The sequence below is a fragment of the Cervus canadensis genome, chromosome 12, assembly GCF_019320065.1.
Source record: "Cervus canadensis isolate Bull #8, Minnesota chromosome 12, ASM1932006v1, whole genome shotgun sequence".
NCBI lineage: Eukaryota > Metazoa > Chordata > Mammalia > Artiodactyla > Cervidae > Cervus > Cervus canadensis.
The window spans coordinates 67,468,545-67,540,633 of record NC_057397.1 but is presented as its reverse complement, the minus strand read 5'-3'; the positions used below and the strand labels follow the sequence as shown (position 1 = coordinate 67,540,633).

Genomic DNA, 72,089 nt, shown 5'->3' with positions numbered 1-72,089 from the left:
TGCACTTAATCTAACACATAAAATTTCAGAATCCAGAGTCTACGAGACAAAGCACCTATAAGATATAAGATACTTATAAAATATAAGATATTTAACAAGAACTTGATGACTGAAGGTACAATGAAATTATACTGTGAAATTCATAGTTACCTTGAGAAGGCACATCATACTAGACATTTTCAGAGGGCTTACACCCCTGTACAGTAGAATAAACTTATCTACCCAAGAATCTTTACTCAAAATGATGTATTTTTAAGTAAATAAAAAGTTGAGAACTAAAAAAAAATATGAATAGTGATTTAGCACATTACATTTCAAAAAATTTTCTGCTTTGAGTAGATACATTTGGTTTCATTTTTATGAATTTTTATATTTGATTTTTTAAGACTGTTTTCTGTAGTTTAATCTTTGTGGGTAATATAAAACCCAGAGTACAAACCACACACTTAATGATGAGATTTCCTTGAAACCAAAAATGAAATTCTTGTAAAGCACAGGGCATTTTTAACCTGACTTAAAAACATCTGATATTTCTGTTTTCAGCTAACTATATAGCTGTATAGACTGTTTCCAATAAGATCATATTCTATTAAGCTTAACAAGAAAAATTAATAAAACAAAACCATAATTTTAGAAACAGATGGTACTATGTCCTTTTTTCCAGTCATGACATATAATACCAAGGTGTTTTATAATAGCAAGTGAAGCAGAAAACTATAGTGATATTGTGGTTTTAAAATAATTCTTGTTTCAGTTCTACAGACATTTGAGAGACTGAGAGTGTCTATTATCACAATAAAAAACTCAAGAGTACTAAAATTGACCCCTACATTTACGCACAATTTCCTGAAATCTCATAAATCACCTGTAGTACCTTTTTCATTTCCCTCCTGAAAGACCACTGAGGAATTAACTACAGAGTTTTAAAAGTTGAAGGAATGTTTCAACACTACAGGATTTGCAAAAGCCATCAGATGCTACCCAGGTTTGGGAGACAGACATTTATTACGTATTTGTTGTCTGGCCTATTTTAGGTCTTGCTGTACAGTTTGGTACTTTTAAAATAATAGAAAATCATTACAGGTAATAATTATATGAGGTCTGGATTTAATTGATCAATTCAGGAATTAAAGCTAAAGGGTTTTTAATTGTTGTTTTGTAGGCTTTTAGAGCTTCCAGTTGCCCCTGTCAGTCCCTCAGAAACAACAAAATGCATTTTGTAGCTAAAGTGAGACTATTTCCCTGTCAAAAATTGCCTGTTTTTATTATTGTAAGAATTGGTCCACTGAACTTAGCTCAGCCTCCAAGGTCTCAGCGAGAATGCTATGATTAATGAGGTGGCCATTAATGTCAGTAGATTGAACAACCAAAATCTGATTATATTAAAGTGCTTCCCAAACATTAGGGTCACATTAACAGTTTATTGAAACAAGCTGATAAAATTTAAAATGGTCATCTAATTCCCTTGGGTTCCTAATTATTGCATGATAAATCACTCTGTAGAGAAATCTATTACAATGTTCCAAATGAGAAAATGTAATTTACTGTACCATTACTAGGGTGTTTGAAGCACTTCACTTCTTTCACTTCTTTAACAGGAGGACTTTGCTAGAATGAGAAAGAAACTGTTCATATTTTTTTGAAGGGTCTGGCCTTCAATAAAACCTCTTAATGATAAATCTTCCAACTATGAATTGAGTAAGAAAAACGATGCATTTTATGAGCCTGCATTATGTAAAAACAAATTACATTAAAGTTCCTTATGAGTCGATTACTGAAAGTTCAGCGTGAATGAGCCTTTATTGACGCTCATCTGCTCTTCAAAAGGAAATCACTGCAGAAATCAACTGTACCCTATAAACTAGCTGAAATATTTCTCCACCGTGGAAGTATGGTCAAGTTCTCTCCAGAGACTAATGCCTCTCTCTGCTTTGAAAGATAATTTTCAGAGGTACAAGCAGAACAAGTGGAATCTTTGCCTATTCAGGCTTCAGATCACATGTCAGCCCCTGAATGCAGGATTTCCAGGAATGGCCCCATAGTTCCATGTATGGTTAAGCAGTTGAGATCATGTCATCACCTATTTTCTGGAAAAACCACTGACCAAGAGAGGGGAGGAGAAGGCAAGCATTTATGGGAATAGCTGGAAAAGTGGTGACCCCCATTGTTTTGGCGTAACTGATGACAAAGTTAAAGAAAAGGCATATATGCATGTACAAATAATAGGAAATTGCTCATCTATGCAGTTTTTATGGTGAAGAAATGTTCTAGGTTTTGATACACTAAATTACTAGAATGATTATTCAAATTCAAAGGAAAAAAATGTTTCTGGGCAGCTTTCTTCGACATTCTATTCTCCCCAACACTGAGTGGACTTCGGGCCTCACTCTCCACAGTCTAAGTTGACTGCATAAACCTATAACAAAACACTCCCCAAATTGTATTGCAATAATTCATACGTTTATGTGACCTACTAGTTCTTCAAGGACAAGTGATTATATTATGAAATGACTGTTTAATTCTCAGCACTCTTATAACGCTGATGGACAGTAAATGTTCATGAAGTGTTTGTTGAATGCGTAATAAGTGAATGAATGAATTTTAAAAATGAATGGATCTCCAAATAGTAAAATTTGCCATTTTTTCCCCCAGTAGTCTGTGGCTATTTTACATGTTTAATTTGCAATCAGGATGCCTTTAAAAATTCCTTCTGTGCTTTGTTTTTAACCATACTTTTCATACCAGAAATGACTGTACCGATATCAGTTCTCTTTCAATTGCCCACATGTCCCACCAGGAGACTTCACAGGATGAGTTGTGCTTGTGTTAGTACATCCAGTATATTTTAGAGACTCAGAAGACAGAGTGGTTTCAGAGCGGACTCTGTGTTTAGGTGGTTGGGTAGGAGGCTGAGAGAGAGCTCCCAGTGCCTAGGGTGGGGATCACACGTGTGGTTAGGTCAGCCTATGCTCAGCGCCTGAGAAAGTGGGGTTATTGGAAAGGCTGGTTGGGCCACCTGGAAAATTGTGACAACAAACCCTCAAATTACCGCCGGTTTTTTAAATGTCCCCAGGAAAGTTCAGGTACATTGACCCCATTTTTCCACTCAATTCATAGTTGGAAAACTCTTTTAAAGAGTTTTTCAAGTGTCCACATGCACCTTGGTAATCCTGCTTTCAGTATCTTGACTTGAGGAAAGGACTGTGAGAAATGATAACACGCAGAGCAGAGAGAAATCTAAGAGCTACCTTAGGTAAAAATGGGTGAATCATACAGATGTCTTCAATCAAATATCAGACACTTTCATTTTCTATAGCAAAAAATTTTGCAAGAATAAAATATACCATATTGAATTTCAGAAGTTAAATGTTTCTGAGGTTCAAGGCTTACAGAACTGATAATGCAACTAGCAAGAGAGTGTACAGAATTAAAAAAACAATTGCATCATTTTCTTTACCTCAAAGAAACATATTCTTTGATATAATCTATTTGAAACATTATTCTCATTTAGTGGCTAGAATCTCCCCCCTCCCCATATATTACACCTTAAACTATCATAATCTTCTGTTTTAATTCTGTTGTTGACAAATACAGAGTACACATTTTTTGATAACCACAACTTACTTGTTATTTTCCTCGAGTCTTTACTCAAATTTCTTATCGGAAACTCTTTTTAACCAAAATATCTAAAACAGCATTTTTCCATCACTATGTACCCTGATCCTTTAAAAAAATGCCTTCAGAACACTGGAGATACTAACATGTTATGTATTTTTTCAGCTTATTGTCTATTTTCTTTCACTTAAATTTAAGCTCCATAAAAACAGAAAAATTATTTTTTATTCATACATAAAACCTCAGTGCCTGGAACCTAGGTGCTCATATAACATTATAGGTGCTCAATAAATATTTGTTGCATAAAACACGTAGAGGGAGCAAATTGTATTCATTACAAGGAAACTTCTGTTTGCAGAAGAGCACATTGGTTATTAAAACTGGAATTCAGAATGCACATGGGGGTGTAGTGATCCGATCCATATTTTCGAAAGCTCACTTTGACATCACATACAGAAAGGGAAAGTGAAAGTCGCTCAGTCATGTCTGACTCTTTGTGACCCCATGGACTGTATAGTCCATGGAACTCTCTAGGCCAGAATCCTGGAGTGGGTTGCCTTTCCCTTCTCCAGGGGATCTTCCTAACCCAGGGATCGAACCCAGGTCTCCCACATTGCAGGTGGATTCTTTATCAGCTGAGCCACAAGGGAAGCCCAAGAATACTGGAGTGGGTAGCCTATGCCTTCTCAGTGGATCTTCCTGACCCAGGAATCTGGGTCAGTGGATCTCCTATATAGAAAGCAGATTGTTTACCAATTGAACTATCAGAGAAGCCCAAAGGGTCAGAAACAGTCGCCAAAACCTGGGATTGAACCAGGGACCTTTAGATCTTCAGTCTAACACTCTCCCAACTGAGCTATTTCAGCCACCCATCACATACCCATTACATACAAGATGATTCATTTTTACATCAGTTTTAAAGAGTAACCATTTTTGACAAATGCGAATTACACCACTTTTGATGGAATATCAGTAAGCATTGAGTTGAAATGAGTATTAATTAAGCATCAAGAAAGAAAATAGAACAAGGGTCCTGGGTCATCCAAAAATTGGATTTCTTTTTCTTAAGTAATCAGACAACAACTTGGCTGGGTGGCATTTCAAGTTTCCTCAGTTCACATTTTCCCACCTTATTTTTTTTTTCTTTTTTAATCTTCTAAGGCCTCAAAACTTGGAGACAAAGGCTTATATTTACTGAGGAGTCCGAAGAAGTCTTCAGAAACTTAGTGACCCTCAGTGAGAAACTGGAGGTAAGTATGCAAGAGGGCAACTTTGTGAACTCCTTGCCATGCAACACAAGGAGCTTCCTTACAAAGACCCGATGGAATTGAAAGTCCAGAGAAAGGACAAAAAGAGACAAGAGGAAGAAGATAAAGCTGAAGACCCAAAGAGATTCAGGATGCAGGAAATGGCAAGGGAATGTTCTTTATTGAGGAGGCACTGTGAGGTTTGGAGGTACAGGATCTGGTACATGAAGGCTGCAGCAGCCATTCAGAATGCAATCCAACGGTACTGTGTCATCTAGAACAAGGAAAAAAAGAGCTACTACCCAAACATCACTGGATCGTGTTTTCAACTTGATGCGAAGAGCTGACTCATTTGCAAAGACCCTGATGCTGGGAAAGATTGAAGGCAGGAGGAGAAGGGGATGACAGAGGATGAGATGGCTGGATGGCATCACCGACTCAATGGACATGAGTTTGAGTAAACTTCGGGAGCTGGTGATGGACAGGGAGGCCTGGCGTGCTGCAGTCCATGGGGTCGCAAAGAGTTGGACGCAACTGAGCGACTGAACTGAGCTGAACTGAACTGAAGATAGAATTGAATCCAGCAACGGACCAGAACCTGTGCCATTAACGTGGGGCATGAGTGAAGTTGCAGCTTGCCCTCTGTCTCCCATTGCTGGTGACCCTTCAGTTCTGATATCTCCCACCTCCACTCCCGCCTCCAGTCAGTAGCTCTTCTTGGCGGCTCTCTTGATGCCAGCCCCTGCGTGCCAGCTCCACTACTGCACTACTGTGGTTTTCAAGGGGCTGTACTGTAAGATCAAGAATGCTTTCTTTATTTTTGTGTTTGTTTTTTTATGTATTATTTGTGTGAAAAGTATTATAAACCTATTGCAGTATAGAACAATGCATCTGATTGTGTTAGTTTGTTGGACTTAAAAGCAAATTGAACTTACAAATGTGCTTTAGGAATGGAACGTGTTTGGACTTACTGTACTAAATTAGAAATCATTGTAAGTTGAATTCACATTTTTCTTGATATTCAGCACTTTTTCCCTCAAAGGTTTAGTCATAATTTGGGTTTCTTCTCCTGTGAATTGAATATTTATATCCTTTATCGATATTTTTCCTGGTAGTTGGTCAGATTTTTCTTATTAATTTGTAGAATTGCTTTTGATTCTATTCTGGATATTAGTCCTTGGGGTGATTATATGGATTGCAAATATCTTCTCATTTTCTTTTTAATTTTATTTTGCTTTTGAGGTGTAAACATTTCTCCTCTACTGTAGTCAGATTAATCAAACATTTCTTTTCTGATTTAGGTTTTTTAAATCTTATTTCATAAATCCTTCCTACTCTACACTTACAAAGAATTATAGATAGCTATATTCCTTGCTATCCTATTGAGAATTACAATCCTATCCCTTTCTCTGCAGACACTCTTTACCCACCCCCTACTCCCACTGGCTTTGCTTTTCTCCAGAGCACTTATAATTTTCTAATATATAATTTATTTGTTTATGTTTTTATTGTCTGTCTTACCACATTAAATGCATGCTTCATAAGAGCAGGGATTTTTGTATGTTATTTTTACTAATGTATCCCTAATACCTAGAAAAGTGCTTGGTATAAGTAAATATTTAATAAATATTCATAATTAATAAATATTATTCTTATAAAAGATTTGGCTTTAAATACCTTTGAATTATTTTTGTGTGTATGACATAAAACAGAGTTCTATTTTTGGTTTCCAAATGGAAACAGATGATCTCGGCCCCATGAATTCAATATCCCAACCGTTGCATATATGCAGCTCTTATATAATATGGGCTTCCCTGGTGGCTCAGTGGTAACAAATATGCCTGCAAAGCAGGAGACCCAGGTTTGATCCCTGGGTCAGGAAGATCCCCTGGAGAAGGGCATGGCAACCCACTCTAGTACTCTTGCCTAAAGAATCCCATGGACAGAGGGGTCTGGCAGGCTGCAGTCTATAGGGTTGCACAGAGACACAACTGAATAGCATATATATATATATATATATATATATATATATCATATATATATATATCTTCATGGATTTTATTCACCAGAATGTAAGCTCCAGTAAAGCAGAGACACAATTTTTTTAATCTACTCTATGCTCAGCATTGGAACAGTGCTTACGTAAATGGTAGATTATACAGACCATAAGAACAAATGATTTATAACTGGATACAACAACATGATTGGATTTCATAAGTACAATATTGAACAAAAGAAGCCAAATACTATGGAGTACTTACCATATGATTCCATTTATTTGAAGTATAATACAGGCAGCTCTTAGACATCGGAATAGTGCTTGCCTTTCAGAAAGAGTAGTAATCAAAAGGAACAAGAGAGAGGTTTCTGGATTGCTGATAATGCTCTGATTCTTCATCTGGTTGCCAGTTAATTCAATAAAGAATTTCAGAAGTTTGATAAATATTTATTGTGGACCTAAGTCATTCTGTTGCTTTGCCCCTTATATGTCTGTGCCAATACCAGACTGTATTTATTATTATACTTGAAAATAAATCTTCACACACAAGAGAATGAGTTTTTCACTTAGTTACTATTTATCAAATGTATATTAGCTAAAATAATCGACATTTTCCCTGCCTTTTCAAACTGTATTCTGGATAATTAAATAATAAGTGAAGAAATGTTTCTTTTTATAGAAGGGTTCTAACTAATAATGTAGAAGAATTATTATCATAGCACTAGAGTATCACCATTTTTTAATCTCATCTTTATTAATGATCTAGTCATTGATGAACAATGACTGCTAATATTTCAAAGAGAGAGGCATTGGGTAGAAGAATGCCATGTAAGTGTCTGGTCAAAAAGCAAAATAAAATGGTACTTGAGTTTTATCAAGTCTCTACATATAACAGTTTTCAGGAAAAACAGAAGGCAGAGGAAGATGTAAACTATGAGATACAGCGAACACTGTAAGAAGTTTACAAGACAAACATCCTGACTTCTCCTACAATTAAATTGTAAAAAGAAAAACAGTAGATTGAGGGGTGGGAGGAAACATATAGACTTTATACCAATTGCAATGCATGGGCTTTATTTCAACCCTTAGTCATAAAAGGACTGTAAAATAATTATTACATTTATGAAATAATTGGAAATTTGAACATCAAGTGGGTATTTGACAATATTAAGATAGGTAAAATGTTATAGTGGTGGCTAGTTACATATTTTAAAAAGAGTAAGCTCTTATATTTTAGATATGCAAAATTATTGAATGAAGTGAAAGATATTTCATTAACTAATCCCAGTCATATAATTTTGTGCTGTGCTGTGCCTAGTCACTCAATTATGTCCAATTCTTTGCAATACCCATGGCCTATAGCCCACCAGGCTCCTCTGACCATGGGGATTCTCCAGGCAAGAATACTGGAGTGGGTTGCCATGCCTTCCTCCAGGGGATCTTCCCAACCCAGGGATCGAACCCAGGTCTCCTGCATTGCAGGAGGATTCTTTACTGACTGAGCCACCACTAATCCCAGTCACATAATTTTAACATTGGCTTAAACATTTCTTTACATGAACACAAACCTGTTTGCAGTTTACTGGAAATATATTAAACTTAAAGATTTATTTGGGGAAAATTGTCATCTTTATATTTACTCTTCCTATTGTATCTGTTTTGTAGATCAGACTCTCTCTACTTATTCCCCTTTACTCAACAACTTTTTTCTTTCTTTCTTTTTTTTGGCCACTCTATACCACTCACTTACGGGCCTGTGGGATCTCAATACTCTGACAAGGGATTGAACTTCAGGCCTCAACAGTGAAGGCCCAGAATTAAGTCCTAATCACTAGGCCACCAGGCAACTCCCTCAAATATTTTTTCTAATGCACCCTTACAGATTAATCTTAGACTATTTTTCCAACTTCCTCAAAAACATGATTTGAAATCTGAGTGAATTCTAGTCATATATTTATTTGGGAAGAACTGAGATGTTACAAGCATTGCTTTTTAATAAAACACAAGGCATATATCTAGTCATTCAGCTGCTTTTAATAGTGTGAGTCCTGAATATCTTTTATTTGCCTTATTCCTAAACAATGCACATTTATTACTGCTGCTATGAAGAATGGCAGTACAGTGTGTGGAGCATGGGCTCTGAGGCTGGACTGCCTAGTTCCATAAATTACGGCTGTGTGCTTTGAGACAAATTGCTTAACTTCTCTATTTGAGTCTTCCCACGAAAAATGATTATGGGAATAATAATTATTTTTTCTGCCTCACAAGGTTTGGTTTCTCATTGTTGTGAGGATTAAATAAGATAATATTTAACACCTTAATTGTGACATAAAGTTTTAAATAAGGTAAAATTTAATACTTTCTACGTGTCTCCCTTACTGCCGTGACACATAGAAAGAGGTCAAGAATGTTAGTTACTAAATATTAGATTATTTATTACATTGAATGCTGACCTTTCATCGGTATTGTTTCAGTGTCTTTATGAAGAATGAGTGTGTTAAATTTCACAAAATGAATTTTCAGGTATTTATTGAGATTATCATGTTAAGTATTGATATTATGTCATGTGAATAGATGACACTACAATTCACTGTTTTTGAATGATTGAAAGAATGCACAGAAGTGTTTCCATCTAATGACTCTTATTAACTTAGATATTTCACTTCTTCAATAAATTTTGCTATCCCATTTTTCTGACACTGCAATGAGGGAAATCAGAGTAAAAGAGGAGGGAAGTCTGTTAGCAACAGAGTTGCCAAATAAAAGTATAGGACAATATATTAACTTTGAATTTTGGAAAAAAACACAAATAATTTTAGAATGCATGTATGCTAAGTCACTTCAGTTGTGTCCAACTCTGTGTGACCCTGGACTGTAGCCTACCAGGCTCCTGTGTCCGTGGGATTCTCTAGGCAATAATACTGGAGTGGACTGACATGCCCTCCTCCAGAAGATCTTCCTGACTCAGGGATCAAACCCCTGGTCTCTTACATCTCCTGCATTGGCATGCAGGTTCTTTACCGCTAGTGCCACTTGGGAAGTCCATTTTTTTAAAAAGTGTATAAGTGTGTCCCAAATACTGGATGGGACAGTATCATACTAAAAGTATTTTTTTTATCTGAAAACTAAATTTAAGTCTGTGTTTTATATTTGTATTTGCTAATTTAGTTAAGAAACTATTGTCATTGATGACAGCAGATGCTGAGGAATGAAAGTCTTTGAGAAATACGATTCTGGTGTTGAGTTTTTAGACCTTCACTCACCAACTCCTCCTAAATACAGACCGCACTCATGCCCGATTCTTCCAGAAAGAGAAAAGAGTTAGTTTTCTGTTTGTTTTCATCTCAGTACTAAAATGTTATGTCCCCAAGGCAGAAGCAGTGACTTCACCATTTCTATCCTGGATATTGGGTTACTGCAGAGGCTTGTGCTGAGAGTAACCATTACAGAAACCAAGTGCCCGTCAGCAATCGGAGAAACAGTGCCAACAGTAGCATCAAAAACCACAAGAACCTCTTGCAGTTGTGTTTCATACATCTATGTACAGTTCTCACATTTAAAATTTTACATAATGCATTTGTCTTATTAAAAATGGAAACAAAGAATGTATTTCCGTCCATTAATCTCCTCCAGGTGCTTTGTCTTTTTTTTCTTTGTTTCCCAGCTGCTTTTATATTTCTTTCTTTCTTTTTTTTCTTTCCAGTCCTTGCATCTTTATTTGTTCTTTGAAACAAAATCAACATTAAAAAGAAAAAGGCGATTGGGAATACATGTAAATCCATGGCTGATTCATATCAATGTATGACAAAACCCACTGGAAAAAAAAAATAATTAAAAAAAAAAAGAAAAAAAAAAAGAAAAAGGCATTAAACCAATGAAAGCATGGTTATGGTTTCTGATTTAAGTGGCACTTCATTTGAATTGGAACTGCCTTCTTAAATTAATAAGATTGTTCATTTATCAGAGGGTCTTATATATCTCTTCTCCAACTGATGGCAGGTCACAAGTTTGAATTCCAGTCAACCATATAAAGCTATACCTTGACCTTGTCTGGCTGATGAGCCATCACTTGAACTAAAATAATTTTCCATTCTCTCCATTTATCCAAGTCAAGCAGGAGCTAGCAACTCAGTGGATGAGAACCACACTTATTTAAAGCAAGAGCTTGTCCTTAGTTTATTAAAAACAAAAACAAAAAAAACTTCCCCCAAGCATTCTGAAAAAAACATTCTTGCACTATCAGGTACAAGTTTGAATTCCAAGTCTTCCATTCACTTACTCTGAGCACAAGTGGTTTATTTCACATTCCTGAACTTAGCTTTCTTTATGTATAATGGGGAAAGGAGTGCAGAACTTTCCTTTCAGCGTTGTTGTTAAGCTTGTGTAAGGCAATGCCAACCTCTGTAACTTTTGTTAAACTATTGGTGGGAACGTAAAAGGGTACAGTCATTCGGGGAAATATTCTGAAAGCTTGCTTCAAGTTAAGTATACACCGGGTTTGATCCCTGGGTTGGGAAGATCCCCTGGAGAAGAGAATGGCAACTCACTCCAGTGTTCTTGTCTGGGAAATCCCATGGACAGAGGAGCCTGATTGGCTGCAGTCCGTGGGGTCACAAAGAGCTGGACACGGCTGAGGGACTAACACTTATATACCTACCTTGTTATCTGGCCATTCCATTCCTGTGTTCACCCAAGAGCAATGAAAACATATGTCTACACTAAGACTGTACACCAAGTTCGCAGAGGCTTTATTGGTAAGAGATAAAGCTTGGAATCAACACAAATGCCCAATAATAGGCACACTGATGGAAATCTGTAGTCTTGCTATCGGGAGATCTCCAGTTACCCAATGGTGGCCTGTTATCTCTAGGATCCCTTGTGCTTGATGAGGGGTATGGCTGCTTCAAGTGGCTCCCCAAAGGTAAGTTTATCAGCTTCTTCCACCACTAAAGCTGTGGGAGCTACTGCCCAGAGGCAGCTGGGCCAACCTTGGCCCACGGAGTCTGTTTGCCTGGAAACGTATCCTATAGGCTGAGGAACTTCCGCTAGCTTCTGTATAAGGACTCCCAAGGCTGTCCCCTGCTTTTCAGCCACGTGCAAGAGGAACAGACTTTTCAAGTTGGGGAGACCAAGAGCAGGGGCTCCAGTGAGGGCCTGCTTGATATCATTAAAAGCTTTTCTATGTTCCCCGTTCCAAAGTAATGGTTCTCTATCTGGTCCTTTAGTGGCTTAATAAAGGGGCTCAGCCATATGTCCAAATCCTGGAATCCAAAGTCTATAAAATCCTGCCAGGTACCAAAAGGTATGGAAATCTTTCTTCATCTTTGGAATGCTTAGGCCTAACATAGCTAGTTTTCTATCTGGAGATAACTGTTTACTTCCACGGTTTACAATATATCCCAGATACTTAAATTGTTGCTTTGAGATGTGTGCCTTTTTCTGAGAGACTGCAACTGCAAGCCCCAGGGAAATAAAGGACTTCAGTCTTATTTTGATCTGAGGCCATGGAGGGTCTACATGTTAAAATAACATCTATGTACTGTGGAATAGCACCTTCTTTCAGGTGTATTTCCCTTAGTTCCTTTCCTAGCACCTGGCCAAACAGGTGTGGGCTGTCCCAAAACCCCTGAGACAACCCTCTCCAGGTATCTTGCTGCATTAGGGCTGAGTGAGGATGAGTCCACTCGAAGGCAAACAGGTCTTGTGTAGAGGAATGAACTGGGATGCAGATGAAGGCATCCTAGAGATGGATACAGAAAACCATGTAGTGTCCACAGGGATTTGGGTTAACGTGTTATAAGGACTGGCCACGAGGGGATGTATAGGGGCCACCACATCATTTACTGCTCTACGGTCTGGTACCAACCTGTATTCCCCATCTGGCTTAACAACTGGCAGAATCGGAGTGTGGCACAGAGACTGGCTGGGCACCAAGGGGCCATGCCTTAGGGATTTATCCACAGTGAGTCATAAACCCTTCTTCTCTTCCAGCTTCACAGGATAGTCTCTTGTCAGGATAGGCGATTTCTGGCCTAAGGCTAATTCTTACAGGCTGGGTGTTTATGGGCCGTCCAGGAATTCCTTTGTCCCGAACTAAAGGATCTACAGCTTGTAGAATATGACTAGGAATAGAACCTTGCTCTTCTGGCTGGTCTGTCTTAGTCAGAGTTGAAACAAGGGGCTCCCGGAGGTTTCCTAAACAGAGGATGGCCCCGAGGGAGCTCAAAATGTCCCTCCCAGGAGAGAGATTTTCCAGGGAGCTAGAGATTCCCTCCCTCATCACCAAGTTACTGTTCAAATGCCCCCCTATTTAAAAAATGGCCAATGACCCACCATTTGCAATGCCAGAGACCCGGGTTCCATCCCTGAATTGGGAAGATCCCCTGGAGAAGGAAATGGTAACCCACTCCAGCGTTCTTGCCTGGAGAATCCCATGGAAAGAGGAGCCTGGAGGGCTACAGTTTGTGGGGTTGCAAAGAGTCGGACACGACTGAGTGGCTAACACACACGCAAGGAGAGGGATGGGACACTGAGGTACAACTAGAAAGCCATGTGAAATCAACTGCTGCTCAAATTGGCGAGTGAGAGGCCTGGTGAAATAATGGGTGCGAGGCTTTCCATCAGCACCATTCACAGAACAGATTTTGGAGGAGAGAGGTCCAGCATGAGAAATTCAGACAGAGTAAGTGGCTCCCATATCAGTTAAGAAATCCATTTTCTTACCTGCCTCTTCAAGGACTACCCAGGGCTCCTCGATCGAGATAGATATCTCGTTGGGTGGGAGCCACAAGAATCCTCGGTCTGCATCCGTCATCCAGCATGGAGATCTTGGGAGCAGGAGCCTCCCCCTTCCCTTTGAAACTGGGGCAGTCCCTCTTTTAATAACCTGCTTCTTTGCAGGCTGGGCATGGCCCAGTGGGCTCTTGATGGTAATCTCGGGCCCAGCGGCCAGTTAACTTGCATTTGTAGCACTCCCCCTTGTTGGTTTCGCCTCTAGACAGACAGTTCGACTTCCTTGGACCCCTTAGGCTGTCCTGAGGTTGCAAAGCATGGCTGACAGCAACAGCTCTCAGTTGCGCATTAGCCCTGGCCTGTCTTTTCTCACGTTGCGTTCTCTCTTCCTCCTGAGCTTGGTCTCAATTATGTAATGCCCTTCCCTATAGCTCAGCTGGTAAAGAATCCACCTGCAATGCAGAAGATCCCAGTTCAATTCCTGGGTCAGGAAGTTTCCCTGGAGGAGGACATGGCCACCCACTCCAGCATTCTTGCCTGGAGAATCCCCGTGGACAGAGGAACCTGGCGAGCTACAGTCCATGGGGTCACAAACATTCAGACCTGACAACAATGAAGCACAGTACAGCACATTTAATACCCCAGTGGCCACACCCAGGAGCTGGGGCATGGGCGTTTGTGAGCCAAATTGTAACTTTTGGAGTTTCCGCCTAATATCAGGGACAGACTGTCTAATAAAGTGCTGTGCCAGCGGGGACTGACCTTCAGAAGTGAAGGGATCTATACTGGTATATTTCCTAAATGCCTCCACAAGCCACCTGTGGAAGCTGGATTTTCCTTTTCTTCCTGGGTCCCTCCTTTAACCAGACTTTTTTTTATATACTTTCTCATCCCTTATAATACGCATTGAATCATACATTTCCTGGCTTCTGTTCCCTCCCAGGAATTATAATTCCAGGAGGGTTCCTGATTTGGGATGGCATCTCCACCCATAGCATAACGTTTGGGTTCATCCCTGGTGAGCTGGTCAGCATACCTGTGGGCTACTGTCCAGAGTCTCTGTTTTTCTCAGGAATACAGCAGGTAGATAGACCTACTTAACTATCCTTCCAAGTTAAATAATAGACCAAAGGCTAGGGGGTGGGGGGCATGAAACCCTTCAAGAAACTTACTAGGGTCTTCAGGAAATTGACCAATTTCTGTTTGCCTTAGGGTAAGGGCTTCCCTTGCGGCTCAGCTGGGAAAGAATTCTCCTGCAATGTGGGAGACCTGGGTTTGATCACTGGGTTGGGAAGACCCCCTGGAGAATGGAAAGGCTACCCACTCCAGTATTCTGGCCTGGAGAATTCCATAGACTCAGTCCATGGGGTCACGAAGAGTCGGACATGACTGAGTGACTTTCAGTTTCACTTCATTAAGATGGTGAAAGAGACGGGCATATGCATCCTGATGTCCCTACACCATTCGCCGCTTCCCTAAAATGGCATAATTTCTCGGGTCTTGAGTGATAGGAGACTCCACTGCAAGTTACCCCAGAAGGACTAGACTCTGTTTCTTTGGGTAACGAAGAGAATGGACAGGAATAAAGAGGTGGAATTTGGGATTGATCAAAGGGACCGGGAGAAGCAGGTGACTCGGGAGAAGTAGGTGAGTCAGGAGGAAAAGGTGGCTCAGAAGAAGTAGATGACTCAGGAGAAGTAGGGATACTGTCAGGAGCAGGGGGAGCTCAGCACCCACCCCCACCCCCACCCCCACCGCTTAGAGACAGGAGATCCTAGGAGGGGATCATCCAGAATGTCAGAAGAGACTTCTCATTCCTCAAGTTTTAAATTACGAGAGTCATGTAGAGCAGGATTTCAGTAAAGGACCATGAAAGCCTGAACATAGGGAATCTCACTCCACTTTTCCATTCTGTGGCAATAAAGATCCAATTGCAGAATGGTGTTATAATTTACAGACCTGTTTTCAAGCCATTTTTCTCCATTCCCCAGCTTTATATACAAAGGCCAAGCACTGCTGCAGTAGGTGTCTGTTGCAGTAGGTCTCCGTTTTTAAACCCTTCGATTTTAATGAATTGCCACTTCTTAAAGATACGCTCCAGAGATGTTTCTTGTGGCTTAGAAGAGGATCCTCCCATGCTGAGTAACCTGCAGCTGAGAATAAGAGTACTCTTAGAATGAAACCTGGTGTCCTGGAAAAATTTACAAGGAGGCTTTAACCCAAAGGGGTTCAGGGCATCTGCTAAATTCCCTTTGAACCTGATGGGGTTTCAAGTGTCCTCTGTCCTACCATTGATTTCTGGCTAGATGTCTCTGGTCCTCCTTGTGACCTTTTATACAAGGTACCCAGCCTGGCACGGCTGGAGAAGGGCTTTCCTGCCAACCAATGCAGGCAGGTTGCCAGGACTTACCTGAGGTGGTATCCGTTGTCTATAGGGCTTAGGTCCTATGATACGTCTTCCTAAGCTGGAGTGATCCTCGAGACTGAGCATCTGCAAAGTTTATAACTCCAGCTTCTGGGTAGAGGCCAGCCCAACAGACTATCCATAGCAGCGTGGAGGCTGCAAGGCTAGAGTGAAGGGGGTCCCATGGATGCAAAGAGGAACCTTGGAGAAATTGGAGAGGAACCTTGAGGAAATTGGAGAGGAACCCTTGGAATCAGGCACGGTGGAAGATGGCACCATCTTCAAGGCCTGAGGGCCTGGAGGCAGAGACTCTCATAGTAGATTTCTGGGCATAGATTGAGGTGAGAGACTACACAGCAGAAGAACCCAAAATCCTCTGCTGCCTCTTCCTGGCAGCTAAGGGAGAATTGGGAATCGTCCGACCATTTTGTCTGACAGCAGCCCCGGGTTTGACAGTGGTGGGGGTGTGGTTTAGGAGTGATGTCTAGGAAGCCATTCCTCAGAAGGGAGGGGAAATTAGAAGTAAGAAAGAGGCCTTGTTGTGCCAGTGAGGTAGGAAAGGAAGCATGGTGGAGGGTTCCGTAGGGAACAGAGAGAGGGAGAGAGAGAGAGCGAGAGTGGGGCAGAGACGCCGAGGGCCCCCGCACGACTGGGAATCACGTTTCCACCGTGTTCCAGAGGGCAGCGTCGGCTCTCACCCAAGCATTATTTGAATCTGCATGGCCTGGGAAATTCCCCCACCACCCCCAGTGTTGCGGGGAGCCATAATGCTGGGAGCAGAAATTATGCCCTGCGGGTCTTGAAAAGAAAGAAGTCAGGAGGGAAAGTCCCTAGGGGCCTCAGGCCACAGCTGGGTGAGGCCGGGGGTTTACCTTGACTTTCTGAATTTCTGGGTTTCAGCACCAGATATGATCTCGGGTGGCCTCAGCCTGCAATGGCTTGGAGCCGGGCTTGGGTTCCCAGCCAGAGAAGGAAACTGGATTGCGGTGAAAGCACCAGATAGCAACCGGGTTTCAGTCCCTGGCTGGAAGCCCAAAACCCACTCCAGACCATCGCAGGCTGAGGCCACCCAAGATAAGTCTATTCATACCATGTATTACCACTACTGCTAAGCAATAAAATAGAATCACCTGATGATACGTGATGAATCTCGAGATAATTATGTTGGATAGAAGAACCAGAATTATACTACCTGACTCCATTCATATTAAATTCTAGGAAATATAAATGAATGTATAGTGACAAAAAGTACTGCTCACTTGGAGATGGGGGTGGAGGAAGGAAAGGATTATAATAGGGGCAGAAGTAAACTTCAAGGGCTGATGAAACTCTGTGTTACTTAGATTATGGTAATGGTACCAATGTACTTAAGTCAAAATCATCAGAGCACACATTGCAGATCGTTGTAACAGCGTGCCTCAAGAGAACTGAAACAAAATGCAGAGTGGTATCATCATCATTAATAAACTCAGATTTACTATCCATAAGGAAAAGTGTTCTTTGATTTTTCCATGAGGAATCAGGATGGTTATTCCTGTACACATTTTGCCTGGGAATTTCCTTGATTTGTGCTATTTATCTCAGCAGATTTTGGTTTTTTTCCTTTGTTGTTGTTTGTTTGGGAGTTTTCAAAATATTTCTAATTCACCATCATTACCATTCTCTGTAAGAATTAGAACTCAAAAAAGAATTAAAATTCATATTGTATATGCATATGTTCCAAGTTTAACATATCAAAATTATCATCATACTTGTTACCTGAATTTCTTAGTATTTTCCTTTTTTCTATCATGAAAGTATTGTATTAGGCTTCTTTAGAAATGAACATATTAGTTCCTTGTCTGCTGCTCTGATATCCAGAAATCTCTTCCATAAATCACTGTTACTCCCATCTCCAATTCACCTCTTCTAGTTTACCCAACACCCTTGACCTCTCTTCACACATAATTTCATCTGCCAAATGATTCCTAACCTCTGCTCCCTCACTTCTAACAACACGGTGAAGACCATGATTCCTTCTCCTTGTCCCGTAAATCCTGAGCAAAATGGCTCAGTATCCCTTTTTGCCTTTTCAGCAGCACAAATCACCCAGGGGTGTGACAGAGAACGTGCGATGGGCCATTGGTTATGAATAACATAACTTTGTTCTCTTAATGAAGTTCTTCTAAGAGGTGATAAACCTAAGTTATTAGCATATAGAGAAAAATTGAGGGAAGAAAAGGAAGAAGAACGGAAAATGGGAGAAAAGAAGAAAAGAGGAATGTAATCAAATTCAAATCCATGTTTTTCTAAGTAAACTCAGCATGTGGGTTGCTTTATGACATCAGTATCTTTCAATAGAACAGTGGTGCTAAGGGTCACACCTCCTGCCTTCCAGCACTCTCTAAATATATATATAACAGTTAGAGCAATCTTCCATGAGGATTTCACATCACTTACCTCTTCAGCATAAAACCTTTCGAAGGCCTCTGATTGCATCGCACTTGTGATGGCTTCCAGAGTCTTGTCCCTGGTTACCTCTCTAGGCTTATTTTGCGCTAACTCTCCTCCTCTCTCACTTCTTTGTGAGCAAAGTCACCTTATTATTAAGCTTACATCATGCTTCCCCTTCCGCCTCCGAGCCTTTGCTTACAGTGTTCTCCTCCCACGCCACCCCAACACTTCATGTCACCGACCCCCCCAGCATTCTTCAGGCAGGTCATAATTTGACAGCCAGTGTCATGGCTAGTCCATGGAGCCACTGAGTAAACACCAGTCTAAATGATGTACTCTTATTATACACTCTTGTGGAAACTGTATGTTTCCTTTCTGGCATGGATAAAAATTTTATATTGTATTTGCTTGTATGGTTTTTTGTTCAGTGTCTCTCCTTCATCAGATCCATTATGGCAAGGACTGGGAAATAATTTTTGTTAGTTTGAATTTTTGTTTTCTTTTTACTTTGTTTTGCTCTTACTCTCCGTTATTTCCAAAGCCCGAAATACAGTGGTGACTGGCACACAGTAGTTGTTCAGCAGAAATTTGTTTAATTAATAAATGAATGAATGGATGGGTGGAAAATGATTCTGTGAAACAGATTCTTGTCCCCTCATTACCTATGAGAAAACCGAGGCTTAGAGTGCTTAAACTGCCAAGGTCATTGTTCTTTGTTGCTCAGTAGCTAAGTCCTGTCCAACTCTTTCTGACCTCGTGAACTGCAGCACACCAGACTTCCCTGTCTTTCATCATCTCCTGGAGTTTGCTCAAACTCATGGCCATTGATGAAGTGATGCCATCCAACCATCTCATCCTCTGTCGTCCCCTTCTTTCCCAGCATCAAGATCTTTTCTAATGAGTCAGCCCTTTATATCAGGTAGCCAAAGTGTTGGAGCTTCAGCATCAATCCTTCCACTGAATATTCAGAGTTTATTTCCTTTAGGACTGACTGGTTTGATCTCCTTGCTGTCCAAGGGACTCTCAAGAGCCTTCTCCAGCATCACAGTTTGAAAGCATCAGTTCTATGTGCTTGGCCTTCTTTCTTTATGGTCCACTTCTCCCCTATATACATGACTACTTGAAAAGCTGTAGCTTTGACTATATAGACCTTTGTTGACAAAGTGATTTCTCTGCTTTTTAATATGCTATCTAGGTTGGTCATAGCTTTTCTCCCAAGGAGCAGGTGTCTCTTAATTTCATGGCTGCGTCACCATCCACAGTGATTTTGAAGCTCAAGCAAAGAAAATATGTCACTGTTCCCACTTTTTCCTCATCTATTTGCCATGAAGTGAGGGAACTAGATGCCATGATCTTTGTTTTTTGAATGTTCAGTTTTAAGCCAGCTTTTTCACTATCCTCTTTCACCTTCATCAATAGTCTCTTTAGTTCCTCTTCACTTTCTGCCATTAGAGTGGTATCATCTGCATATCTGCATGTTGATATTTCTCTCAACAATCTTGATTCCAGGTTGTGAGTCATCCAGCTGACATTTTGGGCATTTTGCACGATGTACTCTGCATATATGTTAAATAAACAGGGTGCCAAAGTCATACGGATTCCATTATTCATAGAAGAGATAATGAAGAAGATAACAAAAAGAGGCAGGTAAAACTAAGGAAAACTCCACTGAAGGGAATAATATCCATGTCTTAAATATAAGCTTTGGTTTACTTTTAGTTGCACTGAAAATATATTTGGTTATATTTACCATTTTAAATCAAGAACCAGTGTTGATCCCTTAAAACTAGTAGTTCAGAACATGAGCTCAATGCTCCCCTGCAGGTACATTCTGGAAGTGTGGAAAGTTAATATTGTGGAACTTGCAACTGACTCATGAGAGAGTGAGTGGATAAACACCCCCAGTCTTCCTGTCTTTCATAGGGACAGTTTGGAGGTTGTTTGCCACATTAGCCTAAGAAAGTTTCCAGAGTGTCTGACCCACTACTCACAGTGGTGACCAACTCCACAACCTGTCAAACCGTTACTGAATTTCCCTCCTTCCTTGTTCCATTCCTCCCTCTGCTCACTCTTACTTCCTAGGCTCACTTCATCTACACCCAAGTTCTTGCTTTAGGCTCTACCTTGCAGAGAATCAAAGGTAAGACATCTTCATTTATTTATTTAAGTACTTAATATGGGCATAGTTGAGCACCAGAGTACACATTCAATGGCAAGCCCTTGAAAAATTCAATGTTTAGGGGGGTACCAAAAATGTACACATGACCAATTCTATTAAACCTACATTTTGTGATAGATGAATTTCAAATAGAGTTGAAAAATACAGAGCTTTTGTTTTGATGGGAGAATCAGGGAACAGTTGAATAGGAAATGAAGATTTGAGGAGTCTTTTCAGGATCAACAGTTTATTAAACTAAGGAGGTAAAGAAAAGCATGACAGATCACCAGGTTATAAAGCACACATTAAATTACAGACTGACATGCTATATGTTGGAAACAGTGACACTTTCAAAAAATCTGTAAATAAGTGCTAGTGTCGTATTGAGAACTTCAAGGTTAGTCACTAGAGGAGGAATGTTACAGGCAGTGAAGTGACAGAAATGCAGGAACGAGGGTTTTAAAGAATAAATCCCTTAATTTTACCCTGAAACAATGTGTAAGCATCAGAAAAATTTAAACTGCAAAGTTATGTCAGATCTGAGTTTTTTGAAAGAAAATTCTGTTGGCTATGAAGAAATGAATGAACTGAAATTGGGGAAAACTAGAGGCCAGAAGAGATTGTAAAGGTGGTGTCAGTGAGACTGGGGGAGAGAGAGAATTCAAGAGATATATTTCACAGACAAGTATAAAACAAACAAAAGCAATAAGCTCTGAATGTCCCAGGTATTCCAAATGTATCAAAGGGTGTTTGTTTTTCAAGAGGTTCCCCCGTACCTCCAATAATTTTCTAATTTCTGCTCCTATTCAGACTAACCAACCAAATGTTGCACATTAAACATGTGGCATGATTGTCTCAAGTTGATGCTTCTGGACTGCACTTGCATAGGTGAAGCTGGTCAGGGAGCATCCCTGTTGTCAACAGCCATGATGCAGAGAGGGAGGTGAGGCTGGGTGGAGAGATTTCAACAGTGATGCTCTCACAACAAGGGCTTCTGCCAGTCCTGCATATGGAGCTCTGAGCTTAAGTGGTCCAGAATTGCCTGGGGTTGCAACAGAAGGATAAGACCTTCACATCCCCTCCTCTAGGGGCCAGTCTTTGAATGGAGAGCTGTCCCGGGGCAGGAGCAGTAGTCTCGGACTTAGTGGCTGTCTCCTTCTCAGGACAATCCCCAGAAAGGGATTCAGCTGATGTCAGAAGGAATGGGTATCTCGGGCCTAAAGCGGGGGATCTGACAGCACACCACACTGTCCACTACAGTTACTATTACCCTGGTTGAGTGCTGAGGTCCTGGTGGGTTTCAACAAGGTCAGTTTTAACATGGGGCACCCTAACTTTACTAACATCAGAGCGGATCAGCATTTTAAAGCAGAAAGACTGAATAAAGCCCTTCTCTATGAGGTTGTTTTGTTCTTGTTCTTTAGAAGATGAGTTCAGCATACTGTTGTAATCTTTACAGAATGCATAATTTAAAAATTTTTTTCAAGGTTTTGCCAAAAACAACTTATGGAAGACATCTAAAATCTTCTAAGTAGTAACATTAAGGAAGTTCCTTTACAGAAATTTTCCTTTTATTAAGTTATTGTTGGTTTCAAGTAGTGATGAATTCCAGCACTGAGAAAATAAGTTTTGAAACAAGTCACTATATCAAACTGAAACCTCAGGTAGGCATGCATAGTCAGGGGCTGCTCTAATATAAATACGTAACCAGAATCGCGTATCTTCTTCCACTCTGGTAACTGAAAAGTAGTGTTTTAAGTCAATATTCTATAGCATAGAAGTGACATTAAACTTCCTCTCCAAACAAAAATCCCCAAACAGTTGTCCTGAAGAAGTATTTGATCTACAATGCTTTCAAACATTCCGTTCTTACTTACTGAGTTTCAAAGAAACTCCACTTAAAATTTTAAAGCATGTCATTCTTCTGAGACACCCCCCCTCCAGAGATTTTCTTCCTCATCCTCTCTTCAAAGGCCTCCCTTTGTAGCATTTTCAAATTCCGATTCAAGGTATCAATACATTTCTACTACCAATTTGGTACCAGAAAGAAAAGTCTCACATTTTTGAGACTTTGTTTTTCCTAAATATTTATTTCAAATGTTACATTTTCACAGTGGTTTTAATCCTAATGTCATCCTTAAAATCAATCATTATGGGTCCTTCATGTGATCTTTTCAGAATGCAATAAAACAGATTGTTTTTAATGGCTGTTCCAGCAATGAAAAATATCTGTGTTAGGTGGAAACAACAAATTGATGCTTTTTCAATTCCTTTTAATGGCACGAGGATCTTTGCAACCTGCTGTGAAAAATATTCTCTTAATGATAGGCCTGTGGCACAACTTAAGGAGTCATCAAGAAATAAATGCACCGCTGTCTGGCTGGCAGCTTGGTGTCCCTTAATTGAAGTGTTATAAGATTCTGTGCGGAGGAAAGCCTCCAGGGTTTCGTAGCTAAATGGCACGGACACCTCTGATGAGACATGCAGACGAAGACGTGTCAATATAATCTTCACCAATTTGCTGTAATAGCAGGGACTGATTAATTTTATAACCACGGGTGCTTCTATTAGCTAACCTAAGGAATGATTTAGACTTTATTAAGCGACTTATTTCTATCCTTTTTCAAGAGAGATGTCTGCAACATAGTTTATGTCTGAGTGCTACACGGTGGCACATTTTCTAACAAGGAGTCTCAATTTATTATTGAAGAAAGGATCGTGAGCTTGTCTTGGCTTAGATGAGGCTTAGCAGCAGCAACTTTTGGGGTCTCCGAAGATTTAAAATGCACTTCAGAGAATCTTGGAGTTTCTCAAAACTAAAGTAACTTCATATCAGAAGCAACTGAATTGGCAACTCTTAAATACATTTTTAATGTGCAAAAAGCTGAAGTAACGGAATCAGAAGTATGTGGCTGTATATTTTTATCTTTTTCTTGATATAAAGTTGCTTTAATATTTTATTGTAATTGCCCTTGGACAACTAGCATCATTGGGTTACACATAATCAGCTAATGCTCTATAATTTAGGGCTTTGTTCAATAAAAAATTAATTATCATGCTTGGGTGGGCAATGTATTTGGAAATTGAGCTACATAATTTTATGCATAAACCAGGCTCCAGTTTATATACCGAAACCAAAATTGCTATAACGTTCACAGTGCAATAAAAATTAGATACAAAGACTCATTTAAACCTACAGAAATGTGAGCTTAGGGACACACCTTCGTATTTTTTTTTTTTTTTTGGACTATAAAAAGAAATGAGCCTGGTTTACTATAAGTTGAATTTCCAGTAAATTTACTAAAAAAAAAAAAAAAAGACGGGAGCCCATTAAAAGCCCACTCTATTCCACAGGCAGGCTACCCAATGAGACCATTATTAGTACTTAATACTATTATAGAGCCTGGCATTGTAGAATGCCTCGCCTAGGAGATGTGATATTTGATAAATATCAATCCATATCCTTTTCTTGGGACAAAGGATGTTTCTAAACAGTCTTTGGAGGGGAGGACAGACACCACCCTGTTCCCCTCCAATGTTCTTTTCTTCTAGGCTTATGTTAGGCTCTAGAGAGACTAATGACAGTGAATCTGAAAAGATCTATAGTTTCAAATTTTATCCAATTTCCTTATAATAAACAGAAGGATTCACGTCTAGCCAAAATATAGCAAACATCCTGGATATATTTTAGAATGAAGAAGTTTCATGATCATGATGAAAAAATTTCAAAACTGTTATGTGGTCCTAATTTACTTATGGAGTTTTTGTTTTCTTTTTAAAATTTTACTTAGAATTTTATTGATACTATATTGTTTCTATATTTAGTTTTTTTTAAATTTTTTAAAGTTTATTTATTTTAATTGGACGATAATTATTTACAATATTGTGATGGTTTTTGCCATACATCGATATGAATCAGCCGTGGGTATACATCATGGAGTTTTATGTGGCCATGATACAAGGTAAAATAAAGAGAAGCCTTCCAGCCTCTAACAATATGCTGTTGCCGCCTAGTCGCTCCAGTCGTGTCTGATACTGGACAAGCTACAGACTGCAGCCTGTCAGGCTCCCGTGTCTGTGGCATTCTCTAGGCAAGAGTACTAGAGTGGGTGACTATGTGCTCTTCCAGGGGATCTTCCCGACCCAGGGATTGAACCCAGGTCTCCTGCATGGCTGGCAGATTCTTTACCACTGAGCCACCAAGGAAGCCCTCTAACAATAGAGAGAGAGAAAAAAATCATGTAACTGAGCAATTCAGACAATAAGTTAATAAACTATAAGTGATATGTATTTCCAAGTAATTTTTACATGCTATTCTCAAATTTTTCTGTTCTCCAGCCTGGTTTACTGAAAGAATATTGAATTAGGAGTTGAGGGAGTCGGTTCAAATACTAGCTTTACTGCCAGGTAGCTATGAAAACTTTAGCAAGTTCATTAAGTTGTTAGAGGCACATTTTCTCTATTAGCAAAACACCAAAGTTGGCATTAGGTCATCTTTGAGGTTGCATTTCACTGTACCATTTTACTTGCAATAAATCAGTACTGGGTTTTGCTATGCACTTTTATATTTGATAAGTATGTTTAGCAAAAAACACACTTGCAGTTCTAGTGATACTGGAGATATCTACCTCTTTCAGAAGAGCACAAATTCTAGGGCATTTCTGGTCCATGGTAAAAAGATTATCAGAGCTGAAAAAAAACAGTACTACATATGTGATTGATTACCTAATATTTATGTTTCAAGTGGGGAGTGCTGGTAAGTGATTTCTATGTAATTGCCAAAGAATGGGTAGTCATAGGAGTAAATTATCAATGGTGACATAGAAGTAGCTTTAAGTGTGGTAAGAATTTCAGCATTTCTGATCAGTACCTAACTTTACTGTTTTGAAATTAGATTTCCAATCACTTCTAATGTCAAATATATATCATCTGTTTTGAACATAAGAAATGAATAAAATTATTTAAAAGATTGAATAAAATGCAACTGGGAATGTTAGGTGTTGAAGGTGTTCAGTGTGTGTTCATCTACTTAATTAAAGTTTTCAAATTTGTAGGAAGAAGGAAAATGAAGCTTGTGTGGGGATTCCAAGAAAACATAAGATGTAAATTTAAGGAAAATTGGTAAGTATAATCAGTGATGTCAAAATATTTTTGATGATATACAGCATTGAAAATAAGTGCTAGCATGCTTCCACACAGATGAATATCTATTTATTACACACGTGTACTTCTAAAACATGAAAAACTACTAGGTCTAAATAACTAGTAAATTGTAATTAACATGGAAAAGACTAACAGAGGAAATAATGTGAGCATCACCAGGCAAGATGTTGGGTATAACACTTAAACATATGGAGTATGCTCTCTTCACAGAAAGGTTTTTATTGACCCCTACACAGGCTGAGACAGCTTCCCTACTGGGAAACATGATTTTAGAGTGTACAAGCGAAGCCAAGAAAATCAGAGAATGCATCCTTCAGAGCCAGTCATGATCTTCTCATCCATAGGAGTCAAGAGCATATTTCCATGGATAATCAGTTATGGATGACCACGCACTGTCCTTTCAGGGGCCTGCTTCTTGAACTCTGTACCAGAGAACAAGGTTATCAATTGTGCTTACAAAGAAACATATAGGTAAATACATAAAACATATTAAAATTTTAATAATAACTTCTGGGTTTATTGAAACATGTTTGTTTCAAAAGATCCTCTATGTTTTTATGGCAAGGAGGAAATGCCTCTCCAACCTTGGGTGAATAATCCACAATGTTGTCCCTGGCCTTAATACAGTGCTTGGATTCATGAATGTTGGACCAAATTAAGTGTTAAGATAAGGAGGGATTGATTTGAATGAGATATTCTCTGTGACTGGGGGGGTAATAATTAGACACATTTGTGTTTATATCATAGAGATAGCTGACTGTTAGGATTGCTTAATCAAGCCCTATCTATAGCAGTACGAGATGAGGTGGTACAAAACTTAAAACTTAGTATGTTCCCTGAATAAATAGGCATCCACAGGAGTGATAAAGTCATGGCTATAATAATGATCACATTCTCCTACAATTTTGTAAGAGACAACCCTGTACTAGATGGAGAAGGGCTGTGGGAATGAAAATGAGACCATACTTCACAATTCACTCTTTAGCATGTGTGCGTGAGTTCTGTACTTGCATTTCATTTTCAAGAAGTTATCTGAGTGTTCTCTTTTCATGCATTCATTTCCTATCCCTTTGGAGTATAAAAGTATGACCTACAGCAGCAATCCTCAAAAGTTTCTCATCTCAATCATTCTTTGCACTCTTGGAAAATTATTGTGGACACCAGTGAGATTTTTCTTTTTAAAGTATTTTACTTATTGTTTATTTCGAAAGAATGATAAAAGTCCAGAATATGTTAAAATGGCTATACTTCCTTAATCAAGAAACAATAAAAAGATTTGTGAAGAATGGTATGTTTAAACATTATTTTTTATTTCTTTCAAAATCTGACTCAATAGAAGACAACTGGATTCTTATATCTTTGCATTCCAAGTGTGGAGCTATGCTATTTAGTTGAAGCATAAGAAGAAAACCCAGAGAAGGCAACAGCACCCCACTCCAGTACTCTTCCCTGGAAAATCCCTTGGACGGAGGAGCCTGGTAGGCTACAGTCCCTGGGGTCGCGAAGAGGAGGACAAGACTGAGCGGCTTCACTTTCACTTTTCACTTTCCTGCATTGGAGAAGGAAATGGTAACTCACTGCAGTGTTCTTGCCTGGAGAATCCCAGGGACGGGGAAGTCTGGTGGGCTGCCATCTATGGGTCGCACAGAGTTGGACACGACTGAGGCGACTTAGCATCAGCAGCAGCATGAAGAAAACTCTGCTTCATACAAGTTTTAGAGAAGGGAGAAGCATGTGAATAGTCCCTTCAGAAAATAGTATTTTCAGAAAATTATGGACATATCTTACTGAAACTCAGCAAATGGTGATTTCTTAAAGTTATTTTTAATATGTAATATGAGACCCCATCACTGGGTGCGATGGATTTTTTTGAACCTATTAAAATAAAATTCTTCCGTATCTCTAGTGCTTTGAAAGATTTTTTAAACCCATAGATGATTTTATAATACCCTGCATTGATAATTTGAAAAATATTAGTTCACCAACTTCCAAATATTAACATGTTTTGTTTTCAAATGTCATAGCACACCATGTTCCCTTTACAAAAACTTCACGATAGCCTCATGAAAAAATGAGTGAAAAAGGCAAATATCAATAATATCTTTGTATTATTGTGAACATTGTTCTGATCTTGCAGACTTCCCAAGTGTACTGGGACCACACTTTGAGAACCACTGATTTATAGTTACTTTCTGAGATCTTGATGAAATAGCTGTAACCATCGATACACATCCTACTGCATGGGAGGAAAAAGCAGTTTGTTTTCCAAGAAGCAGGTTGGGAATCTCTTGAACAGCAACAGGGCCATGTGTCTGCCCTGGGACCTTGGGCAGAGGAGGTACTTCCCGTAGAATGTTTGTAGTCCTGAAGTAAATTTTTTGAATCTTTCCATATCAAAAAAAATATTGTAAATATGTTTAAAAACTGCTTTTTCCTTGATTTAAAAAAAAAAAAAAAAGATCCAGGAGATTAAGTTTCAATTGCTCTAAATGTGATTATGGGAAATTGAAAAGTATATAAAGGATGAAATTACTTACACATAGAGAACATAGCACTTAACCTGGTTTTCATAATTACATACAGTGGGTCTTAAAATTAGTTATTTGCCAATATTCTGATATAATTTAGCATTGATGTCTAACTCATTGCATATGAGTGACATTTTAGAGAGGTCTGGGGCATCCTTCAGCAGTGGCGGAAAGAATGTCCTCTTTGCTGCTGGGCCAGATCATGATTATCATTCTGTTATGTAATTAAGGTTTGTTGTTGTTGTTGTTTTGGGCTTCCCAGGTGGTTCTAGTGGTTAAGAACCCTCCTGTCAGTTCAGGAGACATAAGAGACACAAGCTAGATCCCTGGGTTGGGAAGATCCACTGGAGTAGGAAACGGCAACCCAATCCAGTATTCTCGCCTGGGAAATTCCATGGACAAAGGAGCCTGGTGGACTACAGTCCATAAGATCACAGGGAGTCACACTCGACTAAAGCGACTTAGCACACACGCCCATTGTTGTTGTTTAGTAGCTCAGTCGTGTCCCACTTTTTGCGACCCCGTGGACTGTAGCCCACCATGCTCCTCTGTCCATGGCATTTCCCAGGCAAGAATACTGGATTGGGCTGCCATTTCCTTCTCCAGGGGATCTTCCTGACCCAGGGATCGAACTTGCGTCTCCTGCATTGGCGGGCTGATTCTTTACCCCTGAGCCACCAGAGAAGCCCCATAATTGAAGTTATCTCCATCTATAATATTAAACACTTTTAAAAGAGAAAGGTCTGCATCAACAACTCATGTATAATAAGATTACTGTATTTCTTGACTATGGGGAAAATGAAAGAAGATACAGGTGAATGTAGAATGAATGACTGACTGAAGAAAACAGCTCTTTCTGATGTGCTTTGCATGACTGGACCATTGTTCCCTTATTAATTTCAAATTTTGTAATAAGTCAAAATGAAGCCTAAATAGGAAATACAGTCAACCTCATATTAAGGTTTTGGGAAAAATACAATAACTGCCTATATTAAAATAAATGAACCTTCTTATATGATTTTTCGAGATTGACAACTGACCAAAACCTATTACATACATTACATAGTACAATAAAAATAGTGCTCTGGTTAGTCAGAAAGTCTTTGCAGCTGCAGGGGTACTTCTTGGAAATAAAGTTTGTGTTTACACAGGTGCAGCCATATTTAACAAAAAAAAATATTTTATGCACTAGGCAAACAGCTGCCTGTCTGTTTTGTTTGGCAGAGACTTTTCCAACTGAAACAATTTGTATCGAGCCCATTGCTCTGTGATACCTATGTAAACAATACAGAAAAATTCCTGAAAAAAACCTCAAGGATGAGGTTTCTCATAGTGTGACTTTTTGACAAACTATTAGAGCAGGAACCGCTTGATTGGAGCCTGCTAAGAAAACTATGCCCTTAGTGAAATACTTACCATCTAATATATGTGCATAAGCTGCTGGAGAAGCATTAAGTTTGCAGGGAGCAACTATCAGGGGCTTCCTCTACTCTAGTAATTTGAAGGCAATAATGACTTGAACATTTTTTCCTTAGAAAATCAGTATTCTATTCCAGTTTTAGTTGCATTGAATAGATTATTTCCCAGACTATCTAATTATCAAATATATATTCTTTGATTATGTTACTCCTAAGAATTAATTAGAGGTATTATATTTGAAAAGTCACATATATTTATAAAATTATATTCAGACATAGGCGTGTGATTTATTTTCTTAAAAAACCCACATAACTTATACCTTAGGCGATTTATTCATATTGAAGTAAGAAATTTGTTTTTGTTGTTTTCTTAATTTAATTTTTAATTTTATATTAGGGTACAGTTGACTTAAATCTCTTAAAGAGATGGGAATACCAGACCATCTTACCTGTCTTCTGAGAAACTTGTGTGCAGGTCAAGACCCAACAGTTGGAACCCTGTGTGGAACAACTGATTGGTTCAAGATTGAGAAAGGAATAGGACAGGGCTGTCTGCTGTGACCCTGTTTGTTTAACCTATATGCTGAGCACATCATGAGAATGCTGGGCTGGGTGAGTTACAAGCTGGAGTCAAGAAAAGCGGGAGAAACATCAACAACCTCAGATATGCAGCTGATGCCACTCTAATGGCAGAAAGCAAAGAGGAACTAAAGAGCCTCCTGATGAGGGTAAAGGAGAAGAATGAAAGAAACACCTTAAAATTAAATATTAAAAAAAACTAAGATCATGGCATTTGGCCCCAGTACTTCATGGCAAACAGAAGGGGAAAGGGTGGAGGTGGTGACAGATTTCCTCTTCTTGGGTCTTAAAATCACTGTGGATGGTGACTGCAGCCATGAAGTGAGAAGATGATTGTTTCTTGGCAGGAAAGCTGTGATAAACCTAGACAGTTTGTTGAAAAGCAGACATTACTCTGCTGATAAAGGTCCACATGGTCAAGGCCATGGTGTTCCCAGTGGTCACATACGGTTGTGAGAGCTGGACCATAAAGAAGGGGCAGAATGCCAAAACATTGATGCCTTTGAACTATGGTGCTGGAGAAGACTCCTGAAACTCCCAGAACAGTAAGGAGATCAAACCAGTCAACCTTAAGGGAAATCAACCCTGAATACTTGTTGGAAGGACTGATGCTGAAGCTGAAGCTCCAGTATTTTGGGCACTCGATGGGAAAAGCAGACTCATTGGGAAAAGACCCTGATGCCAGGGGAGATTGAGGGCAGAAGGAGAAAGGGATGACCGAGGAAGAGATGGTTGGAAGGCATCACCGATACAACGGACGTGAAGTTGGGCAAACTTTGGGAGATGGCGAAGGACAGGGAAGAATTGCAAAGAGTTGGCTATCACTGGGTGACTGAACAACAATAGTTGACTTACAATGTTGTGTCAGTTTCAGGTATACAGAGAAGTGATTCAGTTATACATAGACATAGCCATTCTTTTTCGGATTCTTTTCCCATATAAGTTATTACAGATGTTTCTTGTGCTATACAGTAGGTTCTTGTTGGTTATAAAATCAGAAGTTCTTTATAGTGTGGTGGAAAGAGTTGCTTTATTTTCAATTCCAATGTTTACGCTAAATTTTACCATCTTTTTCAATATTTCAATAGTCATAAACATGCTCCAAGCACTGTGTAGGCACTGAGAACATAGTAGTGAGTAAAAAAAGACAAAAACTGTCACCTTGAAGACCAAGTGTACTTCAGAAGAATGTTAGAAGTTAGCTGCTGTGAACTTTGTGAAAAATTAGTATAGTATAATCAGAAATGTGAATGATCTAAAGAAGAAATGATAAGGGATGAAACAGCAGTGATGAAAGGAATAGACCCAAACTAAGTTTAGCAGAGATCAAATTGCCAGCATCCTTTGGATCATACAAAAGCAAGAGAATTCCAAAAAACCATATACCCCTGCTTCATTGACTATGCTAAAACCTGTGACTGGTGGATCATGACAAACTGTAGAAAAACTGTAGACAAACTGTAGAGATGGGAATACCAGACCACCTTACATGCCTCCTGAGAAATCTGAAACAGGTGAAGAAACAACAGTTAGAACCAGACGTTGAACAACAGACTGGTTCCAAATTGGGAAAGGAGTTTGCCAAGGCTGTATATTGTCGCCCTGCATATTTAACTTATATGCAGAGTACATCACGCAAAATCCTGGGCTAGATGAAGCATAAGATGGAATCAAGATTGCTGGGAGAAATATAACCCCAGATATGCAGATGACACAACCCTTATGGCAGAAAGCAAAGAGGAACTAAAGAGCCTCTTGATGAAGGTGAAAAAGGAGAGTGAAAAAGTTGGCTTAAGACTTAACATTGAGAAAACTAAGATCATGGCATTCGGTCGCATCCCTTCATGCCAAATCCATGGGGAAACAATGGAAACAGTGACAGACTTTATTTCCTTGGGCTCCAAAATCACTGCAGATGGTGACTGCAGCCATGAAATTAAAAGATGCTTACTCCTTGGAAGGAAAGTTATGACCAACCTAGATAGCATATTAAAAAGGAGAGACATCACTTTGCCAACAAAGGTCCATCTAGTCAAAGCTATGGTTTTTCCAGTGGTCATGTATGGATGTGAGAGTTGATCATAAAAAAGCCTGAGCACCAAAGAATTGATGCTTTTGAACTGTGGTGTTAGATAAGATTCTTGAGTCCCCTGGAATGCAAGGAGATCCAACCAGTCCATCCTAAAGGACATCAGTCCTGGGTGTTCATTGGAAGGACTGATGCTAAAGCTGAAAATCCAATACTTTGGCCAACTGATGTGAAGGGCCAACTCTTTAGAAAAAGACCCTGATGCTGGAAAAGATTGAAGGCAGGAGGAGAAGGGGACGACAGAGGATGAGATGGTTGGATAGCATCACTGACTCAATGGAGATGAATTTGAGTAAGCTCCGGGAATTGGTGATGGACAGGGAGGCCTGGCATGCTGCAGTCCATGGGGTTGCAAAGAGTCGGACATGACTGAGTGACTGAACTGAACTGAACTGATGACTGAGGATCCTTTCTAGTGTAGGATCCCAAGTATGGCCTCAAAAATCTCAAACACATGAGGCAACTGTGATCCTGAATTCTCTGCTATACATATAGAAATTGTAGCATGCTGAAATGCTCCACAGTGTAGAACATATTTCTGTATCTTTGTAAACATTCTCTATAAATGTATAACTGCTTAGTAGTAGAATATTAAATGCATTATAGTAATAAATGTTAAGACAATATTTAAACCTTTAGAAAACTATTTTAGCTGTTTAGAACATAGGTCTTAAGTCACTTTAATCATTAAACTGAAATTGCTCTTTGTTCAATACTGTACTGTAGTTTAAGTTCTGTGCTGTGTTGTGCTTAGACACTTAGTCGTGTCCGACTCTTTACGACCCCATGGACTGCGGCCCACCAGGCTCCTCTGGAATTCTCCAGACCAGAACACTGGTGTGGGTTGCCATGCCCTCCTCCAAGGGGGTCTTCCCAACCCAGGGTTCGAACCCAGGTCTTCCACGTTTCAAGTGGCTTCTTTACAGTCTAAGCCATAATTCTTTAGCTGAAAGTCATATGTATTCTTGGATACTTCAGACTGTTACGGTGTTTTCAGAGGGGTCCTGGCTAATCCTAAATAAACAACAAGTTTTTTGAATGTGATGAAGTCGAATGAATAAATAGGCATAAAGTTCTTCATTTTGTGCTGTACCCTAAGATCCTGCAGACATCAATTCTAAATGCTATGCTGCTAGCTAAACAGTTTAAATGAAAATGTCCATCAGGAAATCCAAAACACTCACTGGCCTATACAATGTCCAAGACATACTAGCTGTGTCCTGAGGCTAATGTGGGAATTCCGGTAAGATTTTTTAAAATCACAACAATAAATCATATCACTGTCAGCAACACACATGCTAACAAATGCTTGATTTTTCTAGGCTTCTAGAACCTGAATGCAAGGGAAGTTACTGGAATATCTTTCCAGAGACTTTCAAGTTGAAACAATGAAGAAAACAGAGCTAAAATCCTACAAAGAGATTTCCCTCATTACCCTTCTTCAGAATGACTCTTCTATGATATATAGCTACTCTCTCAGGAGTAATCCACAAAAATAGCTCAAGGGAATGTGCTATGATCTTTGTATTGTTAATTTTCAAAGTGTGATTTCTTAGCCAGGCCTTACTTTTTCTTGGAAATTTATTATTTTCCCATAATGAGTGTATCTCTGATTTGTGAAGAAAATGAATGAGGTTTCCATGCAGAGGTAGAAACCAATCAAGAAAACCCTCCTGTCTTTTACTCTCCCCTCTACCTTTTTTCCTTTTCCTTCCTAGTTTTTACTGCTTGCCCTGGTAATAAATGGTTTTTCTGTTCTTTTGAGTGTGTGTGAAAAGTCTTTAAAAGTAAAAAATGTATAGAGAGGATAACTAAAATCCCTAAGAATCCTACAATCCAGGGATGAATACTTCTAAATTTTGGTATATTTCTCCCTATATTTTCATGGATTTTTTTTTTTTTTTAACATTAGCAGTATTAATAAGTAGCCATTCTGGGCCAAAGAGAAAAAGTTTGTTTGTGGTTCTTAATGGATTCTGCTTTTATTCTTAGGCAGACACTGACTCACATTTCTATCATGAATAAAGGTACTCATCTCATTGTAACCTTGCCGGTATTGTGTGCTTTTAAAAATATATATATATATTTTTTCCTGTATTTAAAGTTACTTTAACTTATACATCTTGATTACTAAAATGTTAGTTTTGTCACATGAAAGTTAGTTTTATTCAGTAATTATTTATATGTTATATTGTTTTTCTCACTGATTTGTATCTTTGTATTTTAATACTAACTTCATTTTCATAATGGTGGCAACTGTTTCCTACTTTTCCATTTACCTTTTAGTTGTAATAATTTGTTTAGGGGATAGAAGTTGTTAATGATTATATAGTCTAATGGGTTGATCTTTTTATTTGTGGGTTTTTTATTTGCTTTTATGTTTGTGAAAACATTATACATTCAAAGATCAAAAGAAATTCACTTGCAATTTGTAAGTTTTCTCTTATAGCTTTCTATTAGTAAAATTTAATTGCTTAATTAATCTGGAACTAATTGGGGGCCTGTGAGTTAAGGATTTGCCGTTTCTTATCTTTTTATCCTGATTTATTTTCTTCAGAGTGCCTATCACTGCCTGCTATTATATTATTCACTTTCTCTTATTGTCACTGAAATGTTTGATGCTGGAGGCAGAGCTTTTGTCTGTTTGGCCCACTGCTATATCCACAGTGATTGGAACAGTGCTTAGTCACATATGTGATCCCCAAAAAGTATTTGTTGAATGGATGAATGTTGTGTAAATAATTATTTTGTAAAAATAGCTTATTCTCCTTGAAATTTCCCACTGAAAACAGAATTTCATCATTGTGGTTATTGTAGTTGAACTGGACCAAGCTTTTGAAAGCAACTTTTCATTAGCATGACTCAAATCAGCAGAATTGACAATAATCTCATTTTATAGATGAGCTGACCAAGTTGGGAAATGAAGACCAATTCGTCACACTTGAACTCAGAATTCTTGGTCCCTATTTTTATTTAGCAATTTCAATCATTTATAGAAGAGACAAAAGACTATCAGAAAGCAAATGATCTTGTGGAAAAAAGTAGAGCCACTTTTTTACTTTTTACTTCAAATTTCTGAGAGTAATAAATTTTATATGCCAACTGTTTATCCCTATTAGAGTCTTTGAAACCAACATTCAAAATATATTTTTGGTGTCTCATAAAACTTTTTTTTCAAATTTTTGTGTAAAAATAACTTAATTATACCAATTAAAACTTAATTATATGATTAAAGCTTAATTATGCCAATTTTGTTCACAACTGTACATAAACTCAATGAATTTGTGAGCTTTTCCCCTCCTCTAAAGGATGAAAAATTATACATGTTTCATTCAAAACACCAAAACAGTTTCTCTAAACTGTTCTTTTTCAATATTATAATACAAAAATATCACCAAGCCTTAAAAAATATAATAGAATAAATATTTCAGATTGCTAAAGGAGTCTATGCTTCTATGAGAAAATAATCCACTTTTGCAGGTGATATAGATACTTTGTATTACAATAAACAGAGTTATATGTTCCAGAAGAAAATCAAGCATAAACTTTGGATATCTGCATCTTTCAAAATTACTCTCCAAATCCAGATTTGTCCAGGAATTTTTATTCATTTTTACCAAATGTTAACTGAAGTTGTAATTCTGTGGAAGAATACATGGTGATGAACTCATTGTTAGGAATCACTTAAACAGCAAGTGAAAGACAAATAAAATCTCTCTGTAGTCTCTTAATTATTTTTTAGCAAGTTTTATTTCATTTAGTGTTGTAAACATTTTCCTCCTGGAGATCAAAATATAAGTTCTAGTTAAGAGACAAAAATTGTTTTACACTGTGGTGTGACTTAGCCATTCTTTCTGAAAAATACCTTTATATCTATCATCCAAGTCATTGCACATTACTTTAAGACATTTGTTCTTAGAACACTAAATTATGTATTTTATATCCCCACTTCCATGCCCGTTTTCTTTCCTTGTCTGAAAGTGCATGTGTATCCTGCGAAGAAAATGAAAAGCCTTAACTTTTCCTGAAATAAACTTCTTAACTTTATCTTTCCTTTGGATGAGCCAAAATGCAGAACATTTTTGTTTACTCATTTATGTGCCTGTTTCTCCGTGGAGGCACACAGGAAAAAACACGGATGCGGAGTAAAAAGCTCTGCGTCGGAACTGATGTCCTACTGCTATCACTGCCACTGCTTCCAACATCTCTCTGTATAGTTCTTGAACATATGCCAGTTGCTGTGGTAAATTATTTCCGCACTTTCTTTCCTCAAATCCCCTCAGAAACCATTCTACAGATAAGGAGCCTGAAGTTCCAGGAAATTAAGTAATTTTTCCAGGATCAGTAGCCTTTGCAAGCAGCACTGTTGTGATTAGAAACTGGGTCTTTTAAGGAATCTCCACACTGTTCCTGGGCACACACACCGAGGAAACCAGATCTGAAAGAGACACGTGCACCCCAGTGTTCATCGCAGCACTATTTATAATAGCCAGGACTTGGAAGCAACCTAGATACCCATCAGCAGACGAATGGATAAGGAAGCTGTGGTACATATACACCATGGAATATTACTCAGCCGTTAAAAAGAATTCATTTGAATCAGTTCTAATGAGATGGGTGAAACTGGAGCCCATTATAGAGTGAAGTAAGCCAGAAAGATAAAGACCAATACTAATGCATATATATGGAATTTAAAAATATAGTAATGATAACCCTATATGCAAAACAGAAAAAGAGGCACAGGTGTACAGAACAGACTTTTGGACTCTGTGGGAGAAGGCGAGGGTGGGATGTTCTGAGAGAACAGCATTGAAACAAGTATACTATCAAGGATGCAACAGATCACCATCCCAGGTTGGATGCATGATACAAGTGCTCGGGGCTGGTGCACTGGGAAGACCCAGAGGGATGGGATGGAGAGGGAGGCGGGAGGGGGGATCGGAATGGGGAACACATGCAAATCCATGGCTGATTCATGTCAATGTATGGCAAAAACCACTACAATATTGTAAAGTAATTAGCCTCCAACTAATAAAAATAAATGGAAAAAAAAAAAAAAGAAACTGGGTCTGTTTGCTGTGGACTCCTAACGCGATGCACAGCTGCATTGCCTTCTCTGCCTCCGTGGCTCATCTGTAAGTGAGAGGGTCTCTGTAGGTTTTAGGTTTGAGTTTTGTTGAGCCCCCAAATTCTTTTTGCCAAGGAACAAAAACATGAGATACAAGCTTAGTACACTGGTAAAAGCAGGGGAGGGCAGTCCCAAAGTCTTCCTTCTCGAAAGTCACTGCTCATCCTTCCCCGAGGCTCATGAGCCAACTCTCCAGAACCCTAGGGCTCCTTGGACTATTATTTGAAGACCCTGACTACTCTAGCTAGCTTTAGAGTATTTTCAGGCTCTACAAGTTCCTGATTAACTGAAGAAACACATATTTTTTAAAAAATTACAACTAATAACAGATTCACCTAAAAAAGCAGCAGTCTGGTTCACTATTCCATTTCCCTTAGATTTCCTCTTATAAGAGGATTCAATGTTTTAATACATTAACACACATATGAAGAGACTAAGTTATCATTTTAAGTTGTAACTTTCCATTTCTCTTTCTTAGAACAGAAGAAACATAAACATCATTCATGGATCATAAAAATAAGGATATAATTAAATATAAATATGAACTTTTGGTCATTAGTGAGTAATTTGTACCTCTTATTTCTCTCATTGCTTTACTGAAGTTCATGTTTGCTGGTGGCAACTCTTTGCAAGAATATAAGAAATTGAAACTAAATGAGTGGATGAAATCCTTTCCTTTATTTACAATTATTCTACTCCTGTAACATCATGTCCATCACAGTCTTGAATTTTAGTTCTCTGCTTGCTAACCTGATTGGAAAAACATGGCAAAGAGCAAGATGCTTCCAAAAGCAGTTGCAGAAACACGTGCTGTGAGTAGACGTGAAAAATTCAACTCCGCAAGTATGAGCTGAGCACCTACTATGTGCAGTCACTATGCTAGGAGCTTGCTAGGACCAGGAGATCCAAAGTCAGGGTCTCTGTTTCCAGGGGAAATGCCACATACTGCAGCAGCCACATTAACCATGAATAAGTAACCAAAGTGCTTACCAAAGCAAGTAACCAAAAATGATAGCCTGGAGGTTGAGAGGGTGATCAACTCCGAATAGCAGAATCCTGGATTGCATTTGAACTTGACCTGAAGGTCAAATGAATGTGGGAAGGGTCCCTAAGGTTGAAGACCTTTATCTGTAAGTTTGTGCTTCCCAGGTGGCACTAATGGAACTCCAGAAAGATAAGAGACGGGGTCAATCGGTGGGTCAGAAGGATCCCCTGGAGAAGGGCATGGCACCCCCCTCCAGTATTCTTGTCTGTAGAATCCAATGGTCAGAGGAGCCTGGTGGGCCACACTTCATGGGATTGCTTGGCCGCAGTCTCAGATTTCATTGCAGCACAATGCAATCATGTACCACTCTAATCATTCCTATAAACGTTGTCTTTGAGATGGCTCAAATCTGCTTCCTCTCCTCCACGCATCCCACTTCTGTGTGTTCACATTCCTTCCCATTTGAATGGCCAAAATAGGGCCCTAGATGTTCCTACCACTTCTAGGCCTTCCTGCTTATTTTCCAATATATTCTCCCCATCAAAGACCCACTCTAAGAACTTTCAAAAAGTGAACATCTGATTATATCATCCTTCAAATTTCACTGGCTTTTCATTGCCCTCACAAAGAAAAAATCCAAACCCTGGATGGCAGAGCGTGTCTGGTGTTTTACCCCATCCCTAGATGACTTTCTAAACTTATTTCTTAAAGTTCCTCAACTTACACTGTGTTAAACTTGCACAAAACTGCTCTCAAGGATTTCAATGATTCATGCTGCTCTAGATCTTTGCTCTTTCACTCCACCCCTTTACTGACTAACTCACTTGTCTCTTGGGTCCTTGTTTGGATGTTGTTTGATCTTAAAGGCCTTCTCTGACCCCACACCTAGATTAAATGCTCTTTCTATGAATTCCCATAGCCCCTATAGTTATCACTGTTGCAGTCAAATTGCTCTGTATTATATTTGTTTGTTTACTTATCTATGTCAGACTAGGACTGTGCTTTGTGAAAGAAGAAAGGAAAGAAGGAAGGAAAACAAGAATTTAGGCAGTAGAAATAGGAGTCATCCCTCCTTATTCAGAAGGCAATGCAGGAATAATATAGCAGCAGTAGACGCTACATGAATGCACATCTGATTAAGAAAACAAAACAAAACCAAAATAAACACTCTCCTGTAGATAAATATATTTCATTGGAAATTAGTTGTCAGGTCAGACTTCTCCACATTCAAGGGTTGAGAGTGAAATAAGTGTGGTATTGTCTATATGTGTTGGTTTCCCTGGTAGCTCAGGTGATAAAGAATCCGCCTGCAATGAAGGAGACCCAGGTTCGATCCCTGGGTGGGGAAAATCCCCTGGAGAAGGAAATGGCAACCCACTCCAGTATTCTTGCCTGGAGAATCCCATGGACAGATAAGCCTGGCAGGCTACAGTCCATGGGGTCGCAAAGAGTTGGACACAATTTAGCCACAAAACCACCACCATATCTATATGTATAGCAGTAAAAATTTGCCTTTAATGTCTTATCTAGACCTTATGTTGTAACATAGTATATCTCCCCTGCCCCAAGAGTAAATCTCCTAGCCCCCATAGAGAGAACACTATGTGGAATGAACCCTTGGGGTTTCCCAGGTGGTGCTAGTGGTAAAGAACCCGCCTGCCAATACAGGAGATGTAGAAGACACAGGCTCTGATCCCTGGTTGGGAAGGTCCCCTGGAGGAGGGCACGGCAACCCACTCCAGTATTCTTGCCTGGAGAAAACCACGGGCAGAAGAGCCTGGGTTCTGAATACTGAACAAACTGGGGAAAAGGTATTTGTTCTTGGAGTATGTGTTGACATTAGATACAGTTGGTAGAAAAAATGGGACACTTATACTCAAGAGGAAGAAACTTGAAACTTAGATTAAGACCTGTCCTCAGTGAAGCTCACATCCCTAGTTGGATGGTGGGGTACTTCCAGAAGTGTTAATATTTTAAGAAAATATTGAGAAACATCCATTCTCTGAGCTTTTTTCACTGAATAGGACTGCATTTAGTAGAGTTTATCACCACCCATCAAGCAGATATTATTTTTTTAAAGAATCTTTCCTTTAAAATATTTGAAAACCACCTTTGCTCTTTTCTTTGTAGCATTTGCCTAAATTCTATGACTCTTTTATTGGTATCTTTTAGCATCGAGGTTTCTAGGCCTACATTAACAAGAGGTTTGTGCTAGCTCTTGGCAGATTTTATTATGTAATTTTTTTTAACTACTCAGTGGCTTCGACTTGACTAGAATCTTAGCAACCTCTCACTGTCTCAATCGGCAATGCCTTTCATCGAGAATAAGGACATTAAAGGAGGGAAAAAAAGAAAAAAATTAAATGAAACATGTGTTTTAAGAGATTTGAATAAGATATTTTAGTAAGTCAATTTCATGTCACCATCTTGAAAATTTACAACAGTCAGCAATGTAAACATGCACTTCACAAACGCCAGCAGCTTGCAGACTGCAAAGTTCATCTACTCATTCAGTGAGGCAGATGTTTCATTTAATACTCTTCATACTATAGATTAGGATTATTTTTTTCTTTTCCTCTTTTTTTTTTTTTTTTGAAAGGAGTGGGGGAAAAAATTCCCTGACATGCTACTAATATCATCTCACACTGCAGGCCAGATGGCAAAAATGCAAAGGCTGCAGCTTGGTTTATGTACTATATTGTGGGGGAAAAGGAATTTTGTTTCAGAATGAGTTTCTGCTTGATCATTTGTTACTCTAATCTAAACATGAGTCAATGAGTAAAGTAGTACCAGCCAAACTTCAAAAAGTTCTTGAGAGTAAGTGCTTTAAAATGCAATACATCTGGAAAAAGCGCCTTACAGCATCTCGACCTACCACATCTAGAAGAGACAGAGCAGAAGCCTTGGGAGGCTGCTTTAGTGAGAACCCTTTACAGAGACACTTGGCCAAAAAAATATTATGTTGTATTTGGTCACTTTTTTTTTTTTCTGACCCCATCCTGGAGCTTGGGGAATCTCCAAGTTCCCAACCAGGGATAGAACTTACATCCCCTACAGTGGAAGCATGGAGTCTTAGCCACCGGGCCACCAGGGAACTTCTCCTGTCACTTTTCTTCATGGAAAATTTGGAAATGCTTCCTCCTTCTGTTTATAACATTGTTTGCATCACTGGCATTTAGTGTTATGACTAGCTTTGGAATGACATCCATTTATCGGCATCTGTGGTTTTTATTGTTCAGTCATTCAGTGGTATCCAATTCTTTGCAACCCCTTGAACTGCAGCACACCATGCTTCCCAGTCCCTCACCATCTTCCAGGGTTTGCCCAAACTCACATCCATTAAATCGGTGATGCCGTCCAACCAGCTCATTCTCTGTCGTCCCCTTCTCTTGACTGAAATCTTTCCCAGCATCATGGTCTTTTCTAATGAGTTGTCTCATCACATCAGGTGACGAAAGTACTGGAGCTTTAGTTTCAGCATCAATCCTTCCAATGAATAATCAAGGTTGATTTCATTTAGGATTTGCTGGCCTGATCTCTTTGTAGTCCAATGGACTCTCAAAAGACTTCGCCAGCACTACAGTTCAAAAGCATCAATTTTTTAGTACTCAGCCTTCTTTAAGGTCCAGCTCCCACAACCATACATGACTAATGGAAAAACCAGAGCTTTGACTATACAGACCTTTGTTGGTAAAGTGATGTCTCTGCTTTTTAATTCGCTATCTAGGTTGGTCATAGCTTTTCATCCAAAGTGCAAGTGCCTTTTAATTTCATGGCTGCAGTCACCATCCACAGTGATTTGGAGCCAATAAAATAAAGTCTGTCACTGTTTCCCCATCTATTTGCCGTGAAGTGATGGGACCAGATGCCAAGATCTTAGTTTTCTGAATGTTGAGCTTTAAGCCAAATTTTTCACTCTCCTCTTTCACTTTCATCAAGAGGCTCTTTGGTTCTTCTTCACTTTCTGCCATAAGGGTGGTGTCATCTGCATATCTGAGGTTATTGATATTTCTCCCAGCAATCTTGATTCCCTCTTATGCTTCATCCAGTGTGGCATTTCTCATGATTTACTCTGCGTATAAATTAAAGAAACAGGGTTACAATATACAGCCTTGACAAACTCCTTTCCCAATTTGGAACCAGTCTGTTGTTCCATGTCTGGTTCTAACTGTTGCTTCTTGACCTACATATAGGTTTCTCAGGAGGCAGGTAAGGTGGTCTGGTATTCCCATCTGTAAGATTTTTCCACAGTTTGTTGTGATCCACACAGTCAAAGGCTTTAACATAGTAAATGAAACAGAGGTAGATATTTTTCTGGAATTCTCTTGCTTTCTCTATGATCCAACAGATGTTGGCAATTTACCTCTGGTTCCTCTGCCATTTCTAAATCCAGCTTGTACATCTGGAAGTTCTCAGTTCACATACTATTGAAGCCTAGCTTGGAAAATTTTGAGTATGATCTTGCTCATGTGAAATGAGTACAATTGTGTGGTAGTGTGAACATTCATTGGCATTGCCCTGCTTTGGGATTGGAATGAAAACTGACATTTTCTAGTCCTGTGACCACTGCTGAGTTTTACAGATTTGCTGGCGTGTTGAGTGCAGCACTTTAACAGCATCTTTTAGGATTTGAGGTAGCTCAGCTGTAATTCCATCACCTCCACTAGCTTTGTTCATAGGGATGCTTTCTAAGCCCCACTTAACTTTGTACTTCAGGATGTCTGGCTCTCAAAGAGTGACCACACCATCGTGATTATCTGGGATATGAAGATCTTTTTTGTATAGTTCTTCTGTGTATTCTTGCCACCTCTTCTTAATCTTTTCTGCTGCTTTTAGGTCCATATTGTTTCTACTCTTTATTGTGTCCACCTTTGTATGAAAATTTCCCTTGGTATCTCTAATTTTCTTGAAGATAACTCAGTCTTTCCCATTCTATTGTTTTCCTCTATTTCTTTGCATTTTTCACTTAGGAAGGCTTTCTTATCTCTCCTTACTATTCATTGAAACTCTGCATTCAGATGGGTTTATCTTTCCCTTTCTCCTTTGCCTTTAATTTTCTTCTTTTCTCAGCTATTTGTAAGGCCTCCTCAAAAACCATTTTCCCTTTTTTGCATTTCTTTCTCTTGGGGATAGTTTTGATCACCGCTTCCTACATAGGGGAGAAGGCAATGGCAACTCACTCCAGTACTCTTGCCTGGGAAATCCCATGGACAGAGGAGCCTGGTAGGCTACAGTCCACGGGGTCACTGAGTTGGACACAACTGAACGACTTCACTTGCACTTTTCACTTTCATGCACTGGAGAAGGAAATGGCAACCCACTCCAGTGCTCTTGCCTGAAGAATTCTAGGGATGGGAGCCTGGTGGGTTGACATCTATGGGGTCGCACAGAGTCGGACACAACTGACGTGTCTTCGTAGCAGCAGCAGCTTCCTATATAGTGTTACGAACCTCCACCCATAGTTCTTCCGGCACTCTGTCTATCAGATCTAATCCCTTGAATCATTTTGTCTCTTCCACTATATAATAGTAAGGGATTTGATTTAGTCATACATGAATGGCCTAGTGGTTTTCCCTACTTTCTTCAATTTAACTCTAGATTTTGCAATAAGGAGCTCATGATCTGAGCCACAGTCAGCTCCAGGTCTTGTTTTTGCTGACTGTATAGAATTTCTCCTTCTTTGGCTACAAAGAATATAATCACTCTGATTTCAGTATTGACCATTTTGTGATATCCATGTGTAGAGTCATCTCTTGTGTTTCTGGAAGAAGCTATTTGCTGTGACCAGTGCGTTCTCTTGGCAAAACTCTGTTAGCCTTTGCCCTGCTTCATTTTGTACTCCAAGGCCGGACTTGCCTGTTACTCCGGGTATCTCTTAACTTTCAACTTTAGCATTCCAGTCCCCCAATGACGAAAATAATTTTTTTTTTGGTGTTAGTTCTAGGTCTTCTTGTGGTTAAAAATGATAATTAATTTTACAGATTAAAAAGCTAGTTATTAAGCTCCTAGTTCATTAAACATTGATACTTGAAGTGACCAGCTCCACTTCCTATCTTCAGAGTTAAATTCAGAGCAAAATTCAGAGTTAAATTGAAGAAAGTAGGGAAAGCCACTAGGCCCCTATGACCTAAATCAAATCCTTACTATTATACAGTGGAAGTGACAAAAAGATTCAAGGGATTAGACCTGATAGACAGAGTGCCAGAAAAACTATGGACAGAGGTTTGTAACATTGTATAGGAGGTGGTGATCAAAGCTATCCCCAAGAAAAAGACATGCAAAAAAGGCAAAATGGATGTCTGAGGATGCCTTACAAATGGGAAGATACCTATTACAAATGTAGTCTATGGAAGCCTAGGAGGGATAAAAGTCTGGCAGTATGTGCCATTTCTGGCAGATTGGAAAGTAAAAGAGACAAAATGCAATCTTTTCCTTTACCTCTAGTCTAGTATGGCCCTGAAACTCCACAACTTTTCATCAGATTTTTAAATGGACCCCTGACTCAAATAAGCTTGAGAATAAAAAAAGCCTACTTGGAGAAAGCAAGGGAGTACCAGAAAAACAGCTACTTCTTTTTTCTTTGACTATGCTAAAGCTTTTAACTATGTGGATCACAACAAACTACAGACATTTCTTAAAGAGATGAGAGTAACAGACCACCTTATCTGTCTCCTGAGAAACCTGTATATGGTCAAAAACAACAGTTTAGAACCAGTTATGGAACAACTGACTAGATCAAAATTGGGAAAGGAGTATGACAAAGCTATATATTGTTATGCTGCTTTTTTAACTTAAATACAGAGTACATCATGTGAAATGCTAGGCTGGATGAATCACAAGCTGGAATCAAGATTGCCTCATAAAACATCGACAACCTCAGGTAAGCAGGTGATACTACTTTAATGATAGAAAGTGAAGAGGAACTGAAGACCTTCTTGATGAGGGTGAAAGAGGAGACTTAAAAAGCTGGCTTAAAACTCAAGTTTCAAAAAATGAAGATCATGGCATCTGGTCCCACCACTTCATGGCACATAGAAGGGGAAAAAGTAAAGTGTCACATTTTATTTTCTTGGGTTCCCAAATCACTGTGGACAGTGACTGCAGCCATGAAATTAAAAGACACTTGCCCCTTGAAAGGAAAGCTATGACAAACCCAGACAGTGTATTAAAAAACAGAGTCATCACTTTGCCAACAAAGATCAGTATAAAAGCTGTTGTTTCTCCAGTAATCATCTATGGATGTGAGAGGTGGCCCACAAATAAGGCTAAAGTGAAATCACAAGTCATGTTCAACTCTTTGCGACCCTATGGACTGTAGCCTACCAGGTTCCTCTGTCCATGGGATTCTCCAGGCAAAGAATACTGGAGTAGGTTGCCATTTCCTTCTCCAGGGGATCTTCCCAATCCAGGGATCAAACCTGGGTCTCCCACATTGCAGGCAAATGCTTTACCATCTGAGCCACCACGGAAGCCCAAAGGAGGCTAAGCACCACAGAACTGAGGCTTTTGAACTGTGGTGCTGCAGAAGACTTTTGAGAGTCCTTTGGACAGCAAGATCAAACAGATGGATCCTAAAGGAAATACACCCTGAGTATTCATTGGAAGGACTGCTGCTGAAGCTCCAAGACTTTGGCCACATGATGCAGAGTCGAATCATTGGAAAAGCTGATGCTGGGCAAGATTAAAGGCAAAAGAAGAAGGGGACAATAGAGGAAGATGTGGTTGGATGACATCACCAACTCAATGGATGTAAGTTTGAACAAACTCTGGGAGATAGTGGAGAATAGAGAAGCCTGGCGTGCTGCAGTCCATGGGGTTACAAAAAGTCAGACACAACTTAAGGACTGAAAAGTAACAACTACCTGCATCTTTGCTTTAGCTTTCCAAGAATGCTCTCATCACCTATAGAATAGAAAATAAACAGGTACATGTCAAAGGGAACACTATATTTTTTTCTAACTGAAGATTTAGTTTAATTGGGAAAGATGGGGATATTTCCATCGTATTTAAACACAATCTTTCTTCTGGGACCAAGTTTATCCACTGGTCTTTACCCAAATATGTGTCAGAGTGCATCCATCCAGGTTGATCGGGCGGGATGATATTCTGTCTTGATAATCTTATGCCCTAAACTACCAGTGCTTGTTCTTTTGTTTGATCTTATTGTTCTCATCTTTATTATGATGTGGGAAACTTTCAATAACATTCCACTAGCCTTTCCCAGTTTTCTTCCTCTCAATCCTAGCTATAGAGAATTGTGTCTCCTACTATTCAGTATCCCCACGCTCCTTTTTCTCTTATTTGAGTTTTGGATTTTCTGGGCTGATTCTGAGTTTGTAATGCTGAATCACAAGAATGGGAAAAGAAGTACAGAAACAGAGAGAAAAGGAAAAAATGAATAAGAATTCTGGATGCTGAGTTTTGTCCAGACTTTGGTCTGTTGAAAACAATCCGGATTATTGGAATGTAGAGAGGAAATTTTGAAGAGATCCTGGAGGCTAAGATGCCTTACATAATGAAAGAACAGGAATGGGGAAAGATAGAACCATGGCAAAAGTGAAAGTTCACGTCACTCAGTCCTACTCTTTGTGACCTTATGGACTATACAGTCCACGGAATTCTCCAGGCCAGAACACTGGAGTGGGTAGCCTTTCCCTTCTCCAGGGGATCTTTCCAACCCTGGGATCAAACCCAGGTCTCCCACATTGCAGGCACATTCTTTACCAGCTGAGCCACAAGTAAAGCCCAAGAATACTGGAGTGGGTAGCATATCCCTACTCCAGCGGATCTTCCCAACCCAGGAATCGAACTGGGGTCTCCTGCATTGCAGGCAGATTCTTTACCAACTGAGCTATGAGGGAAGCCTAAACCATGGCAAGGTGCTCCAGAAAAATTGACTAGGAGCAGCTCATGAGAAGTAAACAAATTGGGGGGAGAAGGAAGTAGTTATGATAAATGCTGCTATGATTTTGCAGTGCATTACATATAACAATGCTAAGCAGATGTAAGTAAAAATTGGAAACATTTTAAAGAAAATTTCCTCTGGTTCCTATACTCTGAATACAACTCAGTACAAATACTAAGGCACATGGAATCCCACATCTAATGAGGATTTCATTTGTTCCTTTTCCCTCTTTGGCTTTGTTATCAGCGTTGTGCACTAGAGAGAGATAGTGTATAGGTGTCTTCAGTTCAGTTCAGTTCAGTCACTCAGTCGTGTCCTACTCTTTGCAACCCCATGAATCGCAGCATGCCAGGCCTCCCTCCCTGTCCATCACCAACTCCCGGAGTCCACCCAAACCCATGTCCATTGAGTCAGTGATGCCATTCAGCCATCTCATCCTCTGTCATCCCCTTCTCCTCCTGCCCCCAATCCCTCCCAGCATCAGGCTCTTTTCCAATGAGTCAACTCATCAGGTGACTCAACTCACCTGAGTCATCAGGTGGCCAAAGTGTTGGAGTTTCAGCTTCAGCATCAGTCCTTCCAATGAACACTCAGGACTGATCTCCTTCAGGATAGACTGGTTGGATCTCCTTGAAGTGCAAGGGACTCTCAAGAGTCTTCTCCAACACTACAGTTCAAAAGCATCAATTCTTCGGCACTCAGCTTTCTTCACAGTCCATCTCTCACATCCATACATGACCACTGGGAAAACCATAGCCTTGACTAGATGGACCTTTGTTGGCAAAGTAATGTCTCTGCTTTTTAATATGCTATCTAGGTTGGTCATAACTTTCCTTCTAAGGAGTAAGCGTCTTTTAATTTCATGGCTGCAATCACCATCTGCAGTGATTTTGGAGCCCAGAAAAATAAAGTCTGACACTGTTTTCACTGTTTCTCCATCTATTTCCCATGAAGTGATGGGACCAGATGCCATGATCTTAGTTTTCTGAATGTTGAGCTTTAAGCCAAATTTTTCACTCTCCTCTTTCACTTTCATCAAGAGGCTCTTTAGTTCTTCTTTACTTTCTGCCATAAGGGTGGTGTCATCTAAGTACCTGAGGTTATTGATATTTCTCCCAGCAATCTTGATTCCAGCTTGTGCTTCCTCCAGCCCAGCATTTCTCATGATGTACTGTGCATATAAGTTAAATAAACATATAAGTTAAATAAGCAGGGTGACAATAAGCCTTGACGTACTCCTTTTCCTATTTGGAACAGTCTGTCGTTCCATGTGCAGTTCTAGTCTTAGAAACAATGAAAGCCTGATATAAATTCAAGGTTTTATTATCAGCATCAATGCTAACCTTTGAGTGAAACATTATTCTTTTGAAATAATTACTCACGTTAAATTCAACTCCCTTCACTGATAAGCATATATGCAAGCATTACAGCAGTTTTATCAGTGGCTAGGAGCAGTAAGTCCCTTTCAAACTGGTGAGAAGTTTTATGAAAATGTATCTATTTCCCAATACTTCACACATTCAGGCTGGTTAAACAAAGTCAGAAGCACAGGGTTCATTTAAGGCAGCAGTTTTCAAAGACTAGTTCATAATAAAATTTTTACTGGCTCACAGTAAAATGTAAAAAATATAGGACAGCATAGGAAATGTATCCAAAAGCTAAGTGCATTCAATATAAAGAACCAGATATATATAGATTTTATAGTAAAATATTATTTCTTCTATAAATGATAATATTAGTAGGTATAACATTATTAGAGCAAAATATATGTTAATCACCCTCTTTTAAGTGGCGCACATTTTTTGAAGCTTTTTCTGAGGTATGAACCCCAGAAAGAAGCCTAGGAATTACCAATTAAGGGCTCCAAGGTTGCAACACCCTAAATGCTCCCAATAGACACAAAGGAACTTAACTTTATGAGTATAACTTCTAGTCATTGGCAAAGCTCTGGTTCAACAAATCACATTAGCAGAGATATACAAAACTAAGGGAACTATTTTTGGTAGATAGATAGTGTCTTTCCTAAGTGAAGCCATAAATTTGGAGCATAGGAAAATTCTAAAGAATAGTAAAAAGTGTTTGTATAGTCCTTTGGCTGAACTGGAAGCCTATGGAAGGCATTTTCTTTGACTATTTAGAGTGTAGCCCAATGCTCAGAGAAGTACAGTTGTTCAGTAAATATATATTTATTGAAAGAATGAACAAATGAAAATAGTTAACCTAGAGAATGTACTGGTGGTGAATGTATGGAAAAGATATAACCTGTGGATTTCATTAATAAGGTACTTTCACTATCAAAAATATTTAAAACATACATAAAGGAAACAGCAGACGGCAATTTAACAAATATCCATCTATTTAAAACAAAGAACTATGAACATTAGTATTCTGTCTTATTTCCTTGAGAACTGGTTTTCTTTCAGAATTAAGAATAGGGCTTCCCGGTGGCTCAGTTGATCAAGAATCCTCCTGCAATGCAGGAGACCCAGGTTTGATCCCTGGGTGGGGTAGATCTCCTGGAAAAGGAAATGGCAACCCATTCCAGTATTCCTGTCTGGAAAATCCCATGGATAAAGGAACCTGGCAGGCTACAGTCCACAGGACTGCAAAGAGTCGGACATGACTGAGTGATTGAGCACGTACACGCACACACAAAGGTAACTAAACAGTATTGCCACTGTAGTTATCCTCCTGCAATGTGTTCTTTAGATGCCATTTTAAAATCTACTAATGTTGAAATCTATAAATCTAGTCAATTTATTTTAACTTGCACACAATATTCGGTAGTGTGCATATCTTTAGTTACATTACACATTGCCAAATTACTCTTCCAAATGTTTCAAAATTTAAATTTCAAACAATAGTATATCTGATTTTATGTTTCCCCACATCGTTATCACTATGAATTTTAAAATTTTTGCAAATCTAATTATTATGAATTTTTGTGTGCATTGTTTCCAAAGGTGGATAGAGTTTTACAGCATAATTCAGTCCTATTCTTGTTCATTTTTCTCAACTCCATAAAAGCAAAAGAGCCCCCAAACTATTTGTGGATCAAATCAGCTGTCAGAGCTCTCAATATTTAGTTTAACAACTTTAAGATATACAATAAATAATAACTTGAGGGTTGTTTTATATTGTCTTGTTCTTTGTTGAAGCTGTTAGAATGGGAACACTTTTTTATATGAAAACTGTAGACCACAGATAACAAATTGATTATTTTCTGTATGATTTGTAAGACAAGCTCCTAACATCTTTTTTTATTACTTGATTAAGAGATAATGGGCCAGATTACTCAAAGCAATAATAGGTTGTTTTCAGATTTTAATAAATAAAGTTATCTTAATGATGATTACTATATTTTATATTTGCAATAGAAAAGAACTCATAAATATCAAATTGTACTATTACTAACATAAGCTTCAGTTTTCTGCCAATGTAAAAATCTAGTAATTATCACTAGAATCATTCTCTGAAATTAAGAAGTACTGTAGATAAATAGGGATTAAGAATGCCATTTATTTCTTAACATTCTAAAGGCAAATATATCTACCTATTATCCTTTTCAATAACCTGACACAATGACAATGGAATAAAAGGTTGTCACAGCATAATAGACCTGGCTGAAAAATTAATACTGAGGTGAAGCTGGAGCATTTATCAAAAATAAGTGTTGAAGTGGAAGGGAAATGGTTATTTTTTTCAAAGTGAGAGACATTGATCCTGTGATAATGTTCTATGAAAATAACTTTATTTCTGTTACGCCAATTGACTGATTTTGACATAGTTATTTTTTTTAAATAAAATTTGATGGGCTATAGCTCCCAATTCATTTCTTAGGGATTTATTTGCTCACCGGCGCTTCTGTTTAGGACCGACATGCATCTTCAAAGCCTTGAAGGCAATAAGAAAACAGTTGTCAAAGCTCTCAATTGTTTAGTTTATTTTAACAACTTTCAGATACATGCTAAGTAAGAATTTAAGGCTTGTTTTGTACTATTTTGTGTCTCATCTATCAATTTCCAATAGATGAGGACTTGGAAAGGATCAAGAGTTCCACACTACCTTTTATGGTTGCCTCACTGGAGTTTGCAGAAAGGGCAATAAATACTTTTTAGCTTCACTTTCACCCCTGTTTATTGTTACAGCTGAAAATGTAGCATACTCAACGTTTAAACATAAAAATTGAGGGCCGCTTCACGTCGGCCAACTGAAGCCTCCATAATTTGTCTTTTCTAAAAAAAGTTAACAGGTTCACACAGACATCAGGATTTGTATACAGTATGTTTTCAATAAATAACCCTTCAATGAATTGCTAAAAGAATCATGTTCACAAATACATGAAAATTCTATTATTTTGTATGGTATCTGAGCAAGCTGCCTGGGATTCTGATCACTTCAGATTTTTCTTCCATGAAGCTGAAAATGTTTCTTCAGTTTGGGAATCTAGCCTAGGAAAATCTCTGGGTAAGATAGAAATATGTCTATTTTCTATACAAGGGCTGGTCTGTACTTGGATAATCCTTGCAAAGACTCTCATGGGAATCTCAATATAAATGGCCCTTGTAGATAAGGGAAATTTCAACTCTACAGACTTTCATTTTTTATGTTATAAAAGGCAATTTTCTGAACACATGAGAGAGTTCATCATGATATTTGGTTCATTCTTCCTATATTTTTATTTTTTAAAGAATACCTGCTGTCCTTATCAGTGAGGTTAAAAAAAAAATTGAGCTCATTTTTAAATTATATAACACAATTGACATTGTCCCAATAAATCTTGACCTGTTTTACATTTTATACTTTACACTGACTCCTGCCCGCCCACCCCACTACGCCCACAAGCAAATGACACAGAAATGTACTTCTAGAATTCCAATTCCAATCCTTGGTCACTTCACATGAGTAGCATTTTAGCACAAATCACACAAAAGTAAGGGACAGTCATTGGTCTTATGAAAATACAATAAAAGTATATAAAGTATAGTTTACAGTAAGACATTTGCTGTATAATACTCTACCAGCCCTTCTATCATATGTACCCAGTGGTGATCAATAAACATTAATTAATAATAATGATCACTTGAAAAAGCCATTGAGATTGCTTCAAGGAATGAAACTATAGTAAATGACTGGTATGTAAATTGCATTTCACCTGAGGGAGAAACTGGTAAACAAAGGCAACACACATTGCTTACAGGTGATCATCAGTTTTCTGTAGCTCATAAGGTGGTTTTCTTTCTTTGTACCATGGGGTTTTATATCTTGAGCCTCGCACACCGCCCACCTCCTGTGTAAAATTTACACAAGCATTGAAAGATTGTGGAATATCCAAGGAAATCATTTTTCAGTCGATTGAGTTCTTAATGGAAAAAGCTCTCTGAATGCTGTCTTACAAATTAGAAGATCCCCTGCTTTCTAAATAGTTCAATTGAAACCAGCTTTGTATTTATCCTTCAGGTCATTCAGGCTGAAATGTTGTTAAGTCTTAAGACTAAAAGTCAGACTTTAAAAGGTAAAATGTCAAGTCCTTTTAGGCTTCAGCTGACCTTTTAAACCAGATTAGGGATTTGAAGCATTACACATGGATTTCTACATTTTATATCCCCATATTTAACAAATGATCAAATATAACTCCCAAGAATACTATTTTTACAATTTTGACATTTCAGGTCTGAGAGGTGGCTGGCTGACTTTTTTTACATAAATTTGCTGGTGGGGGAATACTTTGGTTTCAGTGAACACTTTGGTTTATTCTACCCCTATTTCTTTGAAGAAACTTTGTATATTTTACAGTATGGTGGAGAAAAACCAATGCCTTAAAATAGTCACTAAAAGCCTGCAAAATGGGGAGGTCTTTGTATATCTTTAATTCAAGACCTGAAACAGTAATAATAGATACTTAATCCATTCTTTGCACTGATAATTAAGGTAGAAAAAAAAAAACCCAATGCATATCTCCAATCATAAATTTCTTGGGGATTCACTAATCTGTGTGTACTCCATAGGGTTTTGCCCACCAATAATTTAGAGAAGTGTTCCCCAAACATTTTGGCACCCTGGACATATATACCTTCAGCACAATTTCATATATATACCTATCACGTTTCAGACTGAAAAATGATTGCATGAACTGAAGTTAGTGAGATGTACAATTTCAAATAAGTAAAATAAGTAGAAACAAGCTAACACTGCCTTCCTTGATCCCTACATGGCTTCACACAACTCTCTGCTCACTCATCTTTTCATGATGTCAAGACAATAACCACAGTGATGGATCAAGTTTTTGCAAGACTATAGAGTTTTCTTCGCAAACTTCCTTTTTACCTAAAACTCCAGAACAACTCCATACTGCAGATATGCTTCTGAATCTCCAGGAAAATCTCTCTCCCATAAAATGATTGTTATTTTAATGCAGGAGACTTCTGTATAAAGCATCATGGCCAGAGCAGTGTTTAAGGGTAGGAAATGAGTTGCAGTAAGGGTGAGAAGACTGTTGTTGATCAGTCACCAAATCATGCCCAACTATTTGCAACGCCATGAACTGCAGCACACCAGGCTTCCCTGTCCTTCACTATCTCCTGGAGTCTGCTCAAACTCATGTCCACTGAGTTGGTAATGTTATCGAACCATCTCATCCTCTGTCACCCCCTTCTTCTCTTGCCCTCAATCTTTCCCAACATCAGAGACTTTGCCAGTGAGTTGGCTCTTTGCATCAAGTGGCCAAAGTATTGGAGCTTCAGCTTTAGCAACACTCCTTCCAATGAATACTCAGGGTTGATTTTCTTTAGGATTGACTGGTTTGATTTCTTTGCAGTTCAAGGGACTTTCAACTGTCTTCTCCAATTCAAAAGCACCAATTCTTCAGCACTCAGTCTTGTGTGTGTCTACTGGAAAAACCATAGCTTCGACTATATGGACCTTTGTCAGCAAAGTGGTGCCTCTGCTTTTTAATACACTGTCTGGGTCTGTCATATCTTTTCTTGCAAGGAACAAGCATCTTTTAACTTCATTGCTGTGTCACCATCCTCAGTGATTGGGAGCCCAAGAAAAGAAAATCTGTCACTGTTTTCACTTTTTTCCTTCTATTTGCTGTGAAGTGATGGGACTGGATGCCATGACCTTAGTTTTTTGAATGTTGAGCTTTAAGCCAGCTTTTTTTTATTCTGCCCTTTCACCCTTATCAAGAGGCTCTTTAGTTTCTCTTCACTTTCTGCCATTAGAGTGGTATTCTCTACATATCTGAGACTGTTGCTATTTCTCCTGGCAATTTTGATTCCAGCTTGTGATTCATCCAGCCTGGCATTTTGCATGATGTACTCTGAATATAAGTTACATAAGGGAGAAAGGAAAAGATATACCCAACTGAATGCACAGTTCCAGAGAATAGTAAGGTAAGGAGAGATAAGAAAGCCTTCTTCAGTGAACAATGCAAAGAAATAGAGGAAAACAATAGAATGGTAAAGATTGGAGAAGACTGAATCACTCACAAATGGCATTATTTCTTGTAAAGGGAAATCAATAAAAAAGGACCAGTTGAGGCATCCATTGAGTGTTTGTGGATTATTTTCTATGGCTATGGCCAGACTTCTGGGGGCTACTGAAAAGTAAAAAAAAAAAAAAAAAAAGAATTGTTAGGAACCCAAGTTATCTGACTTTCATTGAGTGAGGGTTTGAAAGGCTCTGGTTGTGTTTCAACTTCCTATCTTGCTTAAATCTCTATGTCCTAGAGTATTGTGGATTTTTTTCTGGGAATACTAGGTCACACCTCAAAACTCTCTTTGAAATGGGTTATTCATAGTTTTTTTATGGAAAAAAAAAAAGATATTCAAGTTTAAAAAAAAACACATCTGACCTGAATCTTGAAGAATAAATATAAATTCCAGAGTAACATGCAGAAATGTTTCTTTACATTTCAGGGCATGGGATAAGCAAAGAAACTTATAAGTAAACTAGAGGACAAATTTAAGAAATGAGAAAATATTCATTTGTGGGGCTATGGCTTAACATAGTAATTTAACAAACTGGAAGCTACAGAAAAGAGTTTTGTTTTACCTTGTTGGCCGTTGTTGAACAAGTGTGAATTACTCTCTGTACATATTATTTCTTTAGAAAGGACTGAAGAGGTAATCTACTTTAACACCATGTTTTTGTGAATAAAAATAATGCCAAAAATAATAATAAATGAAATACATATTGAGAATGCTAGTTGATGACAAAAACCAAAGGCAAAACATCTAAGTCCTGAGTTTACATTTTTTTTTTTGTAATATCCAATCTCAGAAAACCAAGGTTGGCTATTTAATATATTTCTATGTCAAGATAAAGAAGCATGCTTAAAAGCTATTGTGAAAACTATTTTGAAACTGTCATTTAAAATGAGTATTATAATTGGAAAATATCACATAATCTTAATTTCTAGCAATAATAAGATGGCAAGGGCAACTCAACTCACATAAATCAGATAAATGATTTCAGGTCAATAATTACTGTTCTTATGTATTATTACTGATCTCTCTCTGAGGAATGCAGCTACTTCCATTTTTCTTAGCTTATATTCTTCTACAGTCACAATAATTTGCTCATTTGAAATACACTAAAGGATTATCATACTCAAAAGAGTATACATATGTATATACATATATATATGCCAGTTATGCTTCCTTCCTTCTCAATTTGCTGGTTTTTAGTCACAAGTCGTATCCGACTTGTTGTGACCCTGGGACTGCAGCCCACCAGGCTCTTGTGTCCTTGCAATTTCTCAGGCAAGAATACTGGAGAGGGTTGCCATCTCCTTCTCAAGGGGATCTTCCTGACCCAGGGATCGAACTCGAGTCTCTTGCGTGGCAGGTGGATTCTTCTACACTGAGCCACCTGAGAAGCCCTTTCTCAGGTTACCTACTGCTATTTGTTGTTGCTATTGTTGCTTTTGCCAGACTCTTTCATAAACCTGAAACAAATAGACATTTCACAAAAAAATTAGTTTCAAAAAATATATTTGATGCACATAGATAGGAATATTGAATAGCTGTTAATGATCTGTTTTTAATGGATGTTCAAAGCCAAAAAATAGTTAACATTCACTTGCCTTCAGTGGGACATGGAGATGGAAATTACAGGTTAAATCTAAATAATAGCTTTCTGAAAGTTGGAGATAAACCAAATATCTGAGGGATTTTGTGGAAATTTCTCTGTTGACCAATTACACACTCATTTTTCCAGGATGATTTATAAGCAGTCTTGTCTGATAGAATATAAGAACTTGATCTCTTGAGATGCCTCTAAGAATAGCATTAGAATAATAGATGTTTCAATACTGTCATGAACTCCTACCTCCTTCATTTTCTTTGACCAGTATTAAAAGATATTTTAGATGAAAGAAGGATATTGAGATTGCTATCAAGAATGCAAGTGCCATATTATTTTCAAATAACCTATGCAAAAGATAAAGGATTTCGGTATCATATAAAAATAACATTGGGTATCTCTATGTGGAAGAATTAACTAATAATTATCAGTGTAAAGTTTCCTGCACTGAAATAAGATAGGTGGAGGACAACTAATGGCAGGGAAGTGAAATAACTCTTCATAGCTCTCTACTTGTATTTAATGTAGTAATCACTAGGTAAATAACTATGCCTTTAACAGACAAAGCAACAGAAAATGGGAAGAATAGCCAACAAATACAATCTATGCTCTTTTCGGTAAAAAGTATGAAACAGTAAACAGAGAATTATTTTTTATTTTAAATCAAATTAACTAGTGCAATGTAGGAGCTGTGTGCTGTGCTGAGAACTGAGAACATAAAGTTATGTAAGTTACAGCTGAAACTATTGTGGTAATTATACCACACTGTATGTAAATCAAACCATGATGCTGTATGCCTTAAAATTATACAGTGATGCATGTTAATTACTCCTCAATAAAACTGGAAAAGAATTTTAAATACTTAGGCTACATTCCTTGTTCTTAAGAAGGTTGCCAACGACCAGTGGTATTAAATGTGATATTAGAAGCCCAGAATTTGAGGTTGGAAGGGGATGACTTTTCTGTTCACTACACCAATGGCCACGGGCAAGTGACTTCACACCCCTGAAACTCAGTGCCCTCATTTGCACTGCAGTTATGTGTCGAGACCGTTTCCACATACCTGGTTCTCTTCTAGGAATCTCCTGTGTGCTAATCATTTAAACCTCACAATAACATTTTCAGCACCCCGATTTTGTGGATGAGGAACTCTCTAAACTTTAAGTAACTCATTCCAGGTAGGAGAGCTAGTAAGTAATTAATATTTGAACAAAAACAGTTTACTGCATATCTGCCCCTTAGGTGAAGATAAAAGAAGGCGAGAACTCAAGTGCTTAAGTGCTTAGCACAGAGCTTGGCACAGAGTAAATACTAACCTTGAGCTCTTTGTGCCAATGCTATTACTGTTGTTGGGGTCACTGATGTTACCATGACTGCTTTCACTAATGCTCCAAATAACTTGAATATAGAAGAAAATTATGGTATGTTACATATTAAAAATACAATTGACTTCACTGAGCACACAAAACGAGTTTTTTTATTAATTAGAGTGACATTAATTTCTAGCAATTAGTAACAACTAATGTTTCAAAAGTTGATTTCATTTTAGAAATTCTATTTTCCTTTAATCCTATTGCATCCTTCTGTTTGGAGGCATTTTTATTTTAATTGCACTTTCACAGAGGAAATTTAAAGAGAGCTTGAAACAAGCAAGGGTTGAATTGTGAAGTGGTCAAGACATAGCGAAAATTATATACGTAAAGAACAAACTCAGATATGAGTTTGCTGATGTTTTCCAGCTTTCAGAATAGCCAAACATTCACATTACATAAAAAATCACCAAAGTATCCAATCAATTCAATGAAGAAGGAAGAATAATACCTTCCCCAAATTTGACATGAGTAATTTTGTGTCATTTAGCCTCAAAAAAACTGCTTAGTTCACTTATTTTAATTTCTTAGCTTGATAAACCTTATTTAGCAATTGAAAGAAGGCAATGGTGTCTATTTCATTTTAGTGTGATAAAAACACGTGTGGTCAAGATGTTCAATATTTCAGAAAAGCAATTTTTTACCTATAAAATGTAGCAAATCTCTCCTTCAAATATAGAAGTAGTGTAAATTTTAATTAAATAATATTGGATAAAATACTCTGAGATCCATGGAGGAAAGATGTTTCAGATACCAAATAATTATTTTTTTATTATAATTATGTCGATCCTGGAAGACCTAAGAGAGTTGATTTCTTTCTTGTAATAATTTCCATTCTTTCCAAATAATTGTTGGTTTAAATGTGCTGGCACCACAGTAAAATGTTAAAGTCCCCTGGGAACCCTACTTAACACTTACATCTTCTCTCTCTTTAGTTTTTAAGCTTCAGTCTATATGTTCCCTGCTGTTTGGGCATGTGATTTAGCAATAAGAATTAAAGAATTTCATTTTATCTCTCTAATTAACATCTTTTCGCTTACTATCCTGACTAGTTTTTTTTTTCTTTTTTTTTTCAGAAAACAAAGAAATTGCAATAAAATTACGTATTTATAAAATTTGTAGGAATGGAGATGATGATATTTGCATGAACTCGGAAGTTCCAGCTAAATGGGTAAGCTTGGGAGCAAGGGGAAAGGTATGTGTGGGACACTCAGGAGTGCTGGTCTGGGTGGTTCCCGGTGCTGTAGGCTGAGGGACACAGTGTCTTTGGTACAGACTTGGGAAACCAGATTCTGGGTTAAACTCTCTACTGGAGAATGAGATTTCCTTGAAAACTTAGAGATCATTTCATTGGCTATCAGTGTGTTTGTTCTAAGTCACTTCAGTTGTGTATGACTCTGTTCAACCCTAAGGATGGTGGTAGGCTGCCAGGCTCCTCTGTCCAGGGGATTCTCCAGGCAAGAATACTAAAGTGGTGGCCATGCCTTCCTCCAGGGGATCTTCCTGATCCAGGGATCGAACCCACATCTCTAATGTCTCCTGCATTGGCATTGGCAGGCAGGTTTTTTTTTAACCACTAGTGCCACCTGGGAAGCCCTTCATTGGTTATATTTGAAAACTAATATTTTTTAAGATATTTATAAGTTTAAGAAATTTACAGGCCAAAAGAGATAAGCAAAAAGTAGACATCAGACTGATTCAAATTTAAGATTTCCTATAAAATGGTTACTTTGATTTTTTTTCAATACACTTTACACACAGATAATTCCAGTTATCTATATTGAATTTTATATCCATTTTATATCACTCTCTTTTACATCCGTTCTCAAACCCCCACCTACCCCCATATTTACCTCACTCCACCCCACTTTTGTTAAATACACACCCAAGACACTGTTTATCTCCATTATTGCTATGGAGAAAAGAAAACACACTTTGCCGCCAAACACCATGTACCCTGTTAATGATGCCATGCAAGCCTGCAGTTAAATTCTGGTACCACCAAACCAATTTACAACTTGAAAGTCGCAGCACAATGGGACACACAGTAACACAAAGAAAATGTTCTGTGTAAAGAAATTCTTGTGAAAAGAACAAAGTGGTTCTAATAGGCCAAGAAAAGAACTTCAGTAACTTAGGAAACTTCAGTCTCTACTAACAAGTTACTGAATATTTACACAAATGCATTATGCATTTAGAGAAACACAGATACTGGAAATGCCATCACAGAGATTTAAGACTGCAATCTGATGAGCCAAGTCCCTGTTCTCCCCAATTTTCTACCATAGTTTTGTCTTCTTGAATGTTTCCAAGAACTGAATGCAGATGCTTGACCAAAGAACAAAAGACATCTCCCATCATGGGTGATATGCAACATCATCATGACTCCATACCATGGTTTTATTTTCATACCCCTCAACAAGTGTTTTCTGATCTCATGTGAAACCTGAACATCTACCTTATTTTTCATGTGGCTGTACCCTTCCTCACTGGGTTTCTCTGAATAACTTTCATGTATAGATGGAAAGAATAATAATCAAAAGATAGCAATTATCCTTCAGTTCACAAGGAACTGAGGCAAGACTACAGGAAACTGTTAAAAAGAGAGGAAAAGCTCCTGCCAAGGTTTCTGGGATTTCCATTGGTTGGAAGGATGTCTTCTCATCCATAACAATGATGATGCATATTCTAGCTTAAGTAGCATTGTCAACTTAGACCAACTCTGCCTTCCAAGGAGCAATAACCACCCTTAAAGTACTAGATCTCTCCTCTGTTGGGGTAACTTAGTGGACATATTTAAGGTTTTTCCTAATTGTATCTGATTTCATTTCTTGCCAGAAACCATTCAAAGAAATCATGTTCATAAGTATTATTCACAGTTTATAATATAAATTAGTGATGGTTTTACATATATATATATAATACATTCCATATATATGTATATAATTCAAGAAAAAATTTTTAAAGTCTATTATCAAGAGATTTGAGTGTTTTACATATGTATGTGTGAATAAACACACTTTAGTCAAGTTTTATGCTAACAAAAATAAATCATTTAAGTAATTCTGGAGGTATTATTACCTGCTTCAGAAAACTGAAAGTTTCATTTTTAAGTCTCACTTAACTACATGTGTTTCCTGAGACATGGAAAAGAGTTATTTCCTCAATGCTTCCCATTTTAATACTGACATAATGAAGTTGTCCAAATAACTGACATGCAGTCATAGATATTTGAAACTTAAATAACAACAAAAAACTGAAAGAGACAATTTATAGAATGAGCTCCAACAGCCACTGATATGTCAAAGTAGTTCTACCAACAATATTTGTACCAGAAAAGCACAAATACTTAATCAAAAAAGGTAAACTGTCACAATACACAAATTTCTAAACTTGACTTTAGCAATCTGACTTTGCTGTGTCATTCAGGATAAAATTTGATTTGGGTGAAGTAGATGAATAAAGCCACATGAATAGGGTAACAGACGTCACTCTAAACTCCACAATCTGGATTCAGCTTAATGTATTGTAGTCACTCAAATAAAAGCAAAACAGTGTTTAAAAAAAAACAAACAGGAATTGTGGAAATAAGGTATGCATTGCAATGCAGCATACATAACTTAGTAATGGTGTTAGTAAAATTAAAACTTTGACATTTTCAGCAAGATTGGCTGTGATTGATGGCTCAACAGTTTCGCGATGACTTTGACTATAGAAATAGGAAGGCGTAAGAGGTGAAAATGTAAACTCCATGAGCAGGAATTCTATCTGGAGAATCACTATGTCCCCAGAACCTATTTAAGAGGTGCTTAATAATTGTTTAATTAATATATGAAAATATTCATACCAAATTTAGGTAACCTTTCCTGTTTAAGTTTTGGAGTTGTACCCTGGTTATGTAAGATGTGAAATTAGGGGAAGTTGGGTAAATGATATGTAAGAATTCCTCGTATTATCTGTGCATGTGTGCGTGCACATGCTTAGTCTGGTCCTACTCTTTCTGACTATAGCTGGCCAGGCTCCTCTGTCCTTGGGATTTCCCAGGCAAGAATACTGGAGTGGGTTGCCATTTCCTTCTCCAAGTATCTGTGCAACTCTTCTGTAAATTAAAAAAAAAAAAAAAAATTAAAAACTGTTTCAAAATAGAAGATTTTTTTTAAAGTTTCACTGTGGAGAATCATGAGATGATCTGGGATAGTGAGGATAGGGCTACCTGCCTGGACACTTCTCTGAAGACTTTGTGATAGTGATAGCAACTTTTCATGAAAATCTCAGAAGCAGCCAAAGGAGCAATAAAAAGTGAAAGTGTTACTGCCTCAGTCGTGTCTGACCCTTTGCAACCCCAAGAACTGTAGTCTGAGATGCTCCTCTGTCCGTGGAATTCTCTAGGAAAGAATACTGGAGTGGATTGCCATTTCCTCCTCCAGGGGATCTTCCCAACCCCAGGATCGAACTTGAGTCCCCTACATTGCATCTTCATCATCTGAGCCACCAAGGAAGTCCATAAGAAGTGAAATTAAAAAGCAATATCAGTGAACTATGTTCATTCTCTGAGGATGTTCAGAATATGAAGGAAAAGGTTTAATTTTTATATGAAATAAGATGGTAGATTAAGCTACTTTTATTATTTATTAATATATTTGGATATTAATACAATGATGGCTCTGAATAGCTAAGAAATCAGAGATTCTCAGGTTGTCATAACTGATATATGGGCTCTACTCCTAGTGTAGAATGTGGCTTTTGGTTTACTAAATGTAAACCAAATGTAGGAAGAGTCAACTTTATTTGTGAAAGAAAGATTAAAAGAAAAAAGGAAGGCAGAGAAGGAAGGAGAGAGAGAGAAGGGAAGGATGGCAGAAAGAAAGATAGAGGAAAAGAGAGAGAGGGGAGAGAAAGATGATAGAAGTTCCATTGTATTCTTTCTAATAAATGATACACTCAGCTTTAGATTAGAGCCAAGGAGATAGCAGAAGATGTCATTTAAAAGGCCTTCAGCTGTAGGCCATTCATATAAAGACTTTACATCTCAATGTGGTTTCAAAAATAATGTTCTAAACACAGTGATTTTTAAATCATGTAAACATGCGTATGACTTTACAGATGTGGTTTGTGGGATTAAGGGTGGAGCATTCTTTGTTAGAAAGAATTCAGACAAGTGATACTAATACCACTGGGGAAGACACTGAGGTACTTAGAACACTGAGCTGCCAGTGTTTATTTTTAATATGATTTTACAGGCATAGAAGTAATATTTGGATTTATTTGCTTTATTCATTCTAAAGGGTAGTTTTCCACAGTAGTAAATGCTTTATCCTTAAAAACCAAAGAGGGCTTGATTAATAAACAAAACAATCCACAATGTCATTTTTTAGCACATGTTTTTTTTTTCCTTCCCATCAAATCAATTGATCTTTCCTTGATGAATGAAATCCCTTCAGGCCTTGGTGACACTGACATTTAGAGAAACAGTTTCCAAAGGCAATTTATTCCTAGAGACAGGAGTTTAGTTCACACTTTATTAGTCCTTTGTTTAATATTTTCCATTATTATTGATACTTTACTTTCACCATATCCTCAGACTGCTTATTGTATTATACACAACAAATACGTGTGTATGGATGTTAAAATTCTAAACTTTATATTGATTATACTGAGGGTTTGGGGTGTTTTTGTTGGTTTCTGTATCATTTAAAGCAACATTTATTGTTACTGTTCAAAAACCTTAGGCTGCACTGACAGTGTAGAAACTTAATCACTTCAGGGAAATACCTCTTAGAACAGATGAGTTTGTCTAAACAATGGAGGGTGACCCCAAATAAGAAAAGCCTGGCAGCCAAAAATGAAAAACAAAACAGTCAAATAGAACAAGAAGAGAAACAAAGTGTCCACTATACACAAGAAGGTATAAGTATTAAGCGAATCTGAGGAGGGCAGAGAAGATGGATGACTGGAGTTAGCGCACTGTGGAACTGACTTCCTCGAAAAGGAAAATGGCGTCCCTTCCTCTTCCAGGTTGCAGGTCTGTACTCATCTTCCGCCTCCCCCACCTCTCCTATTCCTTGCCACTCAAATCCCAGTTTAGGTAGGTGGGTTTTCCCTGTGGAGTCCTTGCCGATTCCGTAAATAAGGGGTGTGAATCTTTGCTGGCATGACAGAGAGATTGAAGAGAAGGTAGGACTTTCTACCAAAGATGATTTACTCTGTGTTGGTTCTGTCTCACTGTGTAAGCATTACCCCTAAGGCCCAATGACTGCAAACAATGACCGGTCCTTTTCTTACAGTGTCTGTGAGTCATGAATCACGGCCTGAACTCACTGGGTCTCTGAGGCTCAGGCTGCCTCACAGGGAGTGGTCCAGACATCAGTCAGAGCTGTGATCATTTCAGGCCTTGAGGAGGAAGTGATCCACTTCCAGGCTCATCCAAAGATTCCAATCAATTATCTGAAGGGAATTATAAGAAATAATCATATAAAAATGCACTACAGAAAAAAGGAGAGGGAGCCAAATTGCTTGAGGAAGAAGGTGGAGGAACACACGATTTATACTCCCAAAATGCAGTAAGTCCTAATGCAAAATATTTGGTAGAGAAAAATAATTGAGTATAAATATTTTATCTATAAAAAGTAAGCATCCTTGATAAATGAAGTAAAGGAACCCCCAGTTTAGTTTTCTGTGAAACTAGAAAAAAAAATGCCTAGAACTATCTTGCATAAATTAAGTATGACAATAGGTTGGAAAGTACTGATGGTAATAGTTTGTGATTAACTTTTAATCATAAATCCTGAACTCAAAAGTTCAGCACATCCCCCATTTTAGAAAGAAAAACACTTAGGTTTTCAAATCTGAGAGCACAGGCACATCAATTTTAGTAGCTAACTTCATTAACAACATTCAGTTTCGTTACACTTTCTAATTTTGCATTTATTTTTCCAGATGGTTGTAGAATATTTATATCACAAAAGTTTTCCTCCTAATAATAATATGAGCTTATTGTTTTTATTATAATTCTCTGTGAAAAAGTAAAGAATTTAAATGGAAAACATTTCAAAATGAATGTAAACTTTAAGACCAGCTTGGAGGAAAAAGTTTTATTGCAATGAGTTTCTTAAGAAGGATGTTGTCAAGGAGGCTCTGTGTTTAAATATGGTTTGATGTCACCTAAGTAATAAAATTCAATTTGCTTTTGTGCTTTAGTATAGCACTGGAGGATTGGAAAGCTTCCCAGACTCACTAGGCTGGATATGAATTCTCACCTCCCTCAAACTTCTGTGTGCAGGGAGTGCCTTTCCCAATTAAACTGCCTTCTGACAGTAACTAACCATTACCCTGAGTGACAGGCAAAGAAAGCCAAGAGCCTTGAGGCTAAGAGAGGTAAGTGAATGTGATCTCCAATAACACAGTCAAAGAGGGCTCCTCCTAGACTTGTTCTCAGGTCTGCTGTATCAGGGGCCAACTGGTGTGTATAACTTGCACAGATGCATTGTTGAGACACAGTGAATACATCATAGGGACACAGCTACAAGGCGAGGTGATGCAAATGAGGTCATCATTTGCATTTGATGACCCCATTTGTTTTGCTATTATATCAAAACAGCAACAAATAATTTAGCAGTCATAAGTAATTTACTAATACAGTGGCAAATTTCTCCACAGTAAGAGCAAATTAGTGATTATGAAGAAAAGGCATACCTCTATTTTACTGACAACTTTCATAAGATTATTTCTAGGCAGCTAATTTTTCTAAACTTTTTTTTAAGAGTAGAGAAGAAGCTGAGGATTTTTGAGTTCAGTGTTAAATTTTACACTTTAGGAAACATTGTTATTTGCAAGGGAGAAATTTAGAAAAGCAAAAAACTGTATATATTCAAACTGAAAAATCCCCACAAAAATGCTAAAACAAAAGGTACACTCAATTCTACTTCATCCTGAGAAATTGTCTTTAAATATTAAAGTTGTGATTTTTCCCATCAAATTCACACAACACACATGCACACACACACACGTTACCGATAATGAACAATACCTAATTATCTGATCTATGAACTAATTGAGCCATTAATAGATTTCGGAAATATAATTGCATTTGATGTGTGAATCTGACCTTTATAATCATTTCTATACCTAATCCTTTAGTTTAGTTATTAGCTTTTTAATCACTTAATTTTTAAAAAAAAAAAACTACAGAAAGCCAATCTAAATGAACCATTTTTCCATTTTCAGTTATTGGAAAGTTTATTTCTGAGATAACTGAATCTTCCTTGAACCTTTTCTCCATAGTTTTTCACCTGCTGACCTGTAAAGTAAAAATCCAACAAGAGGGGAGTCTTCTAAACCAGGTTTTCCCAAAGTGTACTTCATGGAACATTTGTTCCACAAGATAGTATTAGATATTCTGAATTTAAATATGAAGCAGAAAAGTCAGATTAAATAATATTGACTAAGTTTCTTTATTCTATTGTTCTTTAGAACTTTTATTCTTATGAACACTTCTTATGAATATCCAGGAAGCGAGGACTTTCGATGACACTTCCCAAGAATATTGGGAGCTTCTCACGTGGTGCCAATGCAGGAGAAGTAAGAGATGTGGGTTCGGTCCCTGGGTTGGGAAGATCCCCTAGGGGAGGGCATGGCCACCCACTCCAGTATTCTTGCCTGGAGAATCCCACGGACAGAGGGGCTAGTGGGCTATGGTCCATAAGGTCTCAAAGAGTCCAACACAACTGAAATAACTTAGCATGCACGCATGCACACACACCAGGATATTGGTTAGAAAAAAAAGAAAGAAAGTGAAGTCACTCAGTCGTGTCCGACTCTTGGCGACCCCATGGACTGGAGCCTACCAGGCTTCTCTGCCCATGGGATTTTCCAGGCAAGGGTCCTGGAGTGGGTTGCTAGTTCCTTCTCCAGGGGATCTTCCCGACCCAGGAAATGAACCCAGGTTTCCTGCACTGCAGGCAGACGCTTTACCCTCTGAGCCACCAGGAAAGCCCCAGGATATTGGTTTTGGAACTTTTATTAATTGAACATTTTAAAGGGTTAGATTTTTTGAGAAATCCATTAGATTAGGTTCAGGAATTTTTTAAGTGACATCTTAGGTAACCAGAACTTCATAACTGTAGCAGAGTGATATGCCTGATTAATTGGAACAGAAGCAACCCTAAACACAGATCACAGTAACTTATTGACAAGGGTGTGTGAAAAAATTGAGATTTTGTTTTTCTTTCAATTTTAGTACTGGCATTTCACAGAAGAATATGTTCAAACAACAAATCGACATATGAAAAAGTTCAGAAAGGAAATGCTTGTCAATAGTAGAGGTGAGAAAAACAAAAAACCTGTGGTATATTCAAATAATGAAATACTATAAAGTAATAAAAACAAGTCACAGATTTATAAAGCACTTCAAATAAAATCTCAAAAACTTAAATACATAATATAAATATATATTTATGATCTCGTTTATGCAACTATCCAAAAATCAGGAAAAGTAACCCTTTTTCTGGAAGAGGGATGCTTGCTTAGGTGTTAAAACCATGAATAAAAGCAAAAGACAAAAATAGTTACCATGACAAGCAGAATTTTGGTCAGCTGTAGTAGGGAGGGGGCTTCCCAGGTGGCGCTAGTGGTAAAGAACCTCCCTGCCAATGCAGGTAACATGAGATGCAGGTTTGATCCCTGGGTCAGGGAGGTCCCCTGGAGGAGATAATGGCAGCCCATGCAGGTATTCTTGCCTGGAGAATCCCATGGACAGAGGAGCCTAACGGGCTACAGTCCATGGGGTCACATGGAGTCGGACACAACTGAAGTGACTTAGCATGCATGCATGCACATGGTAGGGAGGAAGAGAAGGGATGGCAACTGGGAAGAGCCCCATTAGATGCTGGGGGAAGAAATCTGGGGTGCTGGAAACGTTCTTTCTTCTCCTGGGTCATAACTACTGGGTGTTTGCATTGATATAAGTCTTAGTGCTGCCCTTTTGTGTTTTGTATTTTTTTCTAAGTGAAAAGAAAAGAGCAACTCATGTTATTTCGAGGTTAGAGAGTTCAAAACTTAGGTCCAAACAAATTTACTTTTTTTCCAAGCCAGTTTTGGAAAATCTGTGTTGTCTCTGAGTATGACCATGCTATGGGGCAAGAAGGATACAAAGCACTCTCACAAGTCAGACGGTTCAATTTCAATCCCTTCATAAAAGATTAATATGTGTAGTGACATGTAGGAAACTGCAAATTAAACAAATAGAAATGGTGGTTCTCCATCAACATCTCTTTTGTCTCAACAGTTACTACCTTCCAAGCACTGATAACGAGCAGTCTCTACAAAAAGGACATCAGGTTGTCAGCATAGTTTCCAAAGCCACTCCAAACGAAGGATGGTCACAATCGTGGAAGGTTAACATCTGTCTTTGCTTTTGGCTACTCTATCATAAATGTCATGATAAGTCACCAGTAACTGAATAAAATAATAAAAATTAAAAGACAAGACTGTAATAAGATTTCAGGGTTTGCTGATGCAACAACATCTACAATTTTTCTCTGCTCCAGAGGCTACCCCCAACAATTTCACTAGACTCCTACAACTGAAATCATGTTTCTTAATTCATCCTTTATAAAGATTTAAATCACGTCTGCTCTCCATCTCGGGTGTAAGAAATCCGAGGCCCCTAAGTGATTTTCAGAGAGTCAAATGCCATGTCATTTATAGGGTGGCAGCCAGGATTAATGACCTTTAATTTGAGCTCAGATAACTTTAACTCCCCATGGGGGTAAAGGGAATGGAAAATCTGGACAATCAGTTCCCTAAACACACTTTGGTGAGTCCATGCTGATGTGCTTGTTGTTGCTGCTAATGACCTTCCTGATAAGACATTTTAATGGAAAATATTTTAAAATTATTTATTGAGTGCTTACAGAGCATTAGGCACTTTACTGATCCCTTTGCTTCAACTATCCAATCATCCTAATAAAAACCCAGTGAAGGGGTTTTATATCCCCATTTTACAAAAAAAATTGTTGTATCTAACCTGAGTCATTAACATGAAAAAGTTCTAAGATGTTGGGAATAAAGATACAAACATGCAGTAGTTCATGTAACTGGTTTGAAGGTTGAGGTCGGTAGGGAAAAAGGGAATTAGCCAACATGGCATGGTCAGGCTCTCTTGCCCTTGCCCCACATTTTGCAAATAAAATGTAACAGCTGAGATCACTTATGGCACTGGTCACGCACCTCACCAGGTACTCGCTTGGCCATGGGCTACTTTTGTTATATAAGCTCCACCTGGAAAGCCCTGGGGGCTACATTATGTGATGTTATGGCCGCGGCTTCGGCTGCTGCACCAGACAGGAGAAGATAAATGTGCCTGCAGTTCCTACTGCTCCTTGTATCTTCTTCCAGCCTTTTAGCTCACTCCTTGCTTCTCTGGGTTCAACAAAGAGTGTGCACAGTGAGAGACAGAGACACAGTCGGCGCTCTGAGCAGGATCAGCTAGACAAGGTGTCATAGGTGGCTTTGAAAGCGCTGGCCCTCTTGGCAATAAACCCAATATGTTGTTTCTCAAACTGTGGTCCTTGGACCAATTGCATTAGAATTATCTGGGGAAACTAGGAGCTCACAGATTCTGTTTCTTTTGCAGACTTACTAAAGCAGAAGTTCTGGGGTATTAGCTAAGAATCTTCATTTTTAGCCAGTTTCCTAGGTGACTCATATGCAAGCTGAAATCTGAGAACTAGTTGTCTGCACAAAGAGGGCAGTGAAATGGTTAAACAGTCAACCCCTGAACCAGCTGCCTTTAAAGAAGGGAAGTTAAATATTGCTTCACAGAAGGCATTGTAACTTCTTTCACTGGAACAGTGGAAGAGGGTTGTTGTTTCTGATATCAGATTTGGTCTAAAAGATTCTCCCAGTCCAAGGCTGATTCCCACCACTGCAGTGTTCAGGAATAAAATGAAAGAAATACAGAGACACAGCTAACTTGTCATCCCATAAAAAGCATGGAGCTCGATTTTTTGCCGTGTATTGAAATATACAACTCAGCAACTAAACAACAAAAACAACTGATATATAACTTAGGGGCCGTTGATGTAGAGTCTGTGTTCAAATACCGGTTGCTCTTAGTCTTTCCCCAGGTGGTACTGATCATCCCCAGGTACAGTGTTCAGCTGGTTCCTGTGAATGCACCTGGGTAAAGCTTCCACCTGTTCATAATGGTGAAGCTCGGCAGTTACTTTCAGGGCCATACTCTTTTCTGAATCTGCTGTGCATTATTAATTATGCTGAAGCCCAACATTTACTAATTTGTACGGAGCTCTTATTCTAATATGGGTTGTGGGAAATCCACAGTCATTTTTTGTCACCATCCTACAGTCTAGAGTTGGAGATCCCTTCAAGGAATCCTGGTGAAGATAACTGGGCCAGTTAGTTCCCATAGCTGCATCCAGGCCCTGAGGGTCAAGAAGGCAGAGTAAGTCACCAGCACCCAGAGAGATCAAGTCCTAACACACTATTTCTCTCAATATTATCCTCTCTTTTACCAACAGATCTCATAAGACTACAATTTAACTGGAGGACAAAGTGAAAGGAGTAGCTTTCTCTAATTGGGTGAAAAGTTCTGTGACTAGATTCATTCCCATGTAGTTCTTAAACCCTGGCTTGTATTTGTGTTACATTTGATTTCCCACCCCAGAATGTAAGAACACAATTGTGTTAGACACCACAAAACATTGTGTCGTTCTGGAACTAGACGGTGATATATGCGGGGCACTGTGAATATGCTTAATGCCACTGAATTGTATACTTGATTAAATTGGTGGATTTTATATTATGGATATTTTACCACAGTAAAAAAAAACAATTGATTAAAAAAAGAAGAAAACACTGTTACATTCAGCCATGAAAAAGCAAATGGAACTTGCTTCTGATGGTGTCTGATAGCTTCCAGCTTGACCTCTGCATGCTGGAATTGTTACCTACTTATTCATCATTCGTTTTTTAAATTTTAATCCAATGACATTATACAGTTGGTACTTGCATGTATCATGACAAATAACTAAATTTCTATATATTCATTAAAATTATTTTTATTCATAAAACAAGTATCCGTTGAGATTTACTGTAAATGAGACACTGTACTAGAGATTGCTGAAAGGCAGAGGTGAGTCAACGAGACCCTTGCCCTCTTGAGATTTGCCATCTAACAATAGAGTAGTGAGAAAATACTTGAGTGCCTTCCACATGCCAGGCACTGCCCAGGTGGAAGGAAACAAAATGTAGGAAGACACAGTCCATGTCTTTTTGGTGAGTTCAGAGTCGAGTCTGGAGAGAGGATTTAACACGTATTCTACCAGAGCGGGAGCGAAGGCGTTATAGGACACAGGCATTAGATGGAAAAAATCATGAATAGGACTGGTTTCAAGACATCATGACCTTTATTGGGAAGTGCATGTAATATGCAGACATTCATGGCTTTAGGCGAACCTGGACTTAAGCAGCTCTAGGCTATGTTCTCCTCACGCATTGGTTTATACAGACCCTGGAAAAATGCAAACAGGATGCTCAAATTTTTTTCTCCAGATTACAGTTCTAGTTAATCCAGTTATCACAGCACCAGTTATCTGACATCTCTATATATTCAGTAACAAACCCCAAGGGCTAGGCTATTCTAGGACTTCTACATACCCCTCTATTAACAGGACTAACTCTGTGAACTTGCACGAGTCATTTCTCTTTTCTGAGTTCTAAAACAATGGAATTAGGTGCTGCAAAGATGACTATTTCTGTACTGATGTATCTTGCCATGTGACCCAATACTTCAGATATAAGGATTTAGAAAAATACTTGATACAGCTGAATGTTTCTTTAAGATTAATAATAAAAAATCAGTACTGCTACACTGGAAACTTGAGTGCCAAGGGATAAGTGGTATCTAATAATTAATAAAAAGTGGTTGTGAAGCATTTTGCAAATATAAAATGCTAGATAATTTATAAATATTTAAATAGTTGTTAAATTTAATATGAATATTACATAGATTCCATTTTGATTTTCTATGCCACTTTATTGCCTCAGAGTGCTTCTCTGATATTAATTATGTTACTGTTGGTGTTCTTGCTGTTAATTGTATGGTTTCTGGAGGGTATATCCCAGGTAAAGAAGAGAGGGAAACTTGGGTGAATAAATTAATTGTAGGATTTTATTACTGGAAGGAGTTATTCTTTTCTGTTGCAGTATATTTGAGGTTTGTCATTTAAGTG

General features: G+C 38.4%; 1 long non-coding RNA gene and 1 other non-coding gene across 2 annotated transcripts; one reads left to right on the top strand and one right to left on the bottom strand.

Moving 5' to 3' along the window:
* Positions 1-4,408: 4,408 nt before the first annotated feature.
* On the bottom strand, positions 4,409-4,481 carry TRNAF-GAA. Its single transcript has one exon. It is a non-coding gene; the product is annotated as a tRNA-Phe (tRNA).
* A 22,297-nt stretch (positions 4,482-26,778) lies between these two features.
* On the top strand, positions 26,779-43,457 carry LOC122451214. The gene is made up of 3 exons (XR_006272339.1): positions 26,779-26,789; positions 29,729-29,734; positions 43,249-43,457. It is a non-coding gene; the product is annotated as an uncharacterized LOC122451214 (long non-coding RNA).
* Positions 43,458-72,089: the final 28,632 nt, after the last annotated feature.